The sequence below is a fragment of the Diospyros lotus genome, chromosome 5, assembly GCF_014633365.1.
Source record: "Diospyros lotus cultivar Yz01 chromosome 5, ASM1463336v1, whole genome shotgun sequence".
NCBI classification, from domain to species: domain Eukaryota; kingdom Viridiplantae; phylum Streptophyta; class Magnoliopsida; order Ericales; family Ebenaceae; genus Diospyros; species Diospyros lotus.
In genome coordinates this window covers 31,852,244-31,911,815 of record NC_068342.1, presented here as the reverse complement: position 1 = coordinate 31,911,815, position 59,572 = coordinate 31,852,244, and the positions used below count along the sequence as shown (strand labels likewise).

The 59,572-nt window shown below is 35.2% G+C and overlaps 1 pseudogene; it reads left to right on the top strand.

Annotated features, from left to right (window-relative positions):
- Nucleotides 1–18,281: 18,281 nt before the first annotated feature.
- Nucleotides 18,282–40,973, top strand: LOC127802216 (uncharacterized; annotated as a pseudogene).
- Nucleotides 40,974–59,572: the final 18,599 nt, after the last annotated feature.

Below are 59,572 nucleotides of genomic sequence, written 5' to 3'. Positions count from 1 at the left end.
TTTATTGTGTTTACAAATTTAGATTTAGTTTTAAATTTTGTGATAAAAACATTTGAGTTTTAATTTTTTATTTAATTTTATTAAATTTCACTACTTGATTTTATAATTGTAACGATGAAACTGGCATAAGACAAGGCTCGCTCGCTACATAATCAATTAGTAGCAAAGCTTGCAATTATATACAACTTTAGAATTGGAATGAAATACAAAGTTGGATGTCTCTAATAAAAAAAAATTAAAAGTTAAATCTAAATTTAAAAATATAATTTAGTTTTTTTAATAATTTACCCTTTTATAATTCTATATTGCTTTCTTGAATTTTTCTTTCACAATATAGAAATATTAAAGTAATGTTGTAGGAATTGGTATTTCATATAAAATTTCATGCTTGGTTGCTATATTACGATTTTTATTTTCAAAATTTTTTGTACAAATAACAACTTTTTTTTTATTAAAACTCATGGTTAGTATCACCTGGGTGGGCTCATTACGTAAGCCCGTTAATTTCTCAAAATAATTCTCAAATTACGTGTGCTAAACATGGAGAAAAATATATTAATAAAAACTTTTTGTAAAAAACACATTTATAGTATTTCTCTACAAGATCTCATGTTTTAAAATTGGATAATAATTTTATGATATATGATGATTATCTAATTTTTTTTTTGATCGAAATGTAAATATATAGATCAAAAAGATGTACAAAAAATTACTAGACATAATCAGGAAAAAATATGAAATAATACACGACTAAAGCTCTGGTTTATATTGGACTAAAACATAAGAATACAAGGCGAAGATTATTTTCTATACAAAAATTTTAATCCTATAGATGATACACGCCACTTAGGGCTTAAGGTTCTCAAAAATCATACGATTTCTAATTGTCCAAATCTAATAAATCGAGCTGCCCAAGACTATCCTTTTCGCCTTGCTCGACCAAGATGAAGCGCGGGTCTCCTTCTTGGACCATTTGAGCGCGCTTGCCATAGAGGACATCAATTATATATATATTATCCAATTTTGTTTGTTACGCGAGTGAAGCTGGAAGGGAGCATCCGCATTGCATGTCTTGTGAATGCTTTAACAGAACAGGCTGGATTGGAGGGTTGTGTGACTGACTCAACCGCGTACGTTGGATGATCATACTACTACACAAGGCAAGTGAAGAGCGGGTTTGATGGGGTCCTTCCTTTTTCGCTGGAAAATTGGGCCAATGCCCGTGATCGCAGACGCGTCACACGGGGGATTCACTACTCTGCCAACCCATCTTCCCCCTTTTACAACTCCCCCCTTTTTCCAACCAGTCAAGGAACCTTCTGCCCAATGCACGGCCACGATGCCATTGCGGCTGCCGTATTATTGCTTTTGATTTTTTTTTAGATTTAGAACCAAACCCAATGATAAAGGAAATTAAACTAATTCGATCCAACAATCCAGTTCAAGATACACTGAATCGGGTCGATTCTCAATTCCAAAGTATTATTCTATTGAACATAAATTCTAAAACAAAATTTAGGTAATATTCAATTAAAATTAGCTAGTAACGATTTAGTCGGTGTATTCAATTTTTGATATGTGTGTGTGTAATGTATTGAGAATTTTTAGGGTTTATTTAATAGGTGATCGGGTTGGTTCGGGTTCATTGATAAGAGGGTTTAACTTGTCTTGAATTTAGAAAATTAAAACTAAGATTGAGTTGCTCGGGCGCATGTTAAATGATTGGGTTGCGATAAGTTAGAATTCACATCAGTAGATTGTGGGTTCGACTCTTTACCCTTGCGTAGTGAGATAAAGTTTCTATCTGTAATTTATCTCTTTTGTCGAAATTAAGGACATGAGCGACGGAAGACCGTGCAAATACGATAAATCTCAAGAAAAAAAAAAAATTAGAATTGAATCTATCCAATCATATTGGTTCGGTCTAATTTTCAGGTTTACATCTCCTCAAAATTATATACACCCTTAGTTGGTTTACACCTCTTTGCATCCTTCTAGTAATCGATCCATCACTTTATAAGAATATTTATTTTTGCGCATTTTCTCACTCAAAACTTGTTTTTGAATTCAAATGAGTAACTGGTACAAAAACTGAACACCCTGTAATATACCAAATCAAAAAGAAGAAAGAAAAAAGAAAAAAGAAATAGCAAGATATGAAAAAGAAATGAAGATACGCGGTTGAGTAAACATATATAGCGTCGAGTGGTTGACAAATTGTTGGGGATAGCATTTGCTTAGTTGTCCGAATTGAGAATTGGAACAAATTATGCATGAGATGGCGGCTTGGGGGGTTCGGTTGACCCATCGATCGAGATTAAGTTGAGGTTACGGCGTGGAATTGCGATCCGCATGTGCTGGATGTGCCATCTTAGTCTTCTTATGGTGTGCTATGTATTCAATGGTTGGCTTGGCGCGTTATTCTTTTTGTTGTATTTGCAGCCAAGTTGCCGGCGTCTTATTTTAGCAATAACGTCAGTGCATGATCCCATTGTCAACGTTAAAAGGGAAAATTATTTTGTCAAATTGTGCCAACACCACATGATTTGGCGTTTCTTTCAATTATTTTGCGTGCAGCTCAACTTATTAGTTTAATATATTGAAAAGCCTTTTGCCAATTCACTTTGGAATTTATTACATACAGGCTTCTGAACTGAACTGTGACTTTATACAGCTTAATCTCTATTGTTGTTATATATATATATATTTATTGAAAAGACTTTTAAAAATAAATATATTAGCTCATACCAACTGAAATTGAATTGTAAAATATGCCCATTATTTTATTTATATATAATATGTTACTATATATATATATATATATAAAGAAACATATTCTTAATTTTTAGTTGTACAATTAACAAATTAGAAAAAATAGTTTTTTTGAAATAAAATAATAAAATATATTATTTCTTATGTTGTTGTCGAGATACAATAATAAATTTATAAAGTGAAAAACATCGACTTCAAGCTATTTGAATCTGCAAGAAAAAGAACAGTTAGAGGATGCAGAGAAGTCCCCGCGCAAATAATCTGATGTTAAAGTCAGACACTGAAAATGATAAATGCCATATTGAAATCAGTATTAGAGACATATCTTTTCTATAATGAGTGCCTGCTTATTTATAAAATAATATGGAGTAATCGTAGGTAGTCCAAGATTAGGATTATCACAAATAACGTCTATTTTGACATTTCCTAATTTTGTTAGAATTATGATTTTTACAGATAGGATTTGTTAAGATGTGATACCCAACAAGTCCAAGGCAATGATGTGTTTGGTCAGGTAAGTTGTCTATCATAGCCTCGGCCCAAGATTGATAGTTTTGTTGAGATGTCCAATCCCACAAAGAGGTGGCCCAATAAGAAGATGGCCCAAACACATTTACTTTGGGTTTGAGGAAAGCTGGGCTTGACTCAGCTGCTCAAAACAAGGACCAAGCCCATTTTGTCCACATCCCACAATACCTTATCTCAAAGCTCACATATATATATATATCCTTAGTTTGACCTAGCTTCTCCATTCTGTTCTTTGGTCGAATCCATCACAGGTTTGTTTCTTCTTCAACCGATTCCAAAGCAGGTATGGTTCCCTTTCCTTATCTTATCTCAACCTATCGGATAACCCGGGGGTTATCCTCATTCTTGGAGAGATCTACCTGGTTCTTAGGAGGTGATTTTGATCAATATATTGGGGGAAACAGGGGGCGCCGATGGAGCTGAAAAATGCGAGAAGAGAGAAAAGAGAGAGAGAGAGAGAGAGCTGAGAGTGAGAAGAGTGTTCTCCTTGGTGTTCTTATTTTTAGCTTGTTGTTTATTTAATTTTACTTACTATTTGTGATTTCTTCCACTAACGTTTGGATCTTGTGATTATTTTGCGAGGTACAATCTCTACAAAGTGGTATTAAAGCCAGGTGGCTTTATGGGTGGAAGAAATCGGTATTTTCTTAGCCAATTTCAGATCTGGAACATTTTACAAAAATGTAACCCAGATTTGAAGATCCGGCTAGATCTCTTTACACCATTCAAATCTCAGCGTGTGAGACCTTCCGTGGGTTTCCTGACGTTGAAACGCACTAGTGGGTGCGACGCGTGTCACTTAATGACACCGGCGCTGGCGGCACGTGGTGACTACAGCAGCGGTGCGAGGCGGCTTCGACGACTACTACTCCTAACAGCGTGCTCTTCCGAATAGCACATCACTCCTGTGTGGTTGGTTCTTTTAGACTCCCTTTTCATTTATGGACTAATTTATCAGTCCACTCGGTGAGAACTTTCTTAACCCTATTTGAATTTCCAACAACTAGTAGGCCATCGAGTGGGGGTGGCCATTAGGTTGGGGGTTACCCTGTGGTGGTAACCAATACGTGTTGCTAGAGCTAGGGTTATTATGTGATTACTTGCCTTCATTAGCTGTGATTTAATCCTTAGTGTGATTGTTGTTTTGTTGATTTCTTGTTTGTTTAAGTTGCTGCAAAATTTGCACCCTAACAACTAGTCCTTTTCGTGTCTTTAGAATTTGTTTCAATTGACATTTAGAGGATCCAAAAACTGTCTACTCGAATCTTTTTTTGTCTTGTTTTTGTGTTGCATATCATGGCTGCACATCACTTTGAGTTAGGTGTGTTTAATGGAAAATGTGATTTTGCAATTTGGCAACAAAAAATGAAAGGAATATTGGTTCAACAAAAGGTTTCAAAAGCAATTGATAACACTTTTGATAAAGCCCTCACTAAAGAAGAAAAAAAGGAAAGTGATGAGTTAGCATATACTTCTGTGATCTTGCATTTGTCTGACTCAGTTTTACGCAAAGTTGGTAAACATGATACAACTCAAGAACTTTGGAAAAGACTAGAGAAACTCTATTTAACAAAGTCTACTCCTAACAAGCTCTTCTTACTTGAAAGTTTCTTTAGCTTTAAAATTGACCCCTCGAAAGATATAGATGATAATCTTGATATTTTCAATAAACTTGTTCAAGATATCATTAATTGTGGTAAAAAAATCACTAAAGAATATAAAACTATTATTCTTTTAAATGTTATTCCTGACATATATAAGGAGGTCAAGAATGCAATTAAATATGGGAGGGAAACCCTTACCCCAGATATTGTAGTTGAATCTCTTAAGTGTAAGGAAAGAGAAATGAAAGCTGAAAGAAACGAGAGAAGAGGTGGAGAAATACATCTTGTGAGGGGAAGGCCTCAAAATAGGGGTGGTAAGGGACAAAATAAGAGTGGCAGAAAAAGGGGTAGAAGTAGGTCTAAGTTACAGGGGAAGACAAAAGGTAAAAAAATGCTATGGTTGTGGAAAACTAGGGCATTTTATAAAAGATTGCTATGCAGAGAAAAACAAACAAAAAGAGAAAGAAACGAATGAGGCCAATGTTATATCTTCTCAATGTGATACTGGGGAGGTATATATGTTGATGAACTAAGAATCATATGAAATTAATCTATCTATGAACTCCCATATGCATGAGTGGAGCCTAGACTCCAGTGCATCTTTTCATGTCACATCTCATAAACACTGGTTTGAAAACTTGCATGAGTCTGATCATGGGCATGTCATTATGTGTGATAATGTGGCTTATAAAGTTGTTGGTGTTGGTGACATAACTGTTAGATTTGAAAATAGCTTTGTGCATACACTAAATGGAGTTAGATACATTCCACAAATGGGTAGAAATCTAATTTCTGTAGAGGAATTAGAAAAGATAGGTTTCACAGGTGGGGTTAGCGGTGGCATGATTAAAATGTTTAAAGGCGCTCTTAGAGCCTTTAAGGCAGTTAGGAAAAATGACATATATATCACCTATGTTGAAATAATTAGTGGCACTACTCCCACTATTGCATCAGTTGACACTGATCACAGACAAAAGTGGCATAATAGGTTAGCTCACGTAAGTGTTAAGGGACTTAAATTTCTTAACGATAAAGGTGTGTTTGGTAAGGGTCAGGTGTCAGATTTTCCATTTTGTGACCACTACATGCTTGGAAAACACAATAGGCTTTCTTTCTCATCTTGCAGTCATAAGACGTCTAGAGTCTTAGAGTATATTCATACGGACTTGTGGGGTCTTGGGAGCAATCCCATTTTTGGAGGCAATAAGTATTTTTTGTCTATTATTGATGACTTCTCTAGGCGAGTATGGGTTTATTTGTTAAAGGAAAAATCTGATACTTTTCAAAAATTTAAAAATTGAAAAATTCAATTTGAAAATCAAACTGGCAATAAAATAAAATTTTTGAAAACGGATAATGGTCTTGATTTTTGTAATGCTAATTTTGACAATATGTGCATTGAGAGTGGCATCATTAGACATAAAACAATCCCTTATACTCCACAATAGAATGGAGTTGCTGAGAGGATGAATAGGACCTTACTTAACGTTGGTATGGTAAATGTGCAGACTATTCTGTGTTGAGGACCTTTGGTTGTGCTGTTTTCTCTCATTAGAGTAAGGGAAAGCTAGATCCCAGAGCTAGGAAGTGTGTCTTCTTAGGTTATCCTTAAGGTGTTAAGGGATATAGGTTATGGGATAGAAACCAAAAGGGTGTTAAAATCATTATTAGTCGGGATGTCACATTTAATGAAGTAGATATGCCATGTCTTAAGGATGAGTTTGACTTGGTGAGTGAGAAACAACAAGATAGTGAAGAGCCTGAGGTTGAAGTGGAGAGAGTGAGTACCCACATTCCCGTTACCCCTAGTGAGGTGGAGAATGATACTCAAGATCAGCCCATTACTAAGGAAGAGAGTAGTAAGGATGTGGAAGAAGAACATCCTGTTGACCAAGACCCTTTAACTGATTACCAATTGACTAGAGATAGAGAGCGAAGACCACATAGGATTCCTCAAAGATTAGGAACTGACTATAGTCTTGCTTATGCCAGTTATCAAGAATTAGTTGGCAAAGAGCCAAATACATATGATGAGGCAATTAAAAGTGAAAACTCTAAGGAATGGGTCAAAGCGATGAAAGAAGAAATGAATTCACTTTATAAAAATCAAACGTGGCAATTAGTGCCTAAGCCAAAAGACAAATCCTTAGTGGGTTGACAATGGATTTATAAAGTGAAAGAGGGTACTAGTGGGAACGAACCAATAAGATTTAAAGCTAGGTTGGTAGCTAAGGGATTCACACAAATGGAGGGGGTAGACTATAATGAAATCTTTTCTCCCGTTGTCAAGTATACCACTATAAGAGTAATGCTTGCCTTAGTTGCACATTTTAATTGAGAACTTTAACAACTAGACGTAAAAACTGCATTCTTGCATGGGGACCTTGAAGAAAAGATTTATATGTGTCAACCTAGGGGTTTTGAAGATAAAGATAAATCTAATCATGTGTGTTACCTTAAGAAATCTTTATATGGTTTGAAACAGTCCCCTAGGCAATGGTACAAACAGTTTGACTCTTATGTGCATTCCATTGAGTTTAAGAGGAGTGAATATGATCACTGCCTATACTTTCAACAACATAATAATAACTGTGTTCTTATTGTTATATGTTGATGACATGCTTTTAATTGGACCAAATTTGAATGTGATAAATGAAATAAAAATAATTATAGATAAAGAATTTGACATGAAAGACCTAGGAAATGCTAGAAAAATCCTAGGAATGGAAATTGATAGGAATAGGCCAAATTCATGTTTATTTCTACACCAATCATCTTATGTTTTGAAAATATTGAAAAAAATTGGTATGTATGATTGTAAACCCGTTTCCTTACCTTTGGCTAGCCATTTCATATTGTCTAAAGAACATTCACTTGCTAATGAAGAAGAAAAAGAATACATGAATAAAATACTGTACTCTAATGTCATTGGATCTATAATGTATCTAATGGTGTGTACTAGACCTGACTTATCTCACGCAATTAGTACACTTAGCAGGTTTATGTCTAATCCTGGTCCTAAACACTGGGAAGCTCTGAAATGGTTGTTAAGATATCTGAAAGGTTCATGTGACATTGGCTTAATGTATAAACATAAAACTGAAGGAATGAAACTAAAAGGATTTACAGATTTTGACTATGCCGGTGATAGGGATAATAGAAAGTCCATGTCGTCCTATGTGTTTACTTTATGTGAGGCTTGCATTTGTTGGAAGTCACAACTTCAACACATAGTTGCACTTTCTAGCACCGAATCTGAATATATAGCTGCCACTGAAGCAATTAAAGAAGCATTGTGGTTTAAGGGTTTACTCAAAGAACTAAGTGTTTTGAGTGATGACGTGATTGTATATTTAGATAGTCAATCTGCTATTCATTTGTGCAAAAATCCTGTGTTTCACGAACACACTAAGCACATAGATGTCAGACCTCATGTTATACGTGATATTGTGTCTCAAGATATTGTTAAACTTGAGAAAATACTGTCTGAGTATAATCATTCTGATATGGGAACTAAGGTTCTCACCTTGGCCAAGTTTAGAAGCTGTCTTGCACTTCTAAACGTTAGTAAAGGTAAGTGAACTTTCAATTTGTTTGGTACTTGTGTCAATTAATAAATTTATTTGCTTCTGTGCAGGTCTTGTTAGGTATCAAAGTGGAGATTTGTTGAGGTGTGATACCCAACAAGTCCAAGGCGATGATGTGTTTGGTCAAGTAAGTTGTCTATCATAGGCCTTAGCCTAGGATTGATAGTTTTGTTGAGAGATCCAATCCGACAAAGAGGTGGGCCAACAAGAAGATAGCCCAAGCATATTTACTTTGGGTTTGAGGAAAGCTGGGCTTGACCCAGTTGCTTAAAACAAGGACCAAGCCCATTTTGTCCACAACCCACAATACCTTATCTCAAAGCCCACATATATATATCCTTAGTTTGACCTAGCTTCTCCATTATATTCTCTGGCCGAATCCATCGCAGGTTTGTTTCTTCTTCAGTCGATTCCAACACAAGTATGGTTCCCTTTTCTTATCTTATCTCAACTTATTGGATAACCCGAGGGTTATCCTCATTCTTGGAGAGATCTACCTGGTTCTTATGAGGTGATTTTGGATCGATATATTGGGGGAAATAGGGGGCGCCGAAGGAACTGAAAAATGCGAGAAGAGAGAAGAGAGAGAGAGAGAGCCGAGAGTGAGAAGAGTGTTCTCCTTGGTGGAGTTTCCTCGTCCTTGTGTGGGTGTGCTATTCTCGATTGTGGTTTTTGCTATTGAGGCTATTGTCGGTGTTGATTGAATGTGATTCTTGGGTTGTGCTTGGAACCGATTCTTGGTTACCTTTTGTAGGTGTCGGACCGATAAAAAATGAGCCTTGCAAATCCACCTTCTTCTTCTCCATTGCCAAGTGTCGAAAGGGAGTTTGTTGTTCTTATTTTTAGCTTGTTGTTCGTTTAATTTTACTTACTATTTTTGCGATTTCTTCCACTAATGTTTGGATCTTGTGATTGTTTTGCGAGGTACAATCTCTACAGGATTCTTTAGGATAACATTTATCTCTTACAAAAGACATTTATCTTTTCAAAGAATTTTTTGGATATTAGAATTATTTATTTTGCGCATTGTGCGAGACCCCCTCCCTCATTTTTTGGAAAAAATTACACCTTAAAGCCCAAAGAGTTATTTTGGGCTTTTAATGGTCTTTGGACTATGACACAACAATTGCTCTCCACTCTTTCATTCGAGTTTCTTGAATGGAAGAGTAGACTGTGTCATGGGCTACCCTTATTTCTCTTTCATTTGACAATTATTGTTGATCATAGATCATTCTTGTGCTCTTGTATTTTTGATTTTTGGACCGTTCTCGCACATTTGCACTTCGATGTTTGGATTGTTCTTGCGCATTCACTCTTCGATTTTTTGAACCATTCTCACACATTTGCCCTTAGAGTTTTTGAACAATTCTCATGCCTTCGTGCTTTAATTTTTTGAACCATTCTCGTGTCTTCACACTTGAATTTTTTAAACCATTATCACGCATTCACACTTCGATTTTTGTATCGTTCTTAAGCTTTCGTGCTATAATTTTTAGACATCTATGAGTATTGAGGCAAGTCCTTCGTCTATTGATGCAAGTAACCCCCAAATATCTTAACAAGTCTTCTTCATTCCTCATGAGTTCGAGGCTAGTCCTTCATTCTCCGACGTAAGTAACCCCCGAACATCTTAACGGTCTTCAACATCCGAGTGTGTTTGAGATAAGTCCTTCGTCCATCAACGCAAGTGACCCTCGAATATCTAAATGACCTTCAACATCCGTGTGTGTTCGGGGTGAGTCCTTCATTCGTCAACACAAGTGACCTTCGAACATCTTAACGGTACGTCTTGACATTAGTAGTTTTGTCGCGTGTGTCCAAGTCGAGTCTTTCGTCCGTTGATGTTATTAACCCCAGACATCTTAACGGTCTTTTCATCATTTGCGTGTATTTGGGGTGAGTCCTTCGTCTGTTAACACAAGTGACCCCTGAATAACTTAACAGTTATTTTTCATTCCCCGCGGGTTTGGGGCAAGTCCTTCTTCCGTCAATGTAAGTGACCCCTGACCATCTTAACGGTCTTCAACATCTGCGTGTGTTCGGGGAGGGTCATTCATTCGTCGACACAGGGACCCTTAAACATCTTAACAATCTTTACATTAGTAGTTTAGCCTCATGTGTTCAAGGTGAGTCTTTCGTCTATCAACGTTATTGACCCTCAAACATTTTTACGATTTTTTCGAGGGTCGTCTTACTCGAGTATTGCAAGAGGGTTACTCAGAGTAATGGATAGAACAAATTTGAATTTTGCATTTTCAACCAAAGTTACTCAAATAATATATCAAGGTTACTCAAGTAGGGTTTTAAATATATTTTGAACTTTTCAAGGTTATTCGAGTAATATATACCTATTACTTGAAGAATTGATAATTTAAGTTTCTTTAGAAGTTATTTGAGTAATGTATAACATTACTCGACCAATTCTTAGAAACTCTCAGTTCCTTTGTAGGTTACTCAAGTAATGTAAAGTATTACTCAATTGATATTTTGGAACTCTCAATTTCTCAATATAGTTACTTGAATAAAGAAGTCCAATATTTGAGCAATGTTCTCACTATAAGATGAATCGAAGTTTTTATGTGTAATACTCAACTAACACATTGCCAAACACATGAAACTATTATTCAATTATACTTCGAAACTTATTCTAACATTTCTCAATGTTAAGAAATTTGTTAAAGTTTTGAATTGATGAGAAAATAGTAGAATATTTGTTAATGATGATGATCAAATCAGTGTGTTAAAGATGGTAACATGTTAGTAAAAATAAATCAAGTAATGCATACAAGTCAATCGAGTAAATCAACTTTCTTACTTGAGTACAAATCTATATTACTTGAGTAATATAACGATCACTCATAATAAGTCAAAAAGCTTGTTTTTGTAACTAAGCATAAAATTCTAGGTAATTGAGTAACTTTCTGAATTATATATTTTATTTTCTTACTGAGTACAAATCTATGTTACTCGAGTAATATATAGTGATCACTCATAATAAGTCAGAAAGCTTGTTTTTGTAACTAAGCATAAAATTTTAGGTAATTGAGTAACTTTTTGAATTACATATTTTATTTGAATAAAAATCATCCTAATCATACTAGGCATGTCATTTTAATCGAGTAAATCTTATTTGTAATCAAGTAAGCAAAAGTTGTTTGAAAAATAATTGATTACAAGCTATAGTGTATTCAAGTAAAGATTAGTTATACTCGACTAAATATGCTTTGTATTCAAGTAGACAATTCAAATTTCTAGCTGAACAAAATTAATCGAGTATTTAAATTTTGTAATCAAGTAATTATTTAAGTGCACTCGAGTAATCACATTTTGTAAGCAAGTATTTATCTTCCAAAAATGTGTCAAGTCTCAAGACTCTTGGTGTAATCGAGTACTTGAAATATTAATAGAGTAAAAGTTTAACTATATTCGACTAAATAAAGCCTTTCAATCGAGTAAACTTTACAATTTTCTGTTTCAAAATTTTAATTGAGTGAAAGCAATTTAAAATCGAGCAAGTAAAAAACTAATTGATTACAAAACATCAATACATGAGTAAGGACACAACTTAGTCAATTAAATAATAATTTGTACTCGAATAATATTTGGCAGATTTTGAAATTTATAACTATTATAGAGCATTAAATGCAACGTGTTTCTACTTTTTAGAACATTAAATGCTGATAGAAACTTTTCAGATAAATTGTACGTGAAATTTGAAATTCTAACTAATTTGTGAGATATTATAGAGATAAAAAATGACAGTTAAGACATAAAAAAGACATCCTCTTCTTCAAGGTAGTTCAACAGAAGTATTAAATAACAAAATATTGTATAAAGAGCTAAAAGTCTAAAGAACAGAAAAAAAAAAGGCTGTGAATTTGAAATCAAAAGAAACATCTTGAGAATCCTAAGCTTTCAAGAGTGTTTTATTGTTTTACATCCATCAAAAGAGAAAATAGATCGAACTCATATCTTTCTATCATTCTATCTCTTTGTAAGCCCCAAGAGAAGTGTCTGTAATCTTATATCATTTTATACTTTTTCATGTATTCTTTATTCACATCCTTTTGTGAAACTATAAAGGTTAAGCTTGATTCTAATAAAAGGCATTGGGGGTGGCTAATCCTATTTAAAATCCATTGGTTGTAAATATTTATAACTGAACCTATTACAAAAAATACTCAAAAGTGAGTTGGTTTGATTAAATCTTTGACGAGGAGTTAAGATAGTGGAGTAGGCATAGTCGAACAACTATAAATCTTGATGTGCTACTATTTTTTAATTTATTTTTTACATTTAGTTTTAAGTTAATTATTTTTTAAAAAAAAAATGAGTAAAAACTTAATTCATTCCTAACTAGACTTTACACTCAAGTTTTATACATTATTTATTTTGACTTAAGATTACAAGAGTTTAAGAACATTCATTTCTTGAGAGGATGTTTAAGCACTAAACATATGTGCTGTTGTAAACACTTGTGGTGTATTTTGTTAAGCATCAAAATATTTACTTGTGAATCATGCAATGGATTCAACATTATTAAATCTATAATGACTAAAATATGAGCACCACAACATTAAAATTGGAGTATTGCAAATGTAAAATTGGATAATTGCAAAATGGTAGTATTTTGATATTCTAGAAGTTATGAATTTTCAACATAAGTTCAGAGATCAAGACTCAATTAGACTCTGCCTAATTTGGTAATTGATTTAATTGATTCATTTCTACTTTAAGTGGACCATGTTTTTAAGAGAAAGTGTTTTTATGAGCTTTTTATGATGTTTGACCAAGTTAAATGAGATTCTAATAAAAAAATATTTTTAATATAGAGTGAAAAAAAGTAATTTGGGTTTATTTAGTTGTAGAAAATATGTTTTAACTTCTTAATTTTAATATTGTAACTAGACATGTCATAATATTATATGTTTCAACAGCCAATAGAATAGAAAACTTATTTTGTTTTTATATTAAAATTAAAAATATTTGTTTTATGCATAGCGAGATTAAAGGTATAACATTGTAATATTCATTGTATAATACAAAGATATTTATGATATCACATAAAGATATCCATAATATAACATAATGGTATTCATAGTATAATATAAAAATATTCATATTATAAGTACTTAGCAGTGTAACGTAAAAATATTCATATTGTAACTCAATGGTATTTGTGATAGAAGATAAAGATAATCATGATATAGCATAGGGTTATTCATGGTATATTGTAGAATTATTTATAGTATAACACAAGTATATTTATGGTATATGTAATATATGACAATTTTTGAAAGATTTTTGGATATTAACTAAAATGTCAAGAAATAATCGAAATTAAATAAAAATAAGGCTTAATAGTAATTTAGCTAAATTAGTGGGACTGAGTGGGAATCTCGATGAAATAATCAAAGATTCAAAAGATTTTGGCCTAACTAAAATTTTTCAAAAAATTACAAATAAACCAATCTTTAATAAAATAAGTAGCCAACTTTAATCTCAAAATTATAGTAGACCAAATCAAATTAGGTCAAGCTACTAGGCTCTATTGGCAATATGAAGACGAACTCATACAACCCACTTTGGTTGAAAATCATCAAAAGAATTAAAAGTTATTCAACTTAAAATTAGTTGAAAAACATGATGAATTGCTCGAGTAGACTAAATTGAACTTACCTATAAATTCATCAAGGCATATAATAAAGATGAACTAAAAAGATAGGTACGTACCAAGGTAAACATAGTGGAAAGTATGAAGGCGATCTCGAATTTTGATATTGATGATCAAATAAGAAATAACCAGACCTTGAAAGTTGCAGAAATTAAAAAGCAAGACATAACAAATATTTCGAGAAAAAGACTTTAGAAACAAATTGTGAGCAAATTAACGAGGAACAAACAGAACTTTTGATTGAGACGGATTGGTTCGAATGATAGTGTTTCAAATTCGTTTTGATTCTAAGTATTAAAGGTGACCGAGGCTATTGCTCGTGGAAAAACGAAGAAAACGGATGCTAGGCTCATGCAGCTGCTGGCTGCTTTCTTCCTGCTTCCTTTTCTTCCCAAATTCTCTTACTTAAAACTCTACCTTCTCCTTCACGCCTGCTGCCTTCTAATTTTCCTCCACTGATTTATATTCCACCACTATTAATAGGCCACGCTAGATGATAGTCTCCCACGCATTTAATCTCCGTTACGCTGGCAGCTTAACCCAAATTTGCAGATGGCGAGAAGAGACAGAGAGTCGAACGCAAAGGAGGGCTGAGAAGGTAATGAGAAAATCCAGCACAGTTTCTGGTGGAGATATACATATTGAATTTATACAATATTTTGTACAAGGTAATAACAAAGTCAAACATTCCATCTACACCATGATCTACAATCAAGGGATTGCCTAAAATCATGTGATTATGATTTGATGAGATTTGCTTAATTGTCGGGGACATAATTCTTGGATCCTTCCATTACTGTAATACCCCCCCTCCCCCCGCAAGCCTAGCGACTATGAATCTTGGACGCGTAACTTGGATCATAGAAAAATGAAGGCAGATTTGCCGAGGCTCTTTGTGAACACATCTGCAACTTGGAGATGAGTAGGAATGTAACAAATTTGTAGCTCTTTGGAAGCCACCAGTTCTCTCACAAAATGATAATCCAAATCAATATGCTTAGAGAGTTTGTGAGAAATTGGATTAATAGCAAGAAAAATTGAGCTTTGATTATCACAAAACAGTACTGGAGAGGAGGTAGAAGGCACATGAAGATCACGAAGGAGATGACGAAGCCATTTAACTTCAGCAATGGTAAAAGCCAATGCCCGATATTCCGATTCACAACTAGAGCGAGACATTGTCGGTTGCTTTTTAGAGCTCCAAGACACCAGATTATCACTGAGGTAAATTTCATAACCAGGGATTGATCGATGTGTGTCGGGAGACCCAGCCCAATCGGTGTCAGAATAAGCAAGGATCTCCCAAGAAGTAGATGGAGTGAAAACCAGTCCAAACCGAAGAGTTCCTTTAACATAGCGAATAATTCTCTTAAGGGCTTGAAAATGAGAGACAGATGTCTTATGCATATATTGACTGATAGTAGTAACGACATGAGCGATGTTGGGTCGAGTGATAGTAAGATATTGAAGAGCTCCAACAAGCGATCGATAGAGAGAATGATCATCAAAGTCGGGACCAGCAACCGATAGATGATGAGCGACCACCATTAGAGTGCTGACTGGTTTGGAATCGAGGAGTTAGGCACGTTGCAGTAATTCATGAGCATACTTGGCTTGACTAAGAAAGATACCAGCAGAGGTCCGATAGGCTTCCAAACCCAGAAAATGGTTCAAGGAACCGAGATCCTTGGTAGCAAATTCATGAGTCAATTTTCCAATGAAACTAGCAAGAAGAGACGAGTTGTTGCTAGTGACCACAATATCATCAACGTAGAGTAATAAATAAATTAAAGCAGCACCTCTGGAGAGGACAATAACGAGGAGTCGACACGACTACAAGTGAAACCCATGATTAAGAGAAAGGAGCTGAACCGATGAAACCAAGCACGTGGGGCTTGCTTAAGTCCATAGAGAACCCAACGAAGCTGACAAACATGTGTAGGATGTTTGGAATCAACATAGCCAGGTGGTTGGTCCATATAGACTTCTTCTTGCAAAAAACCATTGAGAAAGGCGATTTTCACGTCGAGTTGACAAAGAGGCTAATTGTTAGAAACAGCTAGAGAGAGGACAACCCGAACAGTAGAAGCTTTCACTATAGGACTAAAAGTGTCATGAAAATCAAGATCCGATTGTTGAGTATACCCCTTTGCAACCAGACGAGCTTTGAGACGGTCCACAGTGCGATCTGATAAATATTTAATGCAAAAGATCCATTTAGAGCCAACAACATTTTTATTTGGCTGTCTTGGAACTAAATCCCATGTATGGTGCTTTTGAAGAGCCTTAATCTCTTCATCCATGGCAGTAATCCAACCTGGATGTTCTGTAGCGGACTTAAAGCCTTTGGGTTCACGCATGGTGAGCAAAGAATGTAGCAAGCCAGAGTTGGGAACTTGACTTAAATAAGAACTATGTTCGGGCTTAAAGATCCTTGACTTGGCTCTAGTTTGCATGGTATGAATGCCAAGAAATGGCAAGTGGCCTATGGCTTGTGTGGAGGGGACTTCTATAGTGGGAAAGAGACTAACAGGCGAGAAGGTAGAGTCAGAAAAAGACCCATGCTCTGAAGTGGGAGACATCTCGGCAGAAATACCCTGCAAAACAAAAGAGGGCACAAGACTAACAAAGTTGTCAGTTAAATAAGGTCCACACAGAAACGGTAGCAGATTGGGTAGTGACGATAATGGAGTCGGTGAGCTAGTAGTGGGCTCAAGAAATGCACTAATGGGTGAATTAAATAGGGGCCCAAAGCATGGATTTCCCTTGAAGGGATAATTAAGTTCATCACAAATAGCATGCCTGGATATAAAGACTTGATTAGTGGATCGATCAAGATAACAAAATCCATGATGAGACATACTATAGCCTAGAAAAACACATGGGTGGTTGTGAGGGGCAAGTTTGTGAGGAGTATAATCACGTAAATAGGAAAATACGAGACAACCAAATGGATGAAAATTGGAGTAAGTTGGAGGCTTACCATACAAAATCTCATATGGAGATAGTCCATCAAGAGTAGGCGTGTGTAACCGGTTAATGGTGAAAGTGGTAGTGCTAAAAGCATCAACCCAAAATTTTAGAGGAACATGTGAGTGAAAAAGCATGGCTAAACTAGTTTCAGTTATATGAAGATGTTTACTGTTTACGCTCAGCACGACCATTTTGAGAAGGTGTGTGAGGACATGACATTTGATGATGAATCCTAGAATTGATTAAGTGATCTCGAAAAGTGTGATTTGTAAACTGAGTGCTTCCATCGCTTTGAAATATTTTGATTTTAACAGAAAATTGATTTTCAACAAGCTTTTAAAATTGAATAAAAGTTTTGAATAAACCAGATTTGAATTTCAAATGATAGAGCCACGTAAAATGGGAATAATCATCAACAAATATCACATAATATTTAAAGCCTAAGGTGGAATTGACAGGGGATGGACCCCATAAATCACAGTGAATAAGATCCAACACATGAGAAGTGCGTTTGTCATTCTGTTTAAAAGGAAGTTAATGACTTTTTGCAAGTTGACAGCTAGAACAAACAGAGGGATTCGAAAGCGAAGAAGTCACACATAAGTGACAATTTTTATGTAGAAGAGAAATAATAGAATGGGGCACATGGCCCAATCGAGCATGCCAAACATCAAAAGAGGCTCGAGGGCAATTATTAGAAGAAACATAAACTAAAGAGCAATGTCAACCGGATGACCCATAGCAGCAAGCTGGTCACAAACAAACTTAAATTCACGAGAGTATTCAGCAATACTTTTATCAGCTTTCATCAGGTGTTGTAGTTCATCTTTCAAGTGAAGCTCTCGGGATTTTGAACAGTTGTTGAAAGTGTTTTCCAAGGTGGACCAGACAACATGGGAGGAAGACAAACCAACAACGATAGACATAGCCTCTTTTGTCAGCGAAGTAAGAAGAATGCTCATGATCAATTAATCTGTTTGCTGCCATTTAGCAAATTTCGAATTGGCAGTAGCAGTGGAACTCGAGCCAATGGTAACAAGTGGAGGTTGGAAAGAGCCATCCACATATCCAAAAAGGTTTTGACATTGTAACAAAGGTAGAACTTGGCTACGCCAAAGAAGATGGTTGGAGGAGGATAATTTGATGGTCAAAAGATGGACCATAGTCTTGAAAGACAAAGTGGAGAAAGAGGTGCTGGAAGCCATTGGATCGAAGGAGATAAATCCAGAAGGCTCTGATACCACGAGAAGGTAATGAGAAAATCCATCACAGTTTGTGGTGATGATATACATATTGAATTTATACAATATTTTGTACAAGATAATAACAAAGTCAAACATTCCATCTACACCATGATCTACAATTAAAGAATTACCTAAAATCATGTGTTTATGATTTGATGAGATTTATTTAATTATCGGGGACATGATTCTTGGATCCTTACATTACTGTAATAAGGGCTCACGCTGCTGCTGCCCTTTTTCCCCGAATTCTCCACCGCCTCACGGCCCCTTCTCTAGCTTCTCTTCTCTTCCAGCAACTTATCTGATTTTTATGTATATAATAATATATTCATATACTCAAAAGGCAGCACATGGACTCGAAGATGGTAGAAAATTAGAGAAGGAATTTCCTCCCCTTACGCGTCCAATGCTGGAAAGTTCCAGCAGCTACCATCACCTCCCCCTTACTATTATTATAATATAGGAATTCTATGCTAGTACAATATAATATAATAATATATGTGTTCTTAATATAATATTTGCTAACATTATGTATAGGTTAACATGGCATATGTTTTATATATATTTATTTATGTGTATACCCTATATATATTAAGACAATATCTCATTCACTTATTCCATAATATATATATACTAATGCCATAAATTTAATCTTATACATATACACACTCTACATTCAACCATATTCCAATATTTTATTCACACATATCCTTTGCATTCGGCCACAATTATCCTCCACTTAGTGACTTTCAATGGAAGCTTCCCTACATAATATAATATATAATCTATGCTATTCACGTAATATATGTTAGCATAAAATACATACACCTATGCAAACGAAGCGCGACGGCACCTTTCAATTTCCAATTGCCTTCCCTTATTATAATACCAGCTAATGACTCTAAAGGTATGGTATAAATAATATTAAAATTAAAATATAATTATAATTTATACATATTATTTTAAAATTTATAATAATTTTGTTTGTATTAAACGTTCTATAAAACTCAAATAAAAAATAAACATATAAGATTTATATTGTTCATTAATATTGCAAATCAAAATATAAGAGTAAGTAAAAAAAATTTTAAATACTAAACAAAAAATAAAAATTAAAGTTATTGTATACTTGTTAACGTTTTATAATACAAAGAAAAAAATTACTAAATCTTAATATATATTAAAGTAGCAGAGTTGCTGCAAAGAATTCTCCCGCCCAAAACGAGCCTTTATTTTTTTTTTTATGTATATATTTCAATAAATAATATTCCTTCCACTAAAAACATGTTCCAAAAATTAATATAAATGGATTCTAATGTTATTAATTTCTACTGTCATTTAAAGATAGATGATTAGATAATTAATTTCTACTATCATTTAAAGATAAACAGATAATCAGATAAACGAGGCACCTCTCACAATTTTTTATACTCATCTTTAATTTTTTATTAATTTAAATTTTAATGTGACCTTCACACTCCACACGTTTGAATAATCTGGAGACAGTTTCTATGCACTTATATTAATTATTCACCATTATTAATTTTGTTTTTTATTAATTTAATTTTTTGAGTAACCTTCACACTTACTAGCATTAACACATTTTGGAATCATCTGTTGGGACAACTTTCTATGCAATTACATTAATTAAAATAAGCAGCTTCTATGCAATTAAATTAATTTTTTGCAAACATCTAGCCACTACTTTCAAAAACAAGAGAAGATGGGGCAGCTTACATTACTTTTCTGCAAACACATCATTAAATTTTTGCAAACACATCTGGCCACGAGAAGATGTGGCAGCTTACATTAATTTTCTGCAAACATCTGGCCACCACTTTCAAAAACACGAGAAGATAAAAACCCACAAATTCTGAGAGAAGCACCCTATTCACTCCTATTTCATATCACCTAATTTTATATTGTATCTAGTTTTGAAATGCCTCATTTGTTTCAAATGTTGAAGTTTGTGGATTCTACTTGAGCTAATTGGGTAATAAAAGTACGTGTAGTACGTAAGTGGGATCTGCCAAAGTTCAAAGATAAATCTCAGATTAACTCCGTGGAAATGGTCTTAATAGACTGTGAGGTAAGTTTTTTACCCACTGTTATGTGTGTAAAAATGCAGAAACAAGTAGGTTCTTTTAATTACTTACCTTATATGATTGAAGTAGATTGAAGATTTTCACACTTCTCTACATGAGTGCTATCTTTTTCAGCAGATGAAGATGTCCTCATTTTCAAATTAAGACAACAGTTAGTATGGCACAATGAATATTCTATATATATATATATATATTAAAATAACCGTCTAGACAAAAGGGCTTAAATATAGGCAGATTTGGAATGAATTTGTGAAAGATCGATAATAGTGATCCATATCCCTATTGATGCTTACCTCTGTTATCCTTAGAATGACGTTGTCCTCATTGTCTAATTTGTGAGAGATTGATAACAATGAGACCCCAATAATACTACTTTAATCCCCTGTTGATCCTTATTTACACACATAAATGAAGCATACAATATTTTTGTATACATTTTATTTACAACATTAATCTGTTCATATAGATAAAAAAAAAAATCCCTTACAAACAGTGAGTAAAAATAAAAAAAAAACATTAATCTGTTCATACTATTACATGAACAAATGGTACTAAACATTAATCTCTCACAAATTAGACACTGTTATGTGTGTAAAAATGCAGAAACAAGTAGGTTCTTTTAATTACTTACCTTATATGATTGAAGTAGATTGAAAATTTGCACACTTCTCTACGTGAGTGCTATCTTTTTCAGCAGATGAAGACGTCCTCATTTTCAAATTAAGACAACAGTTAGTATGGCACAATGAATATTCTATATATATATATATTAAAGTAGCCGTCTAGACAAAAGGGCTTAAATATAGGTAGATTTGGAATGAATTTGTGAAAGATCGATAATAGTGATCCATATCCCTGTTGATGCTTACCTCTGTTATCCATAGAATGACATTGTCCTCATTGTCTAATTTGTGAGAGATTGATAACAATGAGACCCCAATAATACTACTTCAATCCCCTGTTGATCCTTATTTACACACATAAATGAAGCATACAATATTTTTGCAAGGCAGTGAGTAAGTAGCTAGCTAAGCTAGGGATTATTCATTGCTAGTGAGTAGAAAAAAAAAAATATCCCTTACAAACACTGAGTAATGCAGTGAGGATGAGAAAAAAAACCAAACAAATCAGAAGCAAAAATGTAGAGGATGAGCAAAAATGTATACTCTGCCAATGATTGATAAAATATATAAGATGAGCAAAAATATATACGAGTTGAAATTATTTTTATTACAGTGATATATATATATATATTTTGCTCTTATTGGCAGAATGTGAGCCTATTATATGATAACAGTGAGACCCCGATAATACTACTTCTTACCCCTGTTGATCCTTATTTACACACATAAATGAAGCATACAATAATTTTGTATACATTTTATTTACAACATTAATCTGTTCATATAGATAAAAAAAAAATTCTTTACAAACAGTAAGTAAGGCAGGGCTGTATGGCAATGAGTGAGCATACAAGTAAGCAACAAGCTAAGATAGGAATTACTTACTGCTAGTGAGTAAAAATAAATAAAAAAAAAAAATCCGTTACAAACAGTGAGTAAGCAGCAAGCTAAGGTAGGGATTACTCACTGCTAGTGAGTAAAATAAAAAAAAAAACATTAATCTGTTCATATTATTACATGAACAAATGGTACTAAACATTAATCTGTTCATATAGAGAAAAAAAAAATCTCTTACAAATCAGAAGCAAAAATGTAGAGGATGAGCAAAAATGTATATTCTACCAATAATTTATAAAATATATAGGATGAGCAAAAATGTATAATATGTCAAAAATAGTTTAAAAAAACAAATAAAAAGCAATAAATATAAAAAACTTACACTGCAGGCGATTTAGTAAAGTATTAGTGTCAAACCATATATATATATCAGACAGCCCCAATATCCGCAATTTTTTTAGTGTCGTGCATACATGCAAACTATATACGAGTTGAAATTATTATTATTATAGTGATATATATATATATATTTGCTCTTATTGGCAGAATGTGAGCCTATTATATCTTTGTTAGTTTAAGCAGTATATCAATTAGGATTTTTAAGACTGTTGTTGTTCAAAATTATCTTATAAAAAATTATTTGTGTTCACAGGGCACAGGGATGCATGCAAGTATAAAAAATTATCTTATAAGTTCTTTCACGGATAAGATCCGTGAAAACTTAGTCTATGTTATGCGGAACTTTGTTGTTGTTCAAAACACCATGAAATTCAAGACTACGTCGCACGCATACAAGTTAAATTTTACAAAAACAACGCAAGTAATTGAGGTGCATGATGTAACCTTTCCTGCTACTATATTCGCTTTCAGAGCATTTAATGATATATTGAGCGAGGAAAACGTGGATGAAACACGGCTCTTTGGTATGTTTTAATTTTAATGTTTTGTTTTTCTTCTTCTTCTTTTTTTTTTTTTACCTTCACATTGTTTAACCCTGTGGTTCATTGATTAGTATTATTATTTTTTGTAAAAAATAGATTTGATAGGGGAAATTGTAACTAAGGATAGTGCTCGGCTCCATGCATCATCTGCGTCTGTTACCAATTCAATTGATGTCGTGATAGAAGATTTAGAGTATGAAAATTCTTACATTTCATCTATATATTTGGTGTTTATTTATCTACTTTAGTAAACAGATTTTCCTTAATTAGGAAAAATCGTCTTCTATGTACCCTTCGGGGTGATCACGCTGATCTGGTGAACTCTCACCTTGAATCTGCTAAGGATGAACCTATTATTCTTCTACTTCAGATGTGTCGCACGAAGATTTTTAGGGGTATATCTACTAATTCCTTATCTCTAAATTTTGACTGTTTAGACTATTAAATGTGTGGCACGGTAGAGTGATGACCTAATTTAAAATATCAGGAGAAGTTAGGATTACAAGTACATATTACGTAACGAAGGTGTTTGTCAACGCAGCAGTTTTTGAGGTTGAGGATTTCCATGATAAGTATGGGGCTGCCATTATATGCTATTGTTATATATTCATTCATTTATAATGCTTCATTATCATATATAACCAATGTTGTTATAAAACTTTAGGTTGTTGAACAGTGTAGAGTGTTTCTCACAGAGGATTAGTCAAATTTCTTCTTCGACTACATACTCTATAACTGATGATTTAGAGAGTGGAATGTGTGAAGTCAAAACAATTAAACAATTGCTTGAGTCTACTGAGATAATTTCACTTTGTTAGGCATGTATATTTAACACTACACACATTACAACCATCTAACAATGCATCGAACCGCAGGCTGGTAGCTATTGGGTAGTTTGTACAATTATTGATGTTGAATCGGATCGAGGTTGGTGGTATCTAAGTTGTAAGAAATGTGCAAAAAAAGTTAAAGAAAATGGAAACTGCTTCTATTGCGAGAAGTGTGAAAGGTTCGACACGTCAGACAATCCTAAGTTTAAGATACGGGTTAGGGTTGTTGATGGAACGGAAAGTGCAAGTTTTCTTTTGTGGGATCGTGAGTGCCTACAACTGATTGGGAAATCTGCCAGCAAGCTAAGGGATTGATTGGCACGGGTGAGAGATGTATTTTAACTTCAAAATATTTTTCTTTATCAAACAATAATTAATGTTTACATTAATTTGCCTGAATTCTATTCTCATAGGATGGTGCTAAGGATTACTGTCCAGGCGAGGTAGAGACCTTGGTGAATAGGAGGCTACTTGTTCAAGGTTTAGATAAGAGATCAGAATTTATCCCGAATTGATGATTTGTACATTGTGATAAGACTTATTGATGACAATGACTTGATCATGAAATATCAGATAAATGATTACACTGAGAATCAAGTTACCTATAGTTCACATCATCTATTGTGTTTCTTAAAACGCACATGATCATCGCTAAATGATTGTTTGATTGTGTGTAACATCAACAGGAACCTGACTTGCTGTCAAAATTGGAAAAGACTATTGATGTTGATTCGAAGGTACTATTTGCCTTGAAATGTTAGCAATGTGTAGGGGTGATCAATTATATGGGTTTCATTCTCAAAGTTGTAATCAGTATTATTTTTCAAATTATTTTACAGGGGTCTGTTTCAGACAATGAGGTTAGCACGTCGGTAAAGACTCCAGCGAAACGTACTTATCCCTCTACGTGCGATGATGTGAGTAGCATTGTTCCAAACAAGGACAGGGGTTCGTCCACGCAATTGTCAAGCAATAAGCTTCGCAAGTTCCTGAAAGTTGAAAAAGACTAAATATAAACAAATTAAGAATATTCTCAAGCAAATAGACCGTTAATCTTTAAGCATTTAAGGTTCTATTATAGTTGGTTGTTCTAGGTATCTTCAAGTTGTTTGTCATCATTATTATCGTACTTTATTGGGTAACCTGATTATGCTTTTGTTGTTAAATATTATGTGACTTTTATCTATTCTGACTTATTTATATGCCTCTATGCTATGGTATTTACAATTTCATTGTTTAATGATTGGAAGATATTGGATTGGTCATATGTTGAATTGGGAACTTTATTGTTTTAAGGCATTGGGCCTGAAAATGGAAAAGAAAGAAAACGAACGACTCTTAAGTTATTCAATTTGGTGGGTATTAGTTAAAATGTTTTCCACATGGACTAATTTAAAATTAATTTTTAAACTAATTTTAAGTATTTTTAGATTATTTAACATATTAATTATATTACTTCTAACAAAATAATATTGAGCTGAATTAAGTAGTTGAACTGAATTAAGATGTTGACATAAATAGCTCCAGTAACATTTGGCAGAAGTTGATTAAACTAACAACTCATATAACAGATACAAACCACAAAAAAATAAGATAAAATTTTTTTTTCCACTTTCCAAAAAAACATTAGGATAATCAGTTGGGGCAGCTTCTATGCAGTTACGTTAATTATTCACTATCATTATTCATCAGAAAATTAATATTTTAAATTTCTACTGTTATTATTCATATTACGGAAAATCAACTACAACACAAACGGATTAGTGCAAAACAAATCGAATTAGATATAAGCGAACGTAAAGAACATGAACAGAAAGTAAAAACTCCTTGTTAAATTGTTTAAGGCTTAGATCTGAAGAGTTTGTTCACCACTTTGGTAACGCCAATGAATAGGAACCACAAGCCACAACGAAGCCCTCAAACCATAAGCCTAGAAAGCCCAACACCTCTCGACCGAACTCAACGAAATCCTCTCTCACCCAAGTGATCAAAACCACACACAGTAGGTTACCACAGTAGGTAGATCGGTCACAAAGACAAAGGGTATAAAGCACAAAGCCAAGAGAGAAAGCTTACCCATAATGGATGATTGAAAACCCCCTAAATAGGGCATGTGCATCGACAACAAATCGACCAAGATCAATAAGGAAAGATGCAGCCTCTCAACATTGAAAGAGGTATCGGACCGAGATGGGAACGGAGCAATGGAAGATTAGCCACAAAAGGAAACCATGAAAGAGAGAGAAGGGGATGGACTAGGGTTCGGCCGAGAAAGGGAATGACACCAAAAGAAAGGGCCGCACAAAGGGTCTTTTATATGTGGGCTTATGGGCTAAGGGACAAGACGACTTTTGGGCTCAGAATAGTAGGCTTCTCCCTCTTGAGCAAATGGGTCAAGACCCATTTCTCCTCCAAAGTGGGAATAGGGCTTGTGGCCCAACTTCTAAAATGGGCTGCCTAAAAGTGGTGACGAACTTGGGTTCTTCAATCCCGGGCCAAAGCATATGAAGATAAAATTCACCCGAAAAATCGTCACAGCCTTGGGCCTCACCTGGGGCAGCTTCTATAAAGTTACATTAATTATTCACTGCTATTATTAATCATATAATTAATAATTAATATTTTAAATTTCTACTATTATTAAAATGAAAACATAACAAAAATATGCTCCATATGAAGCTAAAGCACTATAAAAGTAGCAGAATTACTGCATAAATTTTTTCCTGCCCAAAAATCAGCTTTTATTTTTTTTTCTTTTTAAGAAATAAATTAATATTTAATTTTTATGAAGTTATTATTTAAAAAAATAACACTTCATTTAAAAGGTATACGCAATTTTTTTTAGCTACTCACTAATCAGCTGCACCTTCTATGCCATTACATTCATTGTTCACTACTATTATTAATCAGCTGGAATAATCAGACAATTAATATTTTAAATTTATGCTGTTACTGAAATGAGACATCATTTAATTTTTAATATGACATTCACACTTCCTAACAGTAGCACATTTTGGGATAATCAGTTGGGGCAACTTCTATGCAATTAAATTAATTATTCACTATCATTATTAATCAAATAATTAATATTTTAAATTCCTATTGTTATTAAAATAAAAACATAACAAAAGTATGCTCCATATGAAGCTAAAGCACCAAAAAAGTAAACACAGCTATAACTCTGACGGTCCAGTAGCTTCATGGTTTTTTTTTTTTTGCTCTTTTGTTTTTTATTGGTTTAATTTTTTCCTTTTTCAAGAAATAAATTATATTTAAATTTTCTACTGTTATTATTTAAAATAACACTTCATTTAAAATGTATACACAATTTTTTTGGGATAATCACTAATCAGCTGCAGCTTCTAAAAACGTGTTTCAACAATTAATATAAAAAATTTCTAATGTTATTAACTTCTACTATCATTTAAAGATAGACAGATAATCAGACAATTAATTTCTACTGTCATTTAAAGATAGACAGATAATCAGATAAACGAGGCACCTCTCACAATTTTTTATACTCATCTTTATTTTTTTATTAATTTAATTTTCAATGTGACCTTCACACTTCATACGTTTGAATAATCTAGAAACAGCTTCTATGCACTTATATTAATTATTCACCATTATTAATTTTGTTTTTTTTATTAATTTAATTTTCTAAGTAACCTTCACACTTCCTAGCAGTTAACACTTCCTTCACACTTTTTGAAGCTGGTATAATGATTATTCACTATTATTATTAATCAAATAATTAATAATTAATATTTTAAATTCCTACAATTATTAAACTGAAAACATTACAAAATTATGCTCAATATGAAGCTAAAGCAATAGAACAGTAAACACAGCCATAACTCTGGCGTCCAGTACATTCACGGTTTGTTTTGGCTCTTTAATGTGACCTTTACACTTCCTACAATTATTCACTATCATTATTATTCACACAATTAATATAGACACGATTTTTTTTGCTCTTCTTTTGTTTTTTTATTGGTTTAGTTTTCAATGTGACATTTACACTTCCTAGGAGCCACACGTTTTGGGATAATTAGTTGGAGGCAGTTTAGTTACATTAATTATTCACTATTAGCCTCCTCATATATATATATGGTTGGGCTTCTCTGCTATCATTCTGGTTGCTTTTCTTTTGTTGTTCTACCATAATTTCTATCGCCCATATCTCAGCAGAAACTACCAGTAGACAACGATCAAAGAATATGGATGGGGGAGTAGGCAAGCAACAGAAGATAAAAGCAACCGGGCTAGGTAAATGATTTTTGATCCAATGTTTTCCCTACTGCTTCTTTTGTGTTTATACTATTTTTTCAGTTCTTACTGTTCTATTCATTAAGCCTATCCATAACAATACTGCCTTATTAGAGATGTTACTACTTAATGCTAAATTGTTACATTCTTTTATGAAGTCATTTATCAAAAAAAAATTCTATAGGGTTAGACAATGCAAATTCACTGATTTGAAAATGCTTCATTATATCTCTGTTAATGAAAATCTTTACATGCATACAATGTACTTTTTTTTAATACTACTTTTTTCCCTACTATTTATGTGGCAATTTTCACACGTTTAAGTTAAGATTATCAGTATTATTTTCTATTCGTCTCTCCCCAAATCTGACTGTGATTTCTCCTGCATATCTATGTTACTGTGTTTATAATTATGAATATTTGCATTAGTATTGTGCACTCATACTGTTTTCACAATTTTTTTCGATATGTACTCATTAATTTTTTAAATAATCGCTACTTATGAAGTTTTTGATCTACTATTAAAATTTATATTATTATTTTTTTCCCTACTATTCACAAGGCAATATACACAAATGTCATGTATAGCAGTTCGATTTTTCCCAAAAGACTGCAATTAAATACAATGTTTTTTTATACTGTTGTAGTAGTTAGTAGATACCATATTGTGTTTTGTGTTGTCATCATTATTATACTGCTGCTATTCTAACATTTATCATAGAAGCAAAACAATGTGATTAATGTGGAAGAAAACATGAATGAAATATTGAAACAGTTCAGTCTGGAAAGAGGGTCTCACCTGTTAGCGTGATGAGTATTGTGATATCATCCCCTTTTTCGAGGACACAACCGAAATAATTTACCCATTTAGTCTCTCAATTTTCCTGCAGAAAATTGGTGCAGTAGCCATTCAAAAACAAACTCCATTGAATGTTTGGGAGAAATTAACGGAACGACAAGTTGTTTTAGGAAAACTTTGACGATTAACTCAAACAAACTATCAAGGACGCCTTTCAGTGTTATTACAAATGGTAATGACCTATTATTATTACTATAAAGCTTAATTTTTATTTTGAAAAAATAATATTTATGGAAACTATAATTTAATGTTTTAACAGTTTCGCAATGCCAACGTATTGGTTTTTCCATTGGTGATGCACCAGTTACATTATCGGATAATTTTCAATGCCAAGAAAGTAGTGGCACGTGTAGGACTTTGAGAACACTTTCTTCCGGTAAGCACAAGATAACCAAGGGAAGATGTATTGCGTCTTCACCATCGATGAGATTGTTGTCTGTGGACGATGGTGTTTTTACTCCAAATATGCAAGAACATGCAATTTTTACCAAAGGTGAGTTATATTGTTCATTTTATATAAATAAATTTTCCACCATCTCAGTGATAGTTTGAGAATTGCATGTTAAAAAATTACCAATGTCTTGCTATATCTTTTACCTACAGCATTAAACAGTTGTCTTGATTTTGGAATGCAAGTTCCAGTTTTCGAAGAAATTGTAGATGAGGGTAACAATTCTATCACATGGTGCTAAAGTTCGTATAATGGCAGCCCCATATTTTGTAGTAATTGTATTTTTTATTTTCTTTAGGTGATGATGTTGAATTTTCAGTGATTTCCAATACAGGTGAAATCTTTAACCGCCAATTTATATTTTTTCCTAAATGTCCCTTTAATTAGATATATCATTGAATAGAATAATGTTATATGTCACGAATGATAATATATTATCACTTGTGTACAATCATGTTTGGCATTAGATGATAGACTTTAATTAAATATACGAATATGAACTTTTTTTATTGGTCCTATTATTTAAAAAATCTCAAAGTATTGTCGCATAATCGATGATCGATTATAATTGAATAGCATCACTTCTGGATTTACGGTATTTTTCATTCCAAAATTCTGGCATCTATAATGATTTTTGAATTATTTCTTAAAGATTTGAATAACAATAATAAATTCTATAAAATATTTAATTAAAAGTGATTATTGATGTTTAAAATTTTTTTACATAGTGTACATGTGACCGTATTGTAGCACTAATTTTTTTAGACACCAAAGTGTGACCGGAAAACCAAGTAGGTTGTCAGTTTGATCAAATTAAGTATAAAAAGAGTAGTCCAAACAATAATTTATAATTTTCTTAAATTTCACTCATGGATCCATTTGTATATATGAAAATGAAAATTATTTCGACAAAAATATGAACAAGTAGGTTCTTTTAATTACTTACCTCATGTGATTGAAGTAGATTGAAGATTTGTGCACTTCTCCCAGTGAGTGTTATCTTTTTCAGCAGATGACATTGTCCTCATTTTCAAATTAAGACAATAATTAGTATCGAACAATGAAGATTCTATGTATATTAAAATAACTGTCTACACAAAAGGGCTTAAATATAGGCAGGTTTAGAATGAATTTGTGAGACATCGATTATCCAATGATGAGTTTCTGTAAACATTTTATTTACAACATTAATCTGTTCATATGGAGAAAAAATAAAAAAAAAATCCCTTATTTTTGAAATAAATGAGTCTTTGACAGAGTTTTGATTCGAAATCAAGGGTTAATTCAAAAGAGTAATGAACCTCGTATACATAAGAGAAACTTAAAAAAAAATCCTTTTTGTGTCCAATATAGTAGATAAATCATTTTTATAGAGGATTTATGTTAAAATGCAGAAACACGTAGATCTAAGCAAAAAAAATAAATAAATAAAAAAGGAGGTGCAGATCTAATAGATAGTGCTAAGGAAATGGTCACTATGTTCAGTTTTGTCCACAATCAGGTAAGTATAGTCCATTCAAACACATCAAACCAATGAATATGTTAAAATATAGACTATGAGCAAAAATGTATAATCTGTCAAACATAATTTAAAAAAAATAGATGCAATAAATATAAAAAACTTACACTGTAGTGTTGAGGCAGATTTTTAGTTCCAAAATAAGGGTTTATTCAAAAGAGCAATGAGATCCATAGATCTGAGAGTAATAAATAAAAAAAAAAAATCAACATCAATTAAAAATCAGATTAAACCGAAAATAATCAAGAACAAGAAGAACATAATATATATCTCCCTGTTAATCGGTCAAGGCTCAGATCTGGTTAGGTTCGTTCACCACTTAGGATCTCATTGCCAACAAAACCACAAAGCCACACAGAAAGCCCTCAATCGAAAGCCCATAAATGTATAATCTGCCAGACATAATTTAAAAAAATTTAGAAGCAATAAATATAAAAAACTTAGATAGCTCTGAGAGTAACAAAAAACTCTACTGAAAATACATGGATCTGAGAGTAACTTACATAGATCAACTCTGTTGCGGAAAATCTCTACAAAACAGTAGGGTTAGTGCAATAACATCAAACCAGATTTAATCGAATGTAAAGAACAATACACAAAGTATCAATAATAGCAACAAGAAGATGAACACGAAGTAAAAAACTCTGTGTATAAAATCGATTCAAGGCTCAGATCTGTGAGTCCGTTCACCACTTTGGTAATGCCAACGAATAGGAACCACAAGCCACAACGAAACCCTCAAACCAGCCCTCAAACCGAAAACCCATAAAGCCCCAACACCTCTTGGCCGAACCCAAAGGAACCCTCTCTCACCCAATCGATTAAAGCCACACACAGTAGGTTACCATAGAAGGTAGATCGGTCACAAAGACAGAGGATAGAAAGCACAAAGCAAAGAGAAAAGCTTACCGAGAATGGATGATCGAAACCCCCAAAATAAGGCATGCGATACCAACAAATCGGCCAAGATCAACAAGGACAGATGTTGTCTCTCAACATGGAAAGAAGCATCAGACCGACATCGAAACAAAGCCATCGAAGATTAGCCGCAAAAGGAAACCACGAAGGAAGCAATCGGCCAAGCAAGGAAACGAGAGAGGGAGAGAAGAACTAGGGTTCGGCTGAAGGAAACAATAGGGAATAGGCCGCACAAAATGGGCTTTTGGGATCAGAACAGTGGGCTTCCCCCCACTTGAGTAAATGGGCTAAGGCCCATTTCTCCTCTAAAGTGGGAATAAGGCTTGTGGCTTGACTTCTAAAATGGGCTGCCTAAAAGTGGTGACGGACTTGGATTCTTCAATCCCGGGCCGAAGCCTATGAAGATAAAACTCACCCGAAAAATCATCACAGCCTTGGGCTTCATTAGGAAACACAAAACCAACAATCTCCACCTTGATTCCTAATGAGGCCAGCACACACAGCAACATGCAACAAATGCACAACACATGCATGTATTAGCAACAAATGTCTAATCATGCAACAAATGCCTACTCATCCACATAGGAAATGAATATGCAACAAATGCATACGATAGGCAACAAAAGCTTAGACAAGTAACAAAAGCTTAGACAAGCAACAAATGCTTAAACATGCAACAAATGCATTAATGCATATTATCCACACAGGAAATGCAACAAATGCATATTATCGACAGAGGAAAGGCAACAAATGCATATTATCCATATAGGAAATGCAACAAATGCATAAATATGAGCTAGCTCTCTCTCCATTCGACTTAGGTTTGGATCTCACTAATCCTCCCACTTAGTGTAAGGGTCTCTCTAATCCTCCCACTTAGGGTAAGATCTCCCTAATCCTCCCACTTAGGCTAGGATTTCTCACTCATCATCTTCCCACTTAGGGTGATTGAGTGACTCCACCTCACTTAAGGTAGTATCCCTTTCATTTTTGTTTTAAAAGATAGACAAAATGCCCATCCCCTTTGAAAATCCCTATTTCATAATGTGTGGCCATGTTCACAAAGAAAATGCATAACATAAATAAGTAGTGCAACCTACAAAACACTAAGTTCTTCACACTGTATCCTATACAATGGATAAGCACAAAACAGATTTAATCAAGGGGAAAAATTTTTAACAAAGATAAAAATTTTAAAGCACTAAGCAATCAAGGGGCGGATTTACTAGGCACAATTTTAAAGCACTTAAGCAATTAAAACGACCTCAAGTAAATCATAAAAAAAAAAAGTTCAAAACAAACATTGGATACCCACTAAGAGTATAAGAAATTAGATATGCAAACTAAGGAGACTTCAAAGAAAACACTAAGTTTTAATTTAAAGAAAACTTAGGCAGTAGATTCACGAAGAATCAAAGGGCCAATTAGCAAAAGATTTTTGAAGCACTTAGCAATTTTAGTAATCACACAGATTAACACAGGTTAACTCAACAATATCTAAAAAACACTAAGTAGTTTAGATAATAGTAAATAAAAAAACAGCCACTGGAACCCACAAAGGATTAGACCAGGCAGAAGTCACACATGACACTAAGCAACTGATTTTCTAAGCAAGACTTAACCGCACCAAAACAGGTCATGCTAGCACAAGAAAATCATAGATGATCCTAATTCTAGCAACAAGCAATGGTTACCACCACAAGATAACCCCAAACCTAATGGCCACCCCCACACGATGACCTGCTAGATGTTGAAAATGAGAATTACAGAATTTAAAACTATAGAGGTTACCAGTACAGATCTTAGGGCTAAGATCTGTGAGTGATGCAGGATCAGATCTGGAACAGAAGAAGGGCACCTCGGCCCCCACGCACTGCCGCCTACAAGCTCATGAGCCTCTGGCCAGCAGGCGAGTGAGCAGCCACGTGCTGCTCAGGGAGATGACCCACGATTTGCTGGATCCGGATATGGGGTTCTTTCGACTCAACTCACAACCTGTAAAGAATAATCGAACCGAGATCAGATTTGATATGGAACGAACTCACCATGAAATCGGATCTAAAAACGATGGGGTTTTTCAGATCTGATTCAAACAAGCACTACCCAGGAGCCACACAAGGCTCTGATACCAATTGTTGTGGAAAATCTCTACAAAACAGTAGGGTTAGTGCAATAACATCGAACCAGATTTAATTGAATGTAAAGAACAATACACAAAGTATCGATAACAACAACAAAAAGATGAACACGAAGTAAAAAACTCCCTGTATAAAATCGATTCAAGGCTCAGATCTGTGAGTCTGTTCACCACTTTGGTAACGCCAACGAATAGGAACCACAAGCCACAACGAAACCCTCAAACTAGCCCTCAAATCGAAAACCCAGAAAGCCCTAACACCTCTCGGTCGAACCCAAACGAAGCCCTCTTTCACCCAATCGATCAAAGCCACACACAGTAGGTTACCACAGAAGGTAGATTGGTCACAAAGATAGAGGGTAGAAAGCACAAAGCAAAGAGAAAAGCTTACCGAGAATGGATGATCGAAACCCCTAAAATAGGGCATGCGATACCAACAAATTGGCCAAGATCAACAAGGACAGATGTTGTCTCTCAGCATGGAAAGAAGCATCGGACCAACATCGAAACAAAGCCATCGAAGATCAGCCGTAAAAGGAAACCACGAAGGAAGCAATTGGCCAAGCAAGGAAACGAGAGAGAGAGAGAGAAGAGCTAGGGTTCGGCCGAAGGAAACAACATGGAATGGGCCGCACAAAATGGGCCTTTTATATGAGGGCTTTTAGGCTTTAAAGATAATGGGCTTCCCCCACTTGAGCAAATGGGCTAAGGCCCATTTTTCTTCTAAAGTGGGAATAGGGCTTGTGGCCTGACTTCTAAAATGGGCTGCCTAAAAGTGGTGACGGAGTTGGATTCTTCAGTCCCAGACCGAAGGCTATGAAGATAAAACCTACCCAAAAATCGTCACAGCCTTGGGCCTCATTAGGAAACACAAAACCAACAAACTCAAAACCAGATTAAACAAAAAATAATCAAGAACAAAAAGAACATAATATAGATCCCCCTGTTAATCGGTTAAGGTTGGGATCTGGTTAGGTCCGTTCACCACTTAGGTAACTTAGGTAACGCTAACGAAAACACAAAAAAACTCTACTGAAAATACATAGATCTGAGAGTAACTTAGATAGATTTTATTTATTCCATAGATCTGAGAGTAACAACAAAAAATCAACCATCAAATCAAAACCAAATTAAACTAAAAATAATCAAGAACAAAAAGAACAAAATATAGATCTCCCTGTTAATCGGTTAAGGCTCGGATCTGGTTAGGTCCGTTCACCACTTAGGTAACGCCAACGAAACCACAAAGCCACACAGAAAGCCCTCAACCGAAATCCCATAAATACATAATCACATAATTTAAAAAAAAATTAGAAGCAATAAATATAAAAAACTTACATAAATATGACAGTAACAAAAAAAAATCTACTGAAAATGCATAGATCTGAGAGTAACTTACATAGATCTTATTTATTCCATAGATCTGTGAGTAACAACAAAAAATCAACCATCAAATCAAAACCAAATTAAATTGAAAATAATTAAGAACGAGAATAACAAAATATAGATTTCCCTATTAATCGGCCAAGGCTCGGATCTGGTTGGGTCTATTCACCACTTAGGTAACGCAAATGAAACCACAAAGCCACACAGAAAGCCCTCAACCGAAAGCCCAAAACCCCAACCGAACAAAGCACCCACACATAATAGGTCTTCCACACAGGAATCACAAAGAGCCGAACAAAAGCCCCGAACACCTCTTAGCCGAAACCAATAGAATCTCTCTCACCTCCATTTGATTAAACCAAGAAATAGTAGGTCACCGCTAAGGTAAAAACGGATCACAAAGAGGATGGGTTGAAAGCACGAAGCCGATAGCAACTTCTCGAACAAGAGACCAAAGTCTCGGATATATAGAGAAGGATATCGCCCTAACGGATCATCTATTGCATATAAGGAAAGGCGGCCGAGAGGATTGAACCAAGAAAGGCAAGAACCCTAAGAACCCACAAGCAATCGGCTGAAGCAAAAAGCATGAATCGGCCGAAGAAGGAAAGGGGGGGGGGGAGATAGGGTTTCGGCCATAGAGGGAAACATCAAGAAAGGCTACTCAAGGGTTATATATGAGGGCTTTAGGGTTAACCAAGGTAGGCTCAGGCTTCAACAAACTGGGCTTGGGCTTCAACCATTTATTCTTAAATTTACATATAGTATAACATATTTGTATACTTAAGTATAACCCACTAAATCTGTTCTCTCAATTTTTTTTCTATTCCAGAAACATTTCTACTTGCAATGCTCAACAATATGCATATAGTTTCCCATCTAAATTTACTTACCATTTTTATATATTTTGTAAAAAATTAGAAAAAAAATCTAACGAAATTTTGTTCAACATGCATCGTAATTTGCATTTGATACATAATAAATACACCCAACTTTGAGAATCTATATAATGGAATTTGAATACAATGTGTTGATACTTTTCACAAGTTTGAAATGACTTTCCTAACTATTTATGGTATATTCCCTTACTAATTTTTTGACTATAGTGTATTGCAATTTTTCAAAACTTAAAAATATATTTTATTTTTGATTTGACAGAATACGCTGACATCGATGATGCATCATACACATGTGAATTTTGTGGTGCTATATTTTGGTATGACGAGAGAGTTGGCAAAAATTATAATACAAAAAAACCAAAATTCTCATTGTGCTGCATGCAAGGGAAAGTTGAGCTTCCACATATGCCATGCCCTCCTCAAATTCTAAATGATCTACTCTATGCGAGTGACGAGAAAAGCAAGCATTTTGTTGAGAACATTCGAATGTACAACATGATGTTTTCCTTCACATCAATGGGAGGAAAGATTGACTCCAATGTAAACCGAGGGAACTCACCACCTGTGTTTAGATTGCACAGTCAAAACTATCACATGATTGGGAGTTTGTTGTCAATTGAGGGATCTTCGCCTAAATTTGCAAAGTTATACATTTACGATACAGATAACGAAGTCGCAAACAGATTACATGCTGTAGGGTATAAATCTTTTTCTTTTGAATTGCATTATTTGTTTTCTATTAGTTATTTTATATTTACAAATTTAAATTGTTTCATATTTTTCCATTATAGCTAAGATTCTGAGGGGAACAATCTACATGAGGAGATCGTATCTAATTTAAAAAAGATACTTAATGAAAATAATGTTCTGGTAAAGTCATTTTGAATGGTTAGAGAAACCTTACGTCAGCAAGATTACTCGAGCATTAAAATTAAGCTTCTGGGAAAGAGAGGTCATGATGGTAGGAGATACAATATGCCATTAGTATCTAAAGTTGCGGGCTTTAGTAGTTGGTGATTTTGAGACTTTGCCTGGAGATAGAGATATTATTGTTGAAACTCGAAGTGGGTTATTGCAACGGATCAATGAATTAAATGCTTCGTACCTTGGACTACAATATCCATTACTTTTTGTGTATGGTCAAGACGGTTACAGAGAAGATGTCAAACTAAAAAACTTAAATTCCAAAGCAAAGTCTGGACGGAAAAAAATAAGCATGAGAGAGTTTTTTGCATATCGTTTGCAGGAAAGGGCATGTGAATCACCAATCATTTTATTCTCTAGACGGTTGTTCCAACAATTTTTGGTCGATGCTTACACGATGGTCAAGTCTTCAAGATTAGCATATGTACGAATGCACCAAAAGGAATTGAGGTGTGAGATGTATAGAGGTTTAACTGAGGCAATATTAAGAGGTGAAACTAATCCTGCTTCTCAAGGCAAGCGAATTATTTTACCGTCTACATCTACTGGTGGGGCGCGATATATGATCCAAAACTACCAAGATGCGATGGCTATATGCAAGTAGGCTGGATATCCTGATCTGTTTATTACATTCACATGTAATCTGAAATGGCCAGAGATTATGCGTTTTCTAGAGAAAAGAAGACTAAAAGCAGAGGACAGACCTGATATACTTTGTAGGGTATTCAAGATGAAGTTAGATAATTTGATGAAAGATCTTAGGCATAACAAAGTATTTGGAACAATTAAAGCAGGTACTTATTTTTTTATTGTTTACATCTATATATGTGCTCTTATTTTTTGTCATGTTACTTATTTGAATTTTTAATCATTATTTAAAGTTTTTTCGTAAACATTACATTTTGTTGCAGTAATGTATACCATTGAGTTCCAGAAACGTGGTTTGCCACATGCACACATATTGCTTTTTTTGGCTAAAGATGCAAAGTTTCCATTAGGTGATGATATTAACTGTATCATATTGGCCGAAATCCCTGATGAAGTAAGTGAGAGGAATTATTATGTAGCCGTCAAAGATCTAATGATTCATGGTCTGTGTGGTAGTTTGCGAAGCAGCTCACCATGCATGGCTAATGGTCGATGCACTAAACATTTCCCAAAAAAGTTTGTTGATACTGCCAATGTTGATGAAGATGGATACCCCGTTTATCGATGACGAGACAACATAAGGACTGTACAAAAGAATGGTATTGAACTTGATAATCGATATGTGGTTCCCCATAACCGGTACTTGCTACTGAAATGCGGTGCTCACATTAACGTGGAGTGGTGCAATCAGTTAAGGTCAATTAAATATCTTTTCAAGTATGTAAATAAGGGACACGATCGAGTTACTGCAAGTTTTTATCAAAGTCTCGACGATGGGAATGCTGAAAAGACTGATGAGATAAATATGTATTACGATTGCAGATATATTTCCCCATGCGAAGCTGCTTGGAGAATGTTTGGATTTGACATTCACTACAGAGATCCACTGGTTGAGAGGTTGTCATTTCATCTTCCTGACGAGTAGAATGTTATTTTTTCAGATTTGGACCTAATAGATGATGTATTAAGTCGTCCTACTGTAAAGCATAGCATGTTCACTGTGTGGATGGATGCAAATAAGTAGTACAGTGATGGGAAGGATCTCACGTACGTAGAATTCCCGATAAGATTTGTTTGGAAGCAAGGTCAACGAGAATGGCAACCTAGACAACGTGGTTTCTCAATAGGTCGAGTATTTTATGTTCCTCCAGGTTGTGGGGAAATGTATTACTTGGGAACTCTATTGAATATTGTACGGGGCCTTATGAGTTATGAAGAAATTAAATGTGTGAATGGTATTCAATATTCATCATTTCGGGATGCTTGCTATGCACTCGATTTACTTGACGATGATAAAGAGTACGTAGATGGCATAGTTGAAGCAAGTAATTGGGGTTTTGCACATTCGTTAAGGAATCTTTTCGCAACTCTCTTGATGTCAAAATCTTTGGCAAGACCTGAATATGTATGGCAACAATGTTGGCAATTTCTTTCAGATGATATTCTATATAGACAAAGAATCATTTTCAACCACCAAGGTAAAATGTCATCATATTTTTTTCAGTGTTTTTGGTTTGCATGTTTTTTTAATCATTTTCTTAACCCATGACAATATTTTTTTTCATTTCGTTTTTGGTAATAAATAGGTTTGGAGTTGAGTGAGGAAGAAACCAAAAACTATGCTCTCTTGGAGATTGAGAAGATATTGAGGAGCACTGGAAGAAGTCTTCATGATTTTCCATCATTGCCCTTTCCTTGTATTTTCGATGCATCGCTCGCTGAAAATAGGCTAATTCAAGATGAGCTTAGGTATGACAGGAAAGCTTTGGCAGAAGATCATAAGATTTTTGTGCAAAAATTGATAGATGAACAAAGAAATGTTTATAAAACTGTTATGCATTCTGTAGAAGCTAATATGGGAAGTGTATTCTTTGTGTACGGCTATGGAGGGACTAGAAAAACATTTGTTTGGAAAACTCTATCAACTGGATTGCGATCAAAGGGAGAAATAGTACTGAATGTGGCATCTAGCGGCATAGCATCACTTCTTTTGCCAGGTGGTAGGACAGCACATTCGAGGTTTGCAATTCCTCTTAATCCCAATGAAGATTCAACGTGCAATATCAAACAAGGGAGTGCACTCGCAGAGTTGATAGCAAAGTCAAAGCTCATAATATGGGACGAGGCACCTATGATGAATCGATACTGCTTCGAGGCACTAGACAAAAGTATGAGGGATATTTTAAGGTTCACCAATCCATTGAGCCAGGATCAACCTTTTGGAGGAAAAACAGTGGTGTTCAGTGGAGATTTTAGACAGATTTTGCCAGTTATCCCAAAAAGGAGTAGACAAGACATTGTTCTTGCAACTATCAATTCCTCATATCTATGGAGACACTGTAAGGTATTGAATTTAACAAAGAACATGAGGCTACAAGGTCTTGATTCTGATGATCAGTCAATGGAATTGAAAATTTTTTCCAAGTGGATTATGAAAATTGGTGATGGAACATTAGGTGGTAGAAATGACGGTCATGCATCTGTTGAAATACCAGATGATATTCTAATAAATGGGTTTGATAATTTGCTTGAAGTAGTTGTGGAGAGCACATATCCTTGCTTCTCAGACCATGTTGATGATATATCATATTTGCAAGGAAGGTCCATACTAGCACCGACGCTTGATGTCGTCGAATCCATCAACGAGTATATGGTTTCTTTAAACCAAATTGAAGGAAAGACCTATTTAAGTTCGGATACGACTTGCAGGTCAGATACAAACATTGATTTATTAGGAGATATTCATTCACCAGAATTTTTGAACAGTATTAGGTGTTCTGGGGTGCCAAATCATGAGTTGAATTTGAAAGTTGGAATTCCAGTGATGTTACTGAGAAATATTGATCATTCTGTAGGGTTGTGCAATGGGACAAGGCTTATTGTCACAAGACTTGGAAATCATATTCTACAGGGTAAAATTATATCGGGAAATAATTCAGGACACAGTCTTCATTCCAAGGATGTCATTGACTCCATCAGATTCAAGATTGCCGTTCAGGTTCCGAAGAAGACAATTTCCTTTGATTATATCCTATGCTATGACCATCAACAAAAGTCAGGGGCAATCATTATCGCATGTAGGACTTTATTTGAAAAAACTAGTATTCAGTCATGGTCAGCTATATGTAGCTGTGTCAAGAGTTACAAGTCGGAATGGTTTAAAGATACTAATATGTGATAAGGAAAGAGAACAAACAAACTCAACCACAAATGTTGTATTCAAAGAAGTTTTTCAGAATTTGTAATATTTAATCTTATTATAAATTTTATTTCTTGTGATATTTACAATATAATAAAATTAAATTGTTATGTTTTCAATATTTATTGAAAGTTTATATATTTTTTATATCTTCGTTTGTGAATCCATTTTCCGTGCATCGCACGGGTGAAAAACTAGTTTATATAATAAAACACATCAATAAGTGCTTTACAATTTGAATAAATTAAATTAAAAATTAAATATTAAACAATACATACCAGTCTGTATTCTACAATTCCAAACAAATCAAATATAAAAAAAAATAAATATCAAATAATGCACAATAACCAATATTTTGCAATCTAAAAGAAATTAAAATTAAACTGCACACCAATTAGTGTTATCGACATTAACGGGGGAACCCTGGTTCAGGGTCAGAGAACATTGGGTTCTGGATCATGAGTGGTCGAGAACCCTTGTTTTCCCAAACCTTTGGTTCCCCAACCATGCGTGGTCGGGAACTCTTTGATTTTTATATTATTTTAATTAAAAAAATTATTATAATAATACAAATAAATGAATTGTTTTTTAATATATGCATCTTTAATAATGATATCAAAGCTTCCAGCTTTGACATCATTATATTAAATGCTATAGAGCCCACATTCGAATGCATGAGAGAAAAAAAAGAGAAAGCATGAGAGTGACATCCGAATGTGTTCCATGCCCCATCCGAATGTTAGACACAAAGGGTGAGAAACCCGTGTGAGAGACATCCGAATGTGTGGTCTCTCCATCCGAATGCTTTCCCAAGCCATCTGAATACATCATGCCTCATCCGAATGTGGCCAAGCATCTAACACATTCGAATGGCTCAAGCCTCCTTCAGATGCCTTAAGTTAAACATTACCATTTTCTTCCTTATACGCTCGATCACACCCACGCCACTTACACCTGACATTGACATTCCAATCTATTAAATTTCACAACATTACATTATAATCAGATTAATATCAAGGCATGCAAAATCATTATCGAGTCCCAACATTGGGTTACTAAATAAATTTACTATTTTTTTTTCAAATATCACAAATTAATCAAATATTCGCATACAAACAAATGTATAATCAAATATATAATCAAATACACAAATTAATTACAATATAATTAAAACCAAATACTTCAATATATAAAAAATTTATATAAAATACATAAATAAAAATTACAAACCTAGATTGAAGAGGCAGTCGCTGGATGCTGGAGGAGGGAGTTGCCGTCACTACTATCGCTACTGGTAGCCGGAGTTGGTTCTTCTCCGGCGCAGCCGCGCTGCTTCTCCTGGCCGAATCTAGTTCTTCTTTCTCGCCGCGGTCGTGCTGCTTCTCCTCCCCAATTTTGGTTCTTTTTCCTCGCTGTGGTCGCCCATTGTCACTATATCTCTCCCGCACACACTCTCTCTCTCAAACCCACCACTCTCTCTTTCCCTATTCTCTTTCTCACTCTTTCACTATCTCTCCCACACATTATCTTTCTCAAACCCACCACTCTCTCTCTCTCCCTATCTTTCCCACACACACACTCTCTCAAATCCACCACTTTCTTTCTCAAACCGTCGCGAGTAGTGTTTGTCATTCATGACCCCCTTGTCGCGAGCACCATCTGTCGTGCCCCTCCCTCTTCCGCTCACACTGCCTCGCCTAGTCATCCCTTCCACTGACCACATATGACAGTTACCCCCCCCACACCACCTTGCCCCTATCGTCGTCCTTCTTCCCCTCCCTCACCGTCATCGCACCCACGAGCCCCCTACATGCAGTCGTCCCTCCCATCCCCCTCACAGCCATGGAACCCGCCGACCCCCCACCCGTCGTCACCCCTCCCTTCCCCCCCACCGTCGTCACACTTGCTATTCCCCTTACCCATTTTTGATGGCATGGGTAGGTGAGTCTGTGAAAGATGGAGAAAGAGAGGCAGTGAATGAGGGCGGTGGGTCAGCTTATGTGTGTATATGCGTATGTGCGTGTGTATATATGTATGTATGTGTTTGGGGGTGATGGGGAAGGCAACGATGTTGGGCTGGGCCGAGAGGGGGTTACGGCGAATGGCAGAAGGGGGCAGTGATAACAGCGAGGCTGGGCCGAGAGGGGTGCAGCGAAAGATGGAGGGAGGGGAGATGATGGTCGATGATGGCGTGGGTGGGTGGGTCTGTGAGAAAGAAAGAGAGAGGAAGAGAGAGAGGTGGAAGAGAGAGAGGCAGTGAGGCGAGAAGAAAAATAGAGAGGAAGTGGGTGGGTCTGCGAGAGAGAGGGAGAGAGAAAGGCAGTGAGTGTTGCGTGGGAACTTAAATGTATCTCAACCATTGATAGATATTCAAAATTAATCTCAATTATTGATATAAAATGTGTCTTTGATACATTTGAGACATTTTCAAAATTTCTCGTCTAATTATATATATATATATATGTTCAAACAAGTCAATGCACAACAGCCTCGTCCAATTTCCAATTCCCACCAGCCATGCATATATATATTTTAATCCTAAGTGATGCCTATATTCGCCGCTTCTAGATTGTTCTGCCCCTTTCTTTTATTTATTTTATTTTATTTTCTTAGCTCACCACTTAACCTATAATATAATAATATTTGACCATTTTTAACGTTTCATGAGAATTTAGTCCCATCAACCCTTGATGGCGAAGACACATTTATTCACATAACAACTTTGGAATAAGTATTCTAATCACGAGTTACATAAACATCAATAACGTTTCGTTACCTGCTAGTCTTCTCTATTTTCAGATTGTTACAAATTATCCCCTCATTAGTCATAATAGGTTTATTGTAATAATGCATCTTCACAATTATGGATTGTTCATGAGTATAAAACATTATTTTGAGGTGTCACTAGATAGTTTTGATGATGCAGAGTCGATCACATTCTTCTGTTTCGGACCAAGTACCTGCAAAAAGGGGGGGGGACTTGCTCCCCGTGATCCCTCCGACACTCAAGTCAGTTCACAGATTTTTGAGGAGTATAATAGTCATGGAAGATAATAAAAAGAGTCCCTTAGGAGTCGGATCCCCATACCTGTAGAGGTTGTCCTCTATTTATAGATGTCTCTTGGCCTTTCCTTTAGGAGATAAGATATCTTTCAAAAATAAAGGTCGATCCCCTTTCCATGGGGAGAACAGATAATATTCCCTAATAGAGATAATTCTTGGGATGTTGGAGATATTATTGGTTGACTGAATCTTCTTCTCTATCTCTTTCCAATTCAAAATCATAATAGAGATTATAAAGACACGTGGAGCTCCTAGGACTTGACACGTGGTGATTGCATATTGGCCTTTACTGGAACACATGACTCCAAGTTAATGGTAACCTCCTAGGGGTAGTACAGTAAGATTATCCCCTGTAAATATTCCCTCATCACTTGCCCCCCACTCCTTGAGCTGATCGAGTGAGGAGGTTGGACAACTAAAGGAGTAGTCATCATTGTTTTTCTGAGCCTCTGTAAAAAAGTTCTACTAAAAATTAGGTTAGCAATCTCGGATGCTGAATTCACTTTTCAAGTCTCTCAGTGCCCTTTCACTCTTCCCATGCAAAGGGTGATTAGGTCTTTCGAGATGATAGAGACGTTCGGGGATTTTCCTATAGTAGAAAGGGGCCAGCTCTCAAATTAGTACATATATATATTTTTTTATTATTATTTTTGGCCTAGGGCCGAGGCTATGTTGGTCGAGGCTGCATTCCTCATCTTCGGGGGTCGCCAGGCGAGGTTGTGGTGGCTGAGGCCGTGTGCCTTATCTTCGGGGCCGCTAGCCGAGGCTGCTTGCTTCGTCTTCAGGGGCCGCTGGCCGAGCCCGAGTGCCTTATCTTCGGGGCCGCTGGCCGAGGCTGCGTGCCTCGTCTTTGGGGGCCGCTGGCCGAGGCTGCATGCTTCGTCTCTGGGGGCTATTGGCCGAGGCTGTGGTGGCCGAGGTTTCCCTCTTTCGTTTGCTTTCCAAAGCTCATAAAATCTTGGCCCTTAACCATTTAGGTGTACTTGGATAAGCTCTACTATCCCGATAATATAGCTTTTTCATGTAAGCTTTAGCGAGAATCTTGATCTTTCAACTTTTGTCGGAGGTTCTTTCCGAACCGATAGGGGGTTACATCAAATCTTCTTTTTGTTTTGGGAGTGATTCCTTAATTGTTAGGGGTGGTCCCCTTTGAGCCTTCAATGGTCGAGGTTCGTAGCATCGAACATGTTCCTTAATTATTAGGGGTGGTCCTCTTTTGGTCTTCATTTGGTAGAGGTTCGTAGCCTCCGAACTGGTGCCTTAATTAGTAGGGGTGGTCCCCTTTGGTCTTCGGTGGTCGAGGTTCAAAACCTCGAACTCGTTACTTAATTATTAGGGGTGGTCCCCTTTGAAGATCATGTCTGATCTTATTCTTCTTTGATTTTGAGTTGTCAGGAGTTCAAGGATCATAAGTGATCATTTTGTCTTGAGTTATCGGGGGTTCGGGGCCCCCGAGGATCACTTCTGATCCTTTGTTTTTGAGTGTTCAGGGGTTCGGGGCCCCCCAAGGATCACATCTGATCCTTTGTTTTTGAGTGTTCGGGGGTTCGGGGCCCCCCGAGGATCACATCTGATCCTTTGTTCTTGAGTGTTCGGGGGTTCGGGGCCTCCTAAGGATCACATCTGATCCTTTGTTTTTGTGTTGTCAAGGCTTTTGGACCCTCAGTCTTTGTGTGCACATGCTGGCTTGGATTTGTAGTTGATGACGAGATTTTCAGGAATATCCATATTTTATTTTCGCGATTCGGCGAAATGCCTACATCCGTAATTAAAGAATAATAATATTTTGTCTTCGCGGTTTGGTGTAATGCCTACATCCGCAATTAAAGAATAACAATATTTTATTTTCGCCGTTCGACATAAAATCTACATCCGCAATCCGAAGTACCATCCACATTTTATTTTCACTGTTCGGCTTGATGCCTTCGTCAACAATAAGAAATAATGTTCATATTTTGTTTTCGCGGTTCGGTCTTGATGCCTACATCTGCAGTAGCCATCTCTACTGTCTTGTCACGCAAAGATGCATCCTACTAGCGATTGGCCATCTCTTTGAGGGTTCGGGGCTAGCCCAATTTGGCCCTAACAATCATGGAATAAAACCCCCATGGGTAGAGAGAGATGCTAGGCTCATCGGAAAAGCCATTTATTAACGTTGTAGCCAAAAAATAGGCCAGAAAAATATAATATATACAGCATGAATAAAATCAAGCTTCATCATCTTGAGGTTTTCGACCATCACTGCATGATGTTATCACAGAATCAGTTGCAGAGATCGGAGTGTACGCGATCATTCCTAAAGAGAATTCCACCATTTCTCATCAACTTGCTCTAAAGCAGATTTTGACCTGAAGCAAATTTTTCCTAAACAGGCAATGGTCGATTTCTCTACTAAACCGACCAGTCAGATTTACAATTGGTCTGATGGTTCGATTGGGTGCTTTGAGTTTAGAGATGCTGGTGGCTATAGCCACATTAATCCTGCGGAAAAGGAGATCAAAAGCTAAAGCAAAATTAACAGTACCTTGGTTATCAACAACTTTTTAGGGGAGACTAATTGCCTCGGTCTAGGTCTTTTGCGACTGTCACTTTGTAGATTATCGCTGTCCTTCGTTAGCCATTATCGTGGTCGGCCTTATGTTACTTACTTCAATCTTTGTTTTCTTAATTAGCCATTGCGTCAGGGAAAGACGAGAATTCAGCTCTTGATTTCACTCGTGTATTTTCTTTGAAGATAAAAACAAAGAGAATTCTTCCACAAAAGGCAAACAGTCACAGTAAATAAAACGAAGGCAGCATGATTACATTCTTAAAGCGCATCAAGAGACAGATATAGGATTAATCAATGAAGAAGCAAAATAAGAAGCCATCATCTCTATTTTCTAAGAAGACTGTTAAGCCATCGAACGGTCTTGCGCAGGCGTCATAAGCTGCTCCTTCTTCTACTCTGTCAATCGTCGTTGCTTGCCTTTGTTGCGCCTCTCTGTTTGTATATAATATAAATATACCACCTATGTAACGACCCGTTAGGGGGCCCAATATTTATTCAAGAATGATTTAATTAATTGTTGAAATATTTGATTAAGCGATTTTGCCAATTAATTATTTAATGTGGGAATTTAGAGATTTTGAAGAAAAAAAAATAGCATTTATTTCTTTTTAATGTTGGAGTTAAAGGAATTTGCCAAGGTGGCAATTTAGATTTTTCATTGAGAGAATAGTATTTAAATACCATTTAAATGGCATTTATTTTGTGGAAATTAAATGCAAGGGCATGAAGGTAATTTTGGAGTTTTATTTTTAATTGAGAGTGTTAATAATAATTTTTGTATTATTATTAATCAAGTGAGACTATGTATTTAAAGAAGAGTGAGAATCCATGTATGAGATGGAAATGGATTAAGAGTCTCCTAGTCCCAATAGGAGAAGGTTTCGAGAGTCTCCAAGTTCAATTGAGAGAGGGATTCCAAGTTATAAAAGGAAAGAGATCTAGGACTTTATGTCTATATATAGAGCCCATTAGCTTAGCTTTTCTTCACGTCGTGTGAAGAACAGAAAGACCAAGAGATAGTAGAGGCTTGCTAGAGTCTTTAGGATCGCTCCAGGGTTCGATCAAAGAGTTCTATCAGGCAAGTATTCTTCCTGTAATCCCTTCCAATACAGGTTCATATCAGTTTTGATTTCAGATTATTCCAGTTCTTCGTTATAGTTTTTAGATTTATATCAGTAAGCAGAGGCGTATATATATATATATGCGTATAACAGTGAAGTTATGAGTAAGTTCTATTACTCCTTATCCATTTTGGATTGCAAGTTCCATTAATCCTTATCCATTTTGGATTGCAAGTTCTATTAATCCTCATCCATTTTGGATTGCAAGTTCCATTAATCCTCATCCATTTTGGATTGCAAGTTCTATTAATCCTTATCCATTTTGGATTGCAAGTTCTATTAATGCTCATCCATTTTGGATTGCAAGTTCCATTAATCCTCATCCATTTTGGATTGCAAGTTCTATTAATCCTCATCCATTTTGGATAGCAAGTTCCATTAATCCTCATCCATTTTGGATTGCAAGTTCTATTAATCCTCATCCATTTTGGATTGCAAGTTCCATTAATCCTTATCCATTTTGGATTGCAAGTTCTATTACTCTAAGTTCTAATATCCGGATACCTTGTATCGTATCCGAATGTATCTAAAAGTTCTTTGAGTATGATATCCGGATGGTTTGTTTATACATCCGGAAATGTTAAGATAATATCCGGATGTCTCGCCTGATATCTGGATGCCTCCCTCAAAAGTTGAATTTTGCATTCGAATAGTCCCCAATTATATTGGAATGCATCAGTGAGATATCCGGGTGACCAGAATCATATCTGGATGTCTTAGTTCATATCCGAATACTTCCCAGCATATCTGAATAGCTTTTGCTTTGAATGTCAGTGTATCCGGATGAGCCTTCTTCATATCCGGATGTCTTTCATCATATCCGGATATCCTTCCTGATATCCGGATGACTTTTCCAGAAATCCAATTTAGCTTCCAATGAGTCCTAATTCAAGTTTAATTCAATTAATGTATTCAATACCTTCCAACATTGAATTCATAAGCCAGAACATGACAAGTTAATCATACCCATACCCTAAATCATAGTTCATTGAATCTTTGTATTCTAATATATAGATGAAGATCATATCATGTTCAGCATTATTATAACATGATCAGCATTATTTTGTGAGATTATGTGCATACATTTTGGTATGAGCATTGAGCATGACTTTATATGGAGCACCACATATCGTGTGCTAGCATTTATGTGAGCATTGCATTGCATTATGCGCGCCTGGCGGCTTGTCCACGGGGATCCCATCAGTTTCAGTTTCAACTCAGTTTATGAGTTGCTCGCTTGGTGGCAACCAGGGGGCTAGGGGCTTTGCCCACAGTATGTGCTTACAGTTTTTATGTATGCAGGCTTCAGATCAGACAGGTATGTATTATCAGATTATGTGGGCTTATGAGCCAAAGTTGCATACCTGCATTTAATTTACAGTTTATGTGCATTACATTTTTATGAATGCAATCAGACAGTGATTATACAGTACAAGTTCAGTCAGTTATTTATCAGTATCGATATTCTTCGATTCAGCTTCAGTGTTCTTTCCAGCTTATTACTTGCTGAGCTTTTGTAGCTCACCTTGTACTCTTCACCCCTCCAGGTTCTAGCAAGGGAGTATCAGATGTGGGGCCTAGCAGCAGTGTTCAGTAGTGTGTGTACGTGGAGCCGCTCAAGATTAAAGATGTCTGGGAGTTTGTTAGTTTATAGTGTTTGTCAGTTTAGATCTATTTTATATTTCAGTTGAGGGATTGTCCCTTGCTCAGAGTTTATGGTTTTTAGTCTGTATTGACTCAGAGTTTTTATTCCAGTTGATTGAGATGTTCAGTCATGGTATCAGATTTCAGATTATCAGTTAGTTTATCTTATTTTTCCCGTAGCACCTCTTCTCGGGCAGTTCTAGGAGAGGGGGTGTTACAACCTACTTCTTACCCAGAAGCTTTAATATGCCAGTATAATGGATAAAATTCTCTTTTCTCCATAATGCTGTACATGAGATTTTCTTCCAAGCTTCCTCCGAAACTTCTCATAATATAATGTAAGAGCGAAATTGATGGAAAAGTAACAAAATCCATAATATAATATGCATAATATATGCTTAGCAGTTTTGTCTCCACCCATAATGGTACGCATACATAGATGTACTTTACAGTATGTAATATATACATCATGTATGCACATCCTTTTGATTCAAATTCCACGAGAAGCCATTATACATAAATCAATGCTTGCACACATGAATTAATGGTGGATATATATAATGCCAACTTTTTCAATTTCCTCCCATTCATGCCAGTTCTTCCATTCACATTTGTATATGATGTATATGTGTGCCTATGATGCAAAACAATGGCAAAATTATTTTATTCTTGCTATTCCCGGTTGAATCTTCTACTATGCCTCAACCAGAACTTCTTACATATATATATGAATCTTTCGGCCTTCTCTTTCAATTATTTTTTGCATAAAACAATAATTGAAAAATAAAATCGTAGTAGGCACAAAAATATTAAAAGAACGAGCATACCCATGATGCCATCAGCACATGCATGTAATTTGTACGGCTTGAAATTGTACTTGGCAGACAGAAAGAAAAGATGAGGGCCCCATGGTGGGTGCCAATTGATGATGCAGAGCCGATCGCATTTTTCTGTCTTGGACCAAGTACCTGCAAAAGGGGGGGGGGGGACTTGCTCCCCGTGATCCCTTCGACGCTCAAGTCAGTTCACGGATTTTCGAGTATAATAGTCATGGAAGATAATAAAAAGAGTCCCTTAAGAGTCAGATCCCCATACCTGTAAAGGCTGTCCTCTATTTATAGATGTCTCTTGGCCTTTCCTTTAGGAGATAAGATATCTTTCAAAAATAGAGGTCGATCCCCTTTCCATGGGGAGAAAAGATAATATTCCCTAATAGAGATAATTCTTGGTATGTTGGAGATATTATTGGTTGACTGAATCTTCTTCTCTATCTCTTTTCAATTCAAAATCATAATAGAGATTATAAAGACACGTGGAGCTCCTAGGACTTGACACGTGGAGATTGCATATTGGCCTTTACTGGCACACATGGCTCCAAGTTAATGGTAACCTCCCAGGAGTAGTACAGTAAAATTGCCCCCTGTAAATATTCCCTCATCAGGTTTATATATAAATTTTGTATTACACTAATATATTTACTTAAGTAAATGGAAAATTATTTCTTCAATATCTGTTTCAATTTTCAAAATCTTTGCTACAGGGTAAGAAACATACTAATTCAAAAATATTTTGGCGCATATCTATATCTGTCTATATAAGTTCAACACCCCCTCATTTCATTTCACATGCATATAGAATGGTAGCACATAACATTTGATAATTATGCATGTGCAATGTATGCTTGTTATTGTTGTTTATAGAATGTCTCATGTTAGGACATTATCAGTTTTATGTAATGCCTATGACTAAATTAGGTTATTCACTTACTAATATATATAGAAATGAAAAATATTTCCTTTTAAAAACCATTTTCTTTAGTACAAGACTTGTCTACACCATAACTAAAATTTTACACAATGAAAGTTAACCTAGGGAATCCATTGGCTCCCTTCATCATCAAGCCATGTGATCTGTATCAGTCCAAGCTATGGTTTTGTTTGAATGGATGAAAAATATTTCTCATGTATAAGATTAATTTGGTTAGGTGATTAGATCATCAAAATCACTTTGTTTTCGTGAATAGTTTGGTTACGATCCATTAAATGTCTTTTAATTTCCTAATAAATGTAACATGTGTTAGTTGATCTCATAAGGTGATAATCAATTGCCTATTTATCACTTGATTCATCACTTATAGTCCTTCAAGAGCTGAATCAGTTGCATGTTTTACCAGTTGAATCCCTTAGTCGCTATTCAACCAGTTATCCTTTTGTAGAATGCTAAGTAGTTTATGATTTTAACTATGAAGCTTAGACAAATTCCATCCAAAATTTAAAATAAGTTTACCAATCTTACAAAACACATCATATTCAGGTTTAATTTAATGCATTCAACTCATTAAAACATCAAATTGACCTTAAAATCTTTCAAAAATATGAGTTATTCTATAAAGCCACGACTCTTCAAACTTTCAACATTTTTGGCCTCCTTATTAATGTTTATATGAGACTTAAAGGGACAAGAAAATAATGATGAAACAATGATTTGATTAGTTTGTTCTTGTTGTTGGTCAAGTCTTTCACTAGTTATTCAATCTTTTCCTATTATTAGTTATTATTATGAGATATGGGTTTGCATGAGTTATTCTTCATTTTCCTAAAAAAGTTATTTTTAGTTTGTTGATTGAACTTTTATATAGACCTGTTAGCGAGTCTAGGTGGTTTTGTCGTTATTCTCATGTGTATGGTATTTTGTTATTATTGAAAGATGCTTTTGAAAAGATATTTGAGGTTTGAAAAGTCAAAATAAATAAAGTTATAAAGAGATGGAAAAGTCAAAACAAGAAAGTGTAGTGATGTTTCAAAAGTCAAGTAAATAAATTTATAATTGATGGTTGAAAAGTTAAAATTAAAGGTTTTGAAAGAGACTGTCGTGGGTGTATATATATATATATGTTCTATGTTATATTAAATTGATATATTTATAAATGGGTTTATTATATAATATGTGTATGTATACAAGAATAGGGGTACAAAAGAAAGAAATTGGAGATATTTCTTGGGTGTCTTTGTCTTAGAGTGAAAGCTTCTTCTTCCCTTCCTTCTTTATCTATTTCTCTGATTCTTTCTTTCTCTTCCTGCTCTTCGAAGCTTTTGGAAGTGGAGGGTGCAAGCTCTAGCACTTTTGTTCTTTGATTCAGCAGCGGCCCTACTCCATTGCCTTATTCTTTCTTTGGTTCATCTGTCTAAAAATTTCTCAGGGTAAGTTCTTATTCCTCTTTTCCCTTTAGATGCAAGCTCTTAATCACCTTTTCAGTTCAGGATCATTGGTTCTTTCATTTCTTTGGGGTTTTGTTCTTTAAACCCCATTTTCACATAAAGTGGGTTTCACTTCTTTATTTTGTAAATCTTGTGGTTTTCTTTGATTCTTGATGAACCTCGTTAAAAGTCCAAATAAGGTTCTGGTTTACACTATATTTTCAAAGGAATGATGCTTTTCTTGATTAGAGTTAAGATTAATGCAAGAGTTTGGTGTATCTTGCACGTATTTTTGGTTTTGTACGTGTTGTTCGTGTTGCAGGGTGTTCTGTCGATTGACCGTTTTGCCTTAGACAGTCGACTGTTTGGTGATGTTTAAGGGTGTCTGAGGAAGGTTTATTCTTGCGATCGACCATTGTGTCCTTGTTTGTCGACCGTTTAGTGATGTCTGTGAAATGTGAGCACTAGCGGTCGACCAGATTTGTCCAAGACTATCGATCATTTGGAGTTTGTGTCAAGAAACTATTGACAACGTCCCCTATGGTGATACGAACCCCACGAAGGAAGGTGAGACCCAATGCTCAACATAATTCCTTTGCCAAGGATCATTTTAAAACATATTGTAATAAGAAAAACAAAAAGGATCTTGACTCGTTATCTATAAAAAGATAAGAACCAAAGGTATAAGAAGATTAGGTAGACGCCACACTCAAGATAGAAGAGAAGGATTGTGAGTGATAAGTTAAGAATGAATGCCACAAGATGAAATCTTGATAAGTTCGGAATAATTCGTTGAAGAATCAAAGAGAAAACTCTCACTATTAATATTGATCAAAAGTGCATTCCCTATAGGGTTACATTGGCTTATATAGCCACAAACAAAGTAGAAAAAAACACAAGATAAATGAAGTGGTCAAACATTCTCCCAATCAATCAATCACCCACTAATTTGGGCAATCAATCAATTAACCACCAATTGTGACAATCAATCAACCTTCCACCAATTTAGACAATCAATCAATCAACCACTAATTTGGACAATCAATTAATTAGCCACCAATTATGGCAATCAATCAATTAGCCACCAATTGTGGTAATCAATCAATTAGCCACCAATTATGGCAATCAATCAATTAGCCACCAATTTAGGAAATCAATCAATTAGCCACCAATTATGGTAATTAGTCAATCAACCGCCAATAGTGGCAAATTGATAATGCCTTGTTTGTTTCTTTATAAAATCTCTCCAAATTACATTAAGAAGCTTGGATAACATTAACAAAGCATGGACCCTCTTGAATACTCAATTCGGACAAATTATAGTCATGAACAAAATCTAAATTTGAGGTGTGTTCAATTAGCCCATTTAATGCTTCCTTCAATTTCTTAGTTCTTGACCTTGTCATTGGAGCTCCATGGATGCTTAATGGATCTTGTGAGATTTTAGCAACCTGATTCGCATCATTCCCTGTCTCTTGAAAATGATTTGTCCTCAAATCGTCACCTACATCAAATGGAGACAAATCAACAACATTAAAGCTTGCACTTACATTATACTCACCTGGAAGGTTTAACTTGTAGGCATTATCATTGATCTTTTCAAGCACTTGAAATGGTCCATCTCCCCTCGGAAGTAGTTTTTAACACCTTTGAATTGAAAAATGTTCTTTCCTCATATGTAACCAAACCCAATCACCAAGCTTAAATACAACTTTCTTGCACCTCTTATTAGTTTGGTTCACATATTGTTTAGTTCTCTTTTCAATGTTTTACCGTGCCTTCTCATGGATGTGCCTAACAAAGTCAGCTTTCTTCTTTCCATCTAAATTAACACGCTCATCCATAGGTAAAGGAGTTAAATCAAAAAGAGTTAATGGATTAAAACCATACACTACTTTGAAAGGTGAAAACTTAGTTGCTAAATGCACACTTCTATTATATGCAAACTCTACATGCGACAAACATTCTTCCCATATTTTCAAGTTCTTTTGTATTATAGCACGCAATGAGGTAGATGAAGTTCTATTAACTACTTCGGTTTGACCATCAGTTTGTGGATGATAGGTAGTAGAAAATAAAAGTTTAGTTCCTAACTTACCGCATAAGGTCTTCCAAAAATAGCTTAAGAACTTTGCATCCCGGTCTGAGACAATAGTCTTAGGCATACCATGTAATCTTACAATCTCCCTGAAAAACAAATCAACAATGTGTGAGGCATCATCAGTTTTGTGACATGAAATGAAATGTGTCATTTTAGAAAACCTATCAATGACCACATATATGGAATCCCTACCTCTTTTTGACCTAGGTAAATCCAACACAAAATCCATTGAGATATCAATCCAAGGTTCAGTAGGAATAGGAAAAGGAGTATACATATCGAGAGGTTTAACCTTAAACTTAGCTTGTTTACAAGTGACACACCTTTCGCAAATTCTTTCTACATCACATTTCATATGAGCCCAAAAGAAGTGTTCATGCAAAACATTAAAGTCTTAGATATACCAAAATGCCCCACCAAACCACCACCACAAGCTTTTCTAATAAGAAAATCACGCAAAGAACATTTAGGCACACATAACTTATTCTCTCTAAACAAAAGCCCATTATGCCTAAAGAACTTTCCAAATGCCACGCTCTCACATGCATTGAATATATTACTAAAATCAGAGTCATCAACATATAAGTCTTTAATGTACTCAAAACCTAATATTTTTGCATCTTAAAGTAGAGAGTAAGCCATACGTTCGAGACAATGCATCAGTTACAACATTTTCCTTACCTTGCTTGTATTTGATCACATAAGGAAAGGTTTCAATGAACTCCACCCACTTGGCATGTCGTTTGTTTAGCTTGTGTTGTCCCTTTAAATGCTTTAGGGATTCATGATCCGTATGAATCACAAACTCCTTTGGCCAAAGGTAGTGTTGTCAAGTTTCCAATGCCCTAATTAATGTATATATCTCTTTATCATATGTAGGATAATTTAAGGTTGCCCCACTTAGCTTTTCACTAAAATATGCAATGGGACGTCCTTCTTACATTAGAACAGCTCCAATACCTATTCTTGAAGCATCACACTCAATTTCAAAGGTTTTAGTAAAGTTAGGTAAAGCAAGCAAAGAAGCATTAATTAGTTAGTTTTTCCTTAAGCAAACTAAATGCCTTTTCCTGTTCATCTCCCCACTTAAAACCTACATTCTTTTTAATAACTTTAGTCAAAGGTGCAGCTAAGCTACTAAAATCTTTCACAAATCTCCTATAAAAGCTAGCCAGACCATGGAAACTTCTAACATTTCCCACACTTATAGGTTTCGCCCAATCTTGGATTGCTTTAACCTTTTCTTCATCAACCTCACTTCCTCTAGCACTAACAACAAAACCACGGAATACAAGTCTATCTATGCAAAATGTGCACTTTTTGAGGTTAGCAAACAATTTTTCTTCTCTTAAAACATCTAAAGCAAGTTTTAAATGTTCAACATGTTCATCTAAGTTTTTACTATAAATCAGAACATCATCAATGTAGACAACCACACATTTGCCAATAAAAGCACGCAAAACATGATTCATTAACCTCATGAAAGTATCAGGTGCATTAGTTAATTCAAATGGAATAACTAACCACTTATATAAACCATATTTTATTTTAAATGCGGTTTTCCATTCATCACCTTCTTTCATCCTAATCTGATGATATCTACTCTTAAGATCAATTTTGGTAAAAACACAAGTACCATGCAATTCATCAAGCATATCATCTAATCTAGGAATGGGATGTCGATACTTTATAGTGATATTATTGATGGCTTGACAATCAACACACATCCTCCATGACCCATCCTTCTTAGGCACAAGCAATACTTGGACTGCACAAGGACTCATACTTTCATGCACATACCCCTTCTCCATGAGCTCACTACCTTGCCTTTGAAGTTCCTATGGTTTCCTCGAGATTACTTCTATAGGCTGGCCTATTTGGAATTGATGCTCTAGGTATTAAATCAATTTGATGCTTGATTCCCCTTATTGGTGGTAAACCATTAGGTATCTCTTCAGCGAATACATCATCAAATTCTTGCAAAAGAGAAACAATAACACTAGGTAGAGAGAAGTTAAGTTCTTCAGTACTAAAACAAGTCTTTTTGTACAAAAGTACAATTATAAGCTGACTTAGAAACAAAGCTTTTTTTGTCCCACTTTCTCCCACATAGAAGTTCACTTGTTTTCTTTCCTCACTATTGGAAACTTTTTTTCTTTTTTTGCTTTCTTTTTCTCTCTTTTTTATCTCAATTTCTCTTGCTTTTGAACTCTCTCTCCTTTTTCATATCATTCTCTTTTTTTAACCACACTTGATCTTCATACACTTGTCTTAGGGATAAGGGAACAAGAGTAATTGGTTTTTCATTAAGTACAAAGGAGAATATATTGGTATAATCATCATGAATTGTACACCTATCAAACTGCCATGGTCGCCCCAAAAGAATATGACCCGCATGCATTGGCAACACATCACATAAAACCTCATCCATATACTTCCCAATTGAGAATGAAACAAGCACTTGCTTATTTAATTTAACTTCTCCACAATCATTCAACCATTACAGCTTGTATGGTTTAGGATGTTTCAAAGTTGTTAAATTTAGTTTTTCAACTAAGCAAGTGCTAGCCACATTAGTACAACTCCCCCCATCAATAATCATGCTACATACCTTATCATTGACATGACATCTAGTATGAAAAATGTTCTCATGTTGTACCTTCTCATCCACTTTGACTTTCACACTAAGAGCTCTCCTTTCCACCAAGAGCTTCCCATCAACCAGGTACTCAACACCACTCCCATCCTCCAAAGGTGGCATGATTCATTATTGGATTCATCTTCGGTTTCAATATCACCTTCATCTTTCAATATCATCACTCTTTTGTTTGGGTATTGAGATGCAATATGGCCTGTCCCCAAACACTTAAAGCATTTGATATCTCTATTTCTAAGAGGTGGAGTTTCAGATTTTACCTTGTTTGGTGCCCCTCCATTTTTGTTGTTTTTGGAGGTTTCGACTTTAGGCTTGAAATTAGACCTATCATCCTTTCTGCTCCAATTTGATTTCCATGTTGAAGAAGAGCCCAAATTCTGCCCAATTCGTATGGACCCCTTTCTCTTCAATTGTTGCTCCACTTTAATTGCCATGTGGACCATGTCATCCAACTCAACATAATGTTGTAACTCTACCACATCTACAATATCACGATTCAGTCCAACTAGGAACCTGGCCATGGTAGTTTCTCGATCCTCCTCCACATTAGCTCTAATCATGGCCATTTCCATCTCTTTGTAGTATTTCTCAACACTTTTGGAACCTTGATCAAGGCGTTGCAACTTCTAAAACAAGTCCCTATAGTAGTGACTTGGAATGAATCGCTTCCCCATAATAGCCTTCATTTCTCCCCATGTCTCAATGGGCCTTTCACGATTTCGCCTCCTGTTCAAAATAAGTTGATCCCACCAAACAATAGCGTAATCAGTAAATTCTACGACGACCAATTTTACCTTTTTCAATTCGGAGTAGTTGTGGCAATCAAAAACCATTTTCACTTTTGTCTCCCATTCTAAATAAGCTTCAGGATCATTTTTTTCCTTGAAAAGATGGAATTTGCATCTTAATGTTGTCTAAGTTGTTATCAATCCTATCTTCATGTCTAACTCCTCTATCTCTATCTCCATGCCTAAATCGGCCTATACCAAAATTAGAAGCACGATCATATTATCTAGGTCATCCCCATAGTCATCTTCATATCATACCTAGATGGATGCCTCTTTCTTTGTTACACAATAAGAGCTCTATGTGGCTGTCGCTTTTGTGAACTAAATTCAACTCTATTTATTCTTTTATTTATCTCATCAAATCTCATCTCCATTTGTGCAAATTTTTGCTCCAAGGATTGAAAGAAGAGTTTGAAATCTATCTTTTCTTGAGCTTCATTTTCTCGAGACATATTTAATAGCTTGCAAAAAAAAAAAAGTTAGGAAACCTTACAAACACTCCCTCACGTGTTTCCCCTCAAGATTGAAAACACTTACACTAGTATATTCTCATTGGCTTTTACCCTCTTATGAACTCACACTCTTTTGCCTTTTTCCACTCTTTAATCTCCTCTTTTAGTTCTTTATTGAACTCAAACGAAATCAATTAAAATTTTCCTTGCAATCAATCCAAACTCAACCAATCAGATGACTAAGAATGAGAATGAGTTAATTCGCAAAGGATAGAGAGTAGGAATAATTTATGAAGCAACAAGAACAAGGAATACGAAAGAATAGGATTGTTGTTTTTTATTTCTCTTTTTTTTTTTTGGTCGAATTGCACAAAATAGGCAAAATACACACTTTATGTAATCAAAAGATGGATATCAAGCAACCCTTCACTAGTTTAGATTTAGTTGATTTCTGAATTTTCTATACCACTCTTTTTCTTCTTCTTTTTTTTTTGAATTTCTAACTTTTCTGTTTTTTTTTTTTTTTTTGTATAATGGCAAATAACAAAATTTGAACAGATTAGGCTGAAGAAATAGGCAAAGTTGAAGAGACAAAAGAAAAAATAATAATAAACAAAGGTGTTGGAATAAAGAGAAATAATAAACAATGAAAGCAAATAAGGATATATCAAACTTGATTTAGAGTCAAAGCTCTGATACCAAAAGATGCGAACCCCATGAAGAAAGGTGAGACCCGACACTCAAAATAGTTCCTTTGCCAAGGATCATTCTAAAACAGATTGTAATAAGAAAACAAAAGGACCTTGACCCGTTATCTATAAAGAGATAAGAACCAAAGGTATAAGAAGATTGGGTAGACGCCACACTCAAGATAGAAGAGAATGATTGTGAGTGATAAGTCAAGAATGAATGCCACAAGATGAAATCTTGATAAGTTCGGAATAGTTCGTTGAAGAACCAAAGAGAAAACTCTCACTATTAATATTGATCAAAAGTGCATTCCCCATAGGGTTACATTGACTTATATAGCCACAAATAAAGTAGAAAAAAAGACAAGGTAAAGAAAGTGGTC